The sequence below is a fragment of the Peromyscus californicus genome, unplaced genomic scaffold, assembly GCF_007827085.1.
Source record: "Peromyscus californicus insignis strain IS unplaced genomic scaffold, ASM782708v3 Scaffold_20__1_contigs__length_68692818, whole genome shotgun sequence".
Classification (NCBI taxonomy): Eukaryota; Metazoa; Chordata; class Mammalia; order Rodentia; family Cricetidae; genus Peromyscus; species Peromyscus californicus.
In genome coordinates, this window is record NW_026294503.1 from 4,006,536 (window position 1) to 4,078,355 (window position 71,820).

At 47.8% G+C, this 71,820-nt stretch overlaps 1 protein-coding gene across 2 annotated transcripts; it reads right to left on the minus strand.

The window, feature by feature from the left end:
* Positions 1 to 9,892: 9,892 nt before the first annotated feature.
* Snx31 (sorting nexin 31) lies at positions 9,893 to 57,078 on the minus strand. Of its 2 annotated transcripts, XM_052747627.1 has the most exons (15): positions 56,931 to 57,078; positions 56,726 to 56,800; positions 48,026 to 48,140; positions 45,120 to 45,184; positions 40,550 to 40,660; positions 38,364 to 38,454; positions 35,428 to 35,515; positions 32,522 to 32,591; positions 28,825 to 28,917; positions 26,222 to 26,425; positions 24,482 to 24,595; positions 20,341 to 20,418; positions 13,801 to 13,848; positions 11,341 to 11,422; positions 9,893 to 10,846 (listed from the first exon to the last, which is right to left on the minus strand). In XM_052747627.1, the coding sequence occupies exons 1-15, from the start codon at positions 56,994 to 56,996 to the stop codon at positions 10,731 to 10,733; spliced, it is 1,416 nt and encodes a 471-aa protein (XP_052603587.1). In that variant the 5' UTR covers positions 56,997 to 57,078; the 3' UTR covers positions 9,893 to 10,730. The 2 variants fall into 2 exon arrangements, with proteins under 2 accessions (XP_052603587.1, XP_052603588.1); XM_052747628.1 differs by lacking the exon at positions 28,825 to 28,917.
* Between the last annotated feature and the right edge of the window lie 14,742 nt (positions 57,079 to 71,820).

Sequence of the window (71,820 nt, forward strand, 5' to 3'; positions counted from 1 at the left end):
ATTAAAGGCGTGCGCCACCACCGCCCGGCGTGCGCAGAGGTTTTGACAGTTTGCGCGCTGGCGCCGGCATCTCGCACTTTCACCTCTTTTTCTAAGTGCACGTCCACCCCCTCCTCCACTAAGAAATTTCGAAGGCAAAAGCAAATTTATTAAGTGCCACGGGCATTAATTTATTAGTTTCTGGCTGCGGAAGAGACGTTTAAAACCCAAACCCACACATTAGCAAATAATGGCTGACAGTCCTCCTCTCCGACGGGTTGTTTATTATTCGGATCGAATGCTTACACTTGACTTACCACGACCTGTGTACGGCCAGACCTGAAAAGTGATGATACACCCGTTTACTGGAACACTCTTTCACGTTTTATCAACTCCGGTCTTACAGGAGGACTTATAAACACTTAACCGTTCCTCCTCTGGATTCTAGCACCAGCCACCCCACCAACGACCCTGGAAGGTGTCATCGCTTCAGGGATTCAGTCTAAGTTTTTTCCTGGCCGTGTCAAATAAGTGTTTAGGATTTCAGCCTGGCTGGAGGGAATCTCACATTTCCTTCCCTTAGGGATTGTAAGGAGGCTGCAGAGAGCTCAGTCGGTTCGGGACTTGCTTGGCATGAGGACCAGAAGTCAATCTCAGAACCCACATACAACGCCAAGCATGGGGGCCATATGTTGTAATCCCAGTTCCGGGGAGTGGGAGACAGTGGGAACCCAGGGGTCCCCTGGCTGGCCAACCTGGAGAGCCCAGGCCTCAGTGAGCAATCCTGTCTCAAAAACAAGATGGTTGGCTCTTGAGGTATGACACCTGAGGCTGACCTCTGACCTCTATGTGCAAGAGCACAGACATGTACACACAGACACATAAGTACACACACACACACACACACACACACACACACACACACACACACACATTCTAAGATACCACGGCAGGCTGAGTTCAGCAATCCCCAGCGCTGCAAATCATGTGAGGATATTTTACATTTACTTGTGCAGTGACTAATCATAAATATTCTTTAAATTGGTGCTACATTAGTCAATTTGTCAGTGACTGAGTTCATAATATCTTCATGTATGCCCCTGCACTGTGTCAAATCACTGGGTAATTTAAATGGTAATTATATTCATATAATTTATTCTTCCCTAGTTGTTGGCTCATCAAATAACCTGAGAGTTTGTTGATTGCTTAGATTCTAATTTATCTTCTCTTCTTCATGAATTATGGCTTCTGTTCAACAGGAAGAACTTTGGGACGGTGAAGACAGGTTTTTTTTTTCTTCCTCTGATGAGAGTAAGGAAATGGACTGTAAGTTGCATGTGTCTTACGACTCCTCCCCATCACTGCCTTTGGGGACTTGACTCAGTGGACACAGAGTGTCTTCATGGATGTATTTTTACATCCTAGCAATATCTTGATACTTACTGGAAGTGACCATAAATCACAAGATTACATCTTTCTAAATGCAAACTAAAGAGTCTCCTACCATGTTCTTGCTTAGTTGATCCTCAGAATGCCTGGACCCACCCGGTGCTGATTCCCCGGGGAGAATTGCTTTGGAAGTCTGAAGAGAAAGTAGCAATCTTAATCAATGGGAGCTGAGATATTAACTTCACAAAACACATAGTCATGTGAACACAGTTCCAGAATCCCTTCATGGGCTTGGAGAGGGGTCTGTATAAGAGGGGGTTGTACCTCAGTTACCTATTGTCATGGTGACAAACTGCCGCAAATCTAATTGTTTAAGCAATTGCATTAGTCATTTTACAGGTCAGGAAGTCATACTAGATAATCTAGAATGACCTCCACATCTCCAGACCTCTGGACAATCACTCTTGCAAGCCCCTTTCCCATGAGTGATGGTATCTAGATAGAATCTAGGCCCCTGGGTGTGCTTGGAGAGGACTATCTTGATTACATTAACTGAGGTAAGAAGATCCACTGTGGGTGGCAGCATTCCCTGGCTGTGAGCTTGGCTTGTGAAGAGACAGGGGACTGAGCAGAAGCAGGTGTTTGCTGTTCTTGCTTCCTGACCATGGATACACTCCGACCAGCTGTCTCCAGCCCCTGCTGTCATGGCTTCCCAGCAAAGATGGACTGTACTCTGAACTGTGAGCCAAAGTAAGCCTTTCATCCCCTAAGTTTTCTTTTCTTTTTTTTTTTTTTTTTTTTTTTTTTTTTGGTTTTTCGAGACAGGGTTTCTCTGTGTAGCTTTGAGCCTTTCCTGGAACTCACTTGGTAGCCCAGGCTGGCCTCGAACTCACAGAGATCCGCCTGGCTCTGCCTCCCGAGTGCTGGGATTAAAGGCGTGCGCCACCACCACCCAGCTTTCTTTTCTTTTTAAATATTGTGTATACAGTATTCTGCCTGCATGTGTCCCTGCAGGCCAGAAGAGGGCGCCAGATCTCATTACAGGTGGTTGTGAGCCACCATGTGGGTGCTGGGAGTTGAACTCAGGACCTTTGGAAGGGCAGTCAGTGCTCTTAACCACTGAGCCATCTCTCTGGCCCCCCTAAATTTTCTTTGTCAGGTTATTTTATCACAGCAACAGAAAAATAAGCTAAGGTGCTATGCAAGGTTGAGTGTGTGTAGGTTCTGGGGACTGGACTGTGGGCATCTTGGAAGGACTGCCATCTTGTGCATTATGAGGCCTTGAATCTTAAATTTCATTCCAATCAGGAAAACATGCTTTTTTGTCTTCATTCCAAGTTCTGACTGTAAAATTTTCATTGAATAATGAAAAAGAGGAGCCTTTCCCATCGAGGAAAGGGGGCAGCGATATCTGTGGATAAACATTTATTCTGACACTCAAATTAATATTTACTCTGAGGAGTTAAGGGGGACCATGGTGGGGGCAAAGAATCCGTGTGGCCAAGCTACATCTTTACCCCCGAATGCTCAGTATGTTCACAAGAGTGCCAGCACATGGGCTGTATTTGGGGATGGTTGCTGGGCGGCTCTCCACCCTAGTGGCACATTCTAACCACCACATTAGCTTTAAAATCACCTGTGCCTAGTCAAGACCAGTTCAGGGTTGTTTAGCAGCAGAGTCTGGGCATCTGTGTTTTGCTGTTCAGGGAATTCTAACATGTAGCCAGGGCTGAGCTGAGCAGAGAACAGGGCTGAGCGAGGACCACTGAGCGAGGAAATGGATGCAGGAATGCTCAGGACAAGATTTTCTTCACCCAGGAGGTTTCTTTCTTCTTAAGAGAAATAAAAGTCTGGGCTGTGCCAATTAAGCCTTCCTACATGGTCTCAAAAATTGCAGAAGACTTTTTAAAACAGTACTGACCCGATTGGAAAAGCATGGCCCTCCGGCTGTAACCAGTTCTCTGTGCAGAAAGAGGTACGTTTAGAATGGGGAGTGTTTTTAAAACACTCAGGACTTGAAACGAAGAGGCCCATCCTTAGCCAGTCTTGGTGGTGTAAACCTTTAGTCCCAGCTCTCATGAGTTCGAGGCCAGCCTGGTCTACATAATGAGTTCTAGGACAGCCAGGCTTCATAGAGAGCCGGTGTCCCTGTTCTTGGACATCTTGTTTCTCGTAGTACTGCAGAATGACCAGGAGAGGGAGACACGCTCCTGAGAAGAGTCGCTCCCACAGGTCTAATGTCTCTAATCAACTGTGACTCAGGTGTGTAGGGTGTGAAGAAGGTGCCTGAGTTCTCAGAACCACAGACCAGACTGAGCAAGCCACTGAACGCCATACGACAGCATGCATTCACCAAAATGAGATCGATCTCTGTCCTCTAACGCTTTGAAACACTTAAACCACAAGAAAATGCATGTGCCAGGCAGCGTCTTTGCAAAACTGAGGAAAAATGCAAAGCCTCCAGGAAGCAGAACAATTAGAAAGTGTCTCAAGCCAGACTTTCAAGATGAGACCTCCCTCCCTTATTAATTACAAAATAAACATCTTGGGACTTGATTTTTTTTTTTTTTAATTACAAACATACAGCTGGAACCCTGGGAAGAAGAAGATTGTTTTTCTTTGCCACACCAGAACCATCCAGAATCATCCAGCTTCACCACAGACAAAACGACTCTACAGGAACACAGATAGTGTCTGGCACTAATTAACTTCCCTCCCACGGCTACACAGAGGCAGCCCTGTGAGCAAGTTCCTTCTGGGAAGGTTTGAGCCGACGCCCTGCAAATCCTGTACTGGTGAGATGCTGGGCTGTGGGGGCAGAAGCAGAACTACATGTTGATAAGATAAAAGATTTGCTCTGGAGCTACCTTATGCAACTGTGCCAGCTGCTCAGGAAGAGAGGGTTTGGAAGCGGGTGTTGGAGGAGCAGTAACTACCTACCGGCTGGCAAAATGCACTTGCCCCCAGACATACTGACCTGAGTTCAATCCTCAGGACTCACATGGTGAAAGGAAAGAACCAAGTCCCACAAGTCATCTCTGAAAACTTGTGATGCGCACATGCGTGCACCTGCCTACACACACAGAAGATGGATAGATGAATGGATGGATGGATGGATGGATGGATGGATGGATGGATGGATGGATGGATGACTGACAGACAGACGGACGGACAGACAGATAGATGCAAAAATCATTTTGCTAAAGTCACACCGCAGTCCCTCTGAGGATTCTAGGAAGCCAAGCACAGCTTGGACCTCTTTAGAACAGCTCTCTCTATAACTACTGCCCCTGCCAGACCTTCAACACATGTGGACTGTGGTTCTGCAGGTGAGCAGGAGCATGGGTCCAGAAGATCTAAGTGTGGGTGGAAACTGCCCTGTGCCTTTGCGTGGCACTGTATCTGACTGTGAAAAGACGTCTAGGGAGCAATGGCTCTTCCCTCACCCTGCCTTCCACCTTACACACAAGGACCTCTTCGGTCCAACTCTAAACCGGAGCCACTCCGGGGAGGGGATTCTGGGAAACATAGTTACCAGTATAGCCAAGCCAGCAAAAACCGAGACCTGTTCTTACAGCTAATTTTGCAGGTAAGGAAATTGAGAGCATCCAGGTCAGACCTTGCCTAAACTCCATGGATGACTGGAAGCAGGAACAAGCTCAGCATCAGCTGAAGAGGAGAGTGAGGGTCAGAGTAGCCTCCCTGCTATCACTCCTGTCTGTGGAACTTGAATACTCCAAAGTGTTTCCAGCAGAAGAACGTGCAATGCCTGCAAGGCCCCTTCCCGAGCTGAGAGGCTGTAAGCAATTTGCATGCCTTTGTCTGAACAAGCCAGTGGCGCTTGTTCCAGAAGCTCCGAGGTGGGCCTGCTTCTAGGGGCTCTGAGGAGAGAACAATGCGATAGGAACTCCTGGGCATCGAAGAAGACCCTTGCTTGGAATGTAGGGTGTATTAACATGAATTCCAAAGCCCAGAAGAGGCCATTGTACATCACTGAAAATGGCAACAGAACTTCTTGGTACAGAAGACATTATCCCTTCCTTCCTCCCTCTCTCCTTCCTTTCTCTTTCTTTTCTTTTCTTTTTTTTTCTGAGACAGGGTTTCTCTGTGTAGTTTTGGTGCCTATCCTGGATCTTGCTCTGTAGCCCAGGCTGGCCTCGAACTCACAGAGACCCGCCTGGCTCTGCCTCCCAAGTGCTGGGATTAAAGGCGTGTGGCACCACCGCCCAGCTCTTTCTTTCTTTCATAACTCATCAAGTAGCTAGCCAGTGGCCCCAGGGATCCATCAGTTACTGCCTCAACAGCTTTGGAATACCAAACATGAACCTCTATGGCTAGCTTCTTAATTTGTGTGTGTGTGTGTACATGAATTCTGGGATTGAAATCAGATCCCTATACTCATGAAGCAAGCACTTTCCAGGTGAAGCATCTACCCAGCACCTGTCATTCCCTTTATTGTCCAGCTGTGCCCTAGAACACATCTGTTCTATATATAGAACCTCGGCACTCAGGAGACTGAGGCAGGAAGATGATGAGCTTAAGTCCAACCTAAACCAGTTAGTAAGAACCTTCTCAAAGTCCCACCCCAGCTGAGGCACTATTGGCATTTGATAGTGGCTTTAATAGTGTGACTCCCGGGGGTTAACCACACTACAGGACTAGCTGGGAACACGAAACAGACTTGATGGATTGAGCGGTGAGGGGAAGAAGGGAGCACAAAGTTGGATTCGGTTATGTAGGGAAGGTGGAGTAGCTGAGAGGAGTTGGGGGTAAATAGGATCAGAATGTGTTGTATGAAAGTTTCGAATATTTTTTTTTAAAGATTTATTTATTTATTATGTACACAGTGTTCTGCCTACATGCATGCTTGCAGGCCAGAAGAGGGCACCAGATCTCATTACGGATGGTTGTGAGCCACCATGTGGTTGCTGGGAATTGAACTCAGGACCTCTGGAAGAACAGCCAGTGCTCTTAACCGCTGAGCCACCTGTCCAGCCCTCGAATATTTTTTATAAAATAACAAACCACTCTACTTCCCAGAAAGTCACTAGGCTTAAAAGTCTTAAGAGAAACAGACAAAGAAGGGCAAGAAGGCAGAGACCACTCCCACCCCAAGCTCCCTCTAACCCTTAACCTTGCCGCTTCTTAGAAATCATGCTAGTTCAGGGCTTGTTAGATTTGGTCACGGAAAAAGCTAAAGATTCTTACTGGTCCCCGAAGTCTGGGAGTGTCTGCTCAGTCCACATGACAAGCAGCTGAGATGATTCCCATCATCTGTGTTGGAGGGTTCGAGTCAGTTGTGTGTGAGGCTGAACTCACCCCAGGGACTCCAACAGAATGGAAATTTACCTCAGAGGGAACGTAACTCCCACTCTCTTCTCAAAACAAACGCTTGGTGACTGTTACTCAGAAGAAAGGACACTCTTCCTGCCGTCTGAGCCGGCCTCGGCCCTGTTGTCCTTGCAAACACCGGTCCCCTCCTTCCTTTCCACCTTTACAAAACTGACCTCAGGGAGACTCAGGGGCGCCAAGCTCTCCCAGGGATTTCTGCACACACAAGCGGACCGAGACTTCTTCAGAGTCCATGTTTCTGATGAGGAAGAAGGGGACTTCTGAGCGTTATTTATAGGGGAAGATGGGTCAGGAATGAGAGCCAGCTCTCAGCTCACACATTTGTTATAAGGCATCCAGAATGAGAAGATCCCTAACAGTGACCACAGATGATTTTTTTAAGAACCTGACAAATGTGCATTGCATATCCATCTTCTAGCTCACAAGAAATGACTAAGGAATGAGTGAAAACTCACATGGTTTTTTGTACCGTCCCCAAATCCACATGGTGAAATTTAGTAACCAGTGTGACAGTACAGAAAGGTCAGGCATTTAGGGAATGATCAAGTCGTGGATGGAATGATCACCTTGCGGAACTAGAGTCCCTTCCTGCGGTCCCTCCAGCTGTGTGAGGATGGGGAGCAGGTGGCTTCTGGGAAGCAGAGAGCACCCGCAGAAGATGGCCAGCTGTCAGCATCCTTGTATGATCTCCCCAGCTTCCAGAGAAGGGACACATCTGTGTGCTATGAATTACCCCGTCTCAGGGATTTTCTTATATTAAAGAGAAACTTGTCAGCAAGGTACAGTTGCACCTCAATAAAGGTTGGGGCACATGTGGGACCCGCAAGCCGCGTGCACGGGATCACTGGGTATAGTGCTTTCTAAGTTCACGCAGCACATTTTATTACAGCACACTTACTCACCTTTTCCTTGACGCTCCTGGCTCGCTGAGGAGGACAGGAACGAGGCTGCCGAGGGAAAGGCACTCTCCAGCATGTCTCCCACAGCCACGCTCTCTGCTTGCCTGGTTGGCACTGCACACTGATCACAAGACAGGGGGATAACTCAAAGGGCGTTCGGGACGCACGGATACTTCTGCCGCTGAGTTGTGGTTTTCTCCTATTTTGTATTGTAGGATCCTTCTTGTCTGGGTTTTCTCACCAAAGCTTGAACCCCATTTGGTTTTCCATAAATTTAGATCATTTAACCTTCCTTAAACTTACTTTGGGGATGATCTTAATTTATTTCTAACTGGGACGTTTAACATAAAGCTTGTCTAATTGCTCACAAGAGGACGGAGGTAGGCTGCCAGTACTCCGCCCCTAACATGGACCACAGCACATGGTGGGACGTGCCCACGCTGCAGGCAGAGCCTGTTCCCTGCCACAGGAATGCCTCAGACAGTGGCGCTGACCTCAGTTTAATCAGCCCACCCCCCCTTTTTCTTTCTTTCTTTTTTTTTACCCCAATTAGGCCTTTGTGAGATTTTCAATTTAAGTTTACTTATGATAGTTATTTTGGAACATAAATAACAATTTTAAAGAATGCAGCTCGGCAGTGGTTGTGCACAACTTTAATTTCAGCACTGGGAGGCAGAGGCAGGTGGACCTCTGTGAGTGCAAGGCCAATCTGGTCTGTATAGTGAGTTCCAGATCAGTCAGGGCTACGTAGTGAGATTCAGTCTTTAAAAAAAAAAAAAAAGGCCTAGCTTTAGACGAGCTATTGGATAATGTAGGAACGTAGCTATGTCAGAAGGGAAAAATGGCTGATGGGGACCTTTTTTACAGATACAATTGTCCCTCGGGACCCGTGGAGCTAAAATCCACAGATGCTCACGTCTTTTGTGAAAAATGGCATGCCGTTGTATGAAGCCTTCATACAAACCCCCGCTGGGTCACACGTCATACCCGGCACAAAGCAAGCACAATGGGAAATCCCGCCATGCTGTGGTTAGGGAACAATGCTGAAAAAGTGAAGTCTATGCATGTCCAGGACCTGTGCAGCCTTGATGGATGAAGGTGGAGAGGCAGGTAAATCCACGCTGCAGAGTCTGCGAGTCCAGACCGCCCCGAAGGAGGGAGGGCGTATGCCGCGAATGCCCAGGGCCTTCCTGGGAGTAAACTGCAGCCTTCCTTCTCCGCCCTGCGCTGACTCCAGCCCAGGTGGTCCTGTGGTGGGGTCCATACAGCCGGTGACAATTCCAGGATGATGGAGACTCACTCGACAGCTCCCCCGGGGCCTCCAGCTGTGACAGACTGATGACCGAGTCTTTAGATTCTGAAGTCAGCCAAACTTCCAAAGCCCTAGATGCCGGGGGCCGGAATGTGATGTGATGCTTACTTCTCCTCGAGGAAGAGGCGGATGCTGCCAGGAGCGGCTGCGGCGGGCACTCGGGGTAGAAACCATGGACAGAGGCCTGCCTGCCTCACATTGCTGGGGCACTGCCCTTGTAGAGCAGTTTCCTCTTACCCTCTATTGACTCCCCTAACTTAAAACTACATGTGCTTTGTTTGAGACAGGGACTTGCTGTGTAGCCCAGGCTGGCCTTGAGCTTGTGACCTTCTTGCCTCAACCTCCCGAGTGCTGGGATTACAGACCCAGCCTTAACCTGAAGCTCCACCAGCGAAGAGCAGCTGAGGCATTTCCTGAGCACCGTTCTCTTTCCCATGGCTGGCTTTTCTTCCCCTTGGCTAGCGGCCCCCTCCCACACCCCACTCACTATTCTTTATCCAGGGTCTCTCTTGGAGCTTGCCTGAGCGCTCCCAACTGCCCCTGGTGCATGGTCACTACACATTCTGTAGGATGACTTATTCTCATATGTCAGATCGAAACATAAAACGGGCATCAGGCAATTTTTTAACCTACAAAAGCAGTACTCCTGTGTTCAGTCTTCTAATCCAGCACAAACTCTTTGTTCCCAGCGTCTGAGATGGGTTTCCAGGGATCCTGACTATTCATTCTGAAATTGGCAAAATAGTAGATAAGTTTCCATCAGACTCTGTCGGTGATCCCAACACACTAATCCACCCAGTGGGGATGATGCCGAATGTCTCTGCAGAGACCCCACTACAGCCTAGAACACAAATTCAGATCTTTAACGTCCAGAAGTTATGGTTTTAGGCATTGATTTATACATATTAGCGGACTCATAGATTCTACATGTCAAAAAACCACACATTTTTCATCAGCAAACTTCATATTCATTAGATTTTATATTTATTTTGTAATTAGCTAATTCAGAACAGAACATATTACACTCTTACCCAGTTACTTTTGCATATTCATCTTCCCCTCTTTACTTTGCTCTTAATCTTAATAATAACATACATAATTATGTTAATTACTATGGTATACCAGAAGCTGTATAAGGAAAAAATAGTGTGAAAAAAAACACACATTTGTAAAGCTGAGATTATTGGATAGAATTTTGTTTTTGTGTGTGTGTGTGTGTGCGCGTGCGCGCACGCGTGCCACATAGGAATGGGTGCCAGGGGAGGCCAGTAGATGTTGGATCCTCTGGAGCTGGAGTTGCAGGTGGTTGTGAGCTATCATGTGCGTTATGGGAATTGAACCCAGGTCCTCTACAAAAGCAGCAAGTGTTCTTAACTACTGAGCCATTTCTCCAGGTCCAGGATCCAGCCTAAGAGTGGAATACAATCTCTGTGAGTTCAAGGCCAGCCTGTTCTACAGAGCGAGTTCCAGGATAGGTAGCCAAGGCTACAAAGAGAAATCTTGTCTGGGAAAAACAAACAAACAACAAAACAAAAACAAACAAACAAAAAAGAGTGGGAACAACCATGCAGTGGGGGGACTCAGGCCAGGGCAGCTATCACTTTGGGGTCATCTGAATTAGACTCAGGAGTAAGCGAAGAAGCAGATCAGAATTTTACCACCTCTTCTTGCTCTTGGATAGGTCAGAGAAGCCATGTTTTCCTGGACTGGTGTGCTGGGGGATGTCTTTCTGTACGCTGTAAATGTATGTTGTTCCCATTGGTTAATAAACAAGCTGCTTTGGCCTATGGCAAGACAGCTTAGAGGCAAGTGGGAAATCCAAGGAGAGAGACAGGAAAGACGAAGGCAGAGTCTGGAGAGAAGCCAGCCTGCCACCCAAGGAACAACATGCCAGCAGACTGGTAGGCCACAGAACCTGTGGCAAAACATAGATGAATAGAAATGGGTTAATTTAAGATATAAAAGCTAGCTAGCAAGAGGCCTGCCATAAGCCATGCAGTTTGTAAATAATATTAAGCCTTTGAGTGATTATTTTATAAATGGCTGTGGGACCAAGGGGCCGGGCAGGACCAGAGAAAACTTTTGACTACACTGGCGAATCTACCTTGGTACCAAATGCATCTTATGATTTAGAACAAGCTTTTTATCCCTGCAATACCAGAACATACAAAAGCCTTCATGGAGCCAAATACACATCTACCTTAAAAGGATCATAGAATAAACCTCCCATTGGTGGATTTGAACCTGCCACTTAAGCCAACGCTATCTATGGCTTTGGTTCCCACACCATTTGAATCCTGAGAGTGACAGAGTGCTACAGTTGGACTGATGAACACAGGGCACCTCAGTGTCAAAGAGAGGAGACAGCCCTAAGGACAGTTTAAACGATGAGGCTTCTTCAGAGCCCACCTTCCGCGAGGGTCCCCCAAACACATTCATCTTCATCTTTCTTCATCTTGCTCTTTCTCAGAAAATTAAAATAGTCCTTGTGCTGGAAAATAAACAGATCAGAAATGTAAACTAGAGGAAGAAATTCCACAACAACAAGAAAACCTCAAGGAGGTTGAAATAGCATCAAAGGCACAGCGAAAGGTTACATCTGTGTAAGCCAGGGTCACCTTAAAGGTGCTTTAGTCCTGCACTGTGGAGGACTGAGGACAGCGCCCCCTGCTGGCCTGCTCAGGAAGCTCTCTAGGCTCTGGGAGTCACCCCACCAACACTTACCCTGCCTGCCTGTTCCTCCCCACTCTTTCAGAGCCACGTGAACTCAGTTCTTCACCTCATCTTCCTGTGCACAGAAGCACGGACTTTTTAAATTATCAGCGCTTACTTGCCTTCAGTACTTAATGAGCTCTCAAAGTGCGTGTGTGTGTGTGTGTGTGTGTGTGTGTGTGTGTGTGTGTGTGTGTGTGTGTGTGTGTGTGTTGGCCCAAGGTTGGCATCAGACGTTTTCCTCACTCTCCACTTTATTTTTTGAATCAGGGTCTCTCATGGAACCTGAAGCAAGCCCCTGGGACACCCGCGAGGGTTTGACTCCCCAGTGCTGGGATCACTGTGCCCACTACCGATCCCGGGTTTTACAGTCCTCATATTAGCACCACAGGTGCTTACAGACTGAGCTAACTTGTGGGGTGGAGCCAGCCATGGGGAGGTGGAGCCAGCCATGGGGGGTGGAGCCAGCCATGGGGGGTGGAGCCAGCCATGGGGGTGGAGCCAGCCATGGGGGGTGGAGCCAGCCATGAGGGGTGGAGCCAGCCATGGGGGTGGAGCCAGCCATCACTGGGTTTTAGAAGTCTCCAGAAGACTGATTCCGATGTGCAGCCAAGGCTGAGATTCTAGGGGCTGACTATGAGCGTGCTGTGGAAATGGGTGAACTTAGATGCTGGGCTGGTGATCACCTCCAGTTTGCAGATGAGGAAAGCGACCGTTGGAGCACTAGGTTTCACTTGTGGTAAAGCTGATTTCCACCCTAGTTCTGCTACACCAGTCTTGTGGTAAGGCCTGGGAATCGCATCAGCCTTGCAGGTCACACCCCAGGAGTACCTGGCGCACACTTAGAGTTCGGGTCTGTCTGAACACACAGGGCGGAAGTGCCAGGCTAATTAGCTAGAGGCCTATTATGAAAGAGAAAGGTTTTATATATGCTTTTTTACATTAAAATGGTTATTTTTTTAGTGTGTCCATGCATGCAGGCCACCAGGTGCACATGTGGAAGTCAGGGGTTAGCTTGGGGGAGTCGGTTCTCTGCATCGACCTTATTGAGGCATGGCCTCTTGTTTCCGCCTCACTGAGCTCCAGGCAAGCTGGCCCTCGGGCTTCTGGGCACTTCTCCTGTCTCTCCATCTCATGGTGAACTGCTGGAGTTACAAGTGTGTGCCACCACAGCCTGCCTTTCCATTGTTTCCAGGGATCAAACTTGAGTCACTGGGCTTGTGTGGCTAGTGTTTACTCACTGGGTCATCTGACTGCCTCTTACAGATAAGACACACTGGTTGTTTATTAGGAGGGTGTGTGTGTGTGTGTGTGTGTGTGTGTGTGTGTGTGTGTGTGAGACCTGTCAGTTCTCTCCTTCAACTGTGGGATCCAGGGATTGAACTCAGGTCCTGAGGCTGGAGTGGCAGGCACTTTTAACCATCTCCTTACCAACACAGTATTATTTTCTAAGCTCAAAGCACCTTCTGTATTTACATATTTAAGTGTGTGTTTCTGTATGAGGCACCTGTATACACATACCAGGCCCTGAAACAGGTGCTGGGAAGGGCGCTTTATCCCGTTTCCCTGCCGTGGAACACAGAAAGAAGGGTCTCGGTAATGAAGGAACCAGTCCTGCGGTCAGAGGCCCTGCTTTCTTCCACACTGATTACTGCTCAGCTTCTGCACATTAAACCCCACTGTGCCCTAGTTCCCCCAGTGGATTGGCAGCTTGCAAGAGGATGAGAGCATTAACTTACAGAAAGGTGGTGATGCTGAATGCTGAACAGTGTTACCTCCCAAGAGTCTTTCCTGCCCCTCAAAACTACCACACAAGAGAACTCACAAACTTAAAAGTGCCTTTGTATTGCAGAAAACCAGGGAGACTGAAACACACAGATAAGTCAAACCCCAAATCTGTAAACTACAAAGAAGATTTTCCATGAACACTCCAGTTGAAGAAGAAAATCACAAAGGACTTTTGTGTCCCCTGTCCTGAGCCCAGCTGAAGAAACAGGCGGTTCTGGGGCTGGCCTGCATCCGCTCATCTGCACAGGGGCATCTAAGAAACAGCCAGCTCTCTAGTTTATGCTTGAATGCCAAGGACTTTGCTTAAAGGAGCCTGGGGAAAAGTCATCCCAATTATAACCCATCGGTGATGTCATTTTACTCACAGACCTGACTCAGCTGCTTCTTACTTCTGTCTTGTTCCGGAACCTCGATCTGCTGAATAGGTTAGTAAAATGTCAGCACAGCACAGCGAAGCCAGCACATGAATAATCCATTAACTGACATGTCTCCCCTCCACAGTCACTCCTAATGATCCTTCAGCTGCTGGTCAGCAGGCACAGCTGCCTGGCATCTGCACACCCACCTGGTATCTGCACACCTGCCTCATATCTGCATACTTGCCTGGCATCTGCACACCCACATGGTATCTGCACACCTGTCTGACACCTGCACACCCATCTGGCACCTGCACACCCCTCTGGCACCTGCACACCCGTCTGGCGTCTGCACACCCGTCTGGCGTCTGCACACCTGTCTGGCGTCTGCACACCTGTCTGGCACCTGCACACCTGTCTGGCACCTGCACACCTGTCTGGCACCTGCACACCTATCTGGAATCTGCACACCCGCCTCGTATCTACACACCTGCCTGGCACCTTCACACCCACCTGGCACCTGCACACCTGCCTGGCATATGCACACCTGCCTCGCATCTGCTTGCCCACCCTTCCTGTGGCAGGAATGAAGTCACCAAAGTGACAGAAAGCTTCAGGTCTAACACTGGTGGCTGCCTATGGATCCTGTAATTTAGCACAGCTTTTAACAGGATTTTATAGGAAATAAAATGTACTTCTAATCCCTGAGATCATCCATGGAGCACGGATGCATGCATTGAAACAAAGCCAGATGGGGCTTTGCACAGTCAAAAGGCACCAGTCATCAAATCAGAACCAGGCTAGAGCTCTGGGCTGGGCCTCCAGTGCGTAAGGTACAGCAGTTAGGGGCCCAGAGGAGGCAGGTGGCAATCTGGGCTGCGGACAGGGTCTACAACAATAATAATAGTTATTACATTGTTACTTGTAGATCACACTCCCTCTTGTGAAAGGCAAATACTCTACCAGTGGGCTACATCCTGAACACTTAGTTGTTATTTTTTATCATTTTATTTGTTTGTTTGTTTGGTGTGCGTGTGTGTGTGTGTGTGTGTGTGTGTGTGTGTGTTCCATGACATGCATATGGACACCGGAGGACAGCCCTGGGGAGTCATTCCTCTCCTTCCCATGCGGGTCCTAGTGATAGAACTCAGTCGTGAGGACTTGCAGCAACAGCAGCACCTCCACCCACTGAGCTCTCCTGCTGGCCTGAATCCCTGGATTTTCCCGAGACAGGCTCTTGCTATTTAACTTAGGCTGGTCTGTACTCTGTATAGTTCAGGTCGACCTGAAACTTTCCATCTTCCCACCTGAGACTCTGAATCCTGGGATCACAGCTCTGGACCACCACACCTGGCACTGTGAGGGTTTTCAAAGGAACTATATGCATAGCATTTGATGGAGGGGAGAGGTGGGCTAACGCACATGAAGGGGTGTTGGACTCCCAGGGACTGCGTGAGGGAGGTTGGTATACAGCAGCTGCAGCCCTCATAGGGAGATACAAAGCCGCAGAGACCCATCAAGACCAGGTGGGAAAAGGCAAGGACTGTACCCAACCTCTTTTTCCACCTGGTGACCCATGGGAAGCCAAGTCATAGAGCATCCAGAGGTCCTCTGTGGGCATGGACCAGGGTGGAGGAGTGCCTGGCATCCCTAGTGAATGTAACCTAACTAGCCAGGGGTTGGGGCAGGCTTCTGAATGCTCCCTCAGGGGAGAGGAAAGAACCATTAAATAGCCAGGGACTGGACACCTCCCCAGCAGTGCCTAGCACTCCACTCTACTGAAGGTCTGAAGAATAACTTGCGTCCTTAAGGAGGCCTGTCAGAAGTCTGACAGCCAGAAAGGAAAACACCGGAGTCCAGCAGCCTCTGGGGTGATTGACTCTTGGGGGGCTGCTGAGCCAGATGCATGAAGTCTACGTGAGACTTCTGAGAGTCCGCCTTAAGGACAGGAGTCATCGGTCATACTTCCCAGGTATGCAGAAGTGGATGTGATGGCCGGCCCCAGAGCTGCATTAAGTAAGAGCTAGAAGTTCACACTGAGGTAGAACAGCAAGCAGGAAGGTCTCTGTTACACTGTGGTGCCACAGCCCAGCCCCAGTCTAGGCCTACCTCAGCTTCTTTTAGAGGAGAGAGAAGCAGACTTCTATTTTGTTTAAAATACTTGCTGTTTTGGTTGGGCTTTGGTTTTTTGTTTGTTTGTATTTGTTAACTTGACAGGAACCTAGACATATCCAAGGAAACATCAACTGAGGAAATGTTTTCATCAGTCCAGCCTGTGGGGCATTTTCTGGATTAATGATTGATGTGGGAGGGCCAGACCGCTGTGGGTGGTGCCATCCCTGGGCAGGTGTTCCTGGGGTGTCTAGGAAAGCTGATTTAACAAGTTGTGGGGAGCAAGCCAGTATGTGGTGTTTTCCCATGCTCTGCTTCAGTTCCTGCCCCACCAGACTCCTGCTGTGGCTCCCATGATGGACAGGAAGCTGTGAGCTGACCCACCCAGTCCTCTCCATGTTACCTTTGGTCGGTGTTTTATCACAGCAACAGAAACTTAACGAAGACACTTGCTGTGTTTCCTGTTCTATGCAGCTAAACTTTATCCTCACTAATAGACTTTCTTTTAAATAAAACATCTTTATAATTCCGCTCAGGTCTCCCTCCTCCTCCCAAGCCTTCACACCCTACTTATATATAAAAAGCAGCAAACGGTAGAGAAACTCTCAGGCCTGTGTGTAGGAGAGCTTTAAGAATGCTATATTCCTCCCACACACTGGTTTATGATTAATATTGGCTTTACAATTCTAAATATATGGGACTGGAGAGGGGGTTTAAAGTTCAATTCCCATCACCCATATGGTGGCTCACAACTACCCGTAACTCCAGTTTCAGGCCCTTTCCTGACCTCCACAGGCACCAGGCATACGTGTGCATATACATACAGGTGCACAAGCAAAATACCCATGCACATAAAACAAAACGAATATATCTTTTAAATTTTCTAAATATTTTTTTTTGAGTGTACATTTATGTTATTCTTCACTGCAATTGTTTGACTCAAATTTTAATGACGTCTGTGGTGGTGCAGATCTGTAATCCTAGCATTTGGGAGGTTGAAACAGGAGAATAGCTGTAAGTTCAAGTCTAGCCTGGGGTATGTAGCAAGACTGTCTGAAAAAAAAATGATCTCTTACAAACATTTCAAGGTTTACTTTTGTTTTGTTTTGGTTTTGTGTATGTGTGTTATGTTTGCTCACACATGCACATGCGTGTGCAAGCCTGTGGAGGCCCACGGTTGACATCCACAGTCTTCCTCTATAGTACTCCACTTTATACATTGAGGCAGAGTCTCTCACTGAATCTGGAGCTTGCCATTGCAATTAGTCTGGCTAGCCAGCTCACTCTGAGGAGTCCTGCCTCCACCTCTTGCTTCGTGTAAGCTGGGGATCTGAACTCATGGAGTCATTGTCCTGTCTCAAGCCTTACTTTTGAAATCATTACACAAACTAACAAAACTAATGTATTTTGATTTGACACCAAATGTAGTATTTCTCGGGACTGTCAACACTAACTGTGGGGCTCATTTGGTTAAAGCTCTCCAGGGTTTTCCCCTTTGCCCCAGAGTCTTGAAGATTGTCAAACCTTTGGACTCAAAATCCACCTCACTAAATAGAGACCTGTCTGCCTTAGTCCACAGGGTTCTGTAAAATGTTTTCTTCCAAGTGTGTATTTGCCTATAAAATGAGCAAATGTCACTGTCTTGCATTTATAGTGCCACTTTAAGTCACAAAATGACTTCAGTCCACTGTCATCTGTGAAGAGGCCCAGCCCTGAGCCATGAGTCTACGCAGCTCAGTCAGCTTCCAGCTGGGACTCCTTATTCTTGAGGTGCTGTGGGGGAAATTCAGCTGGAAACGTAGTTTGTCTTTGAAGGCAATTTCTTTCCAAGAACCAGAATAAGCCATACACAAATAAATAAAATAAATGAGTTCATGGAAATGAAACTTGTTGAATATTTTTGATGAACCAATCTATGCCTGTTGGCTAAATAGCTGATTCTGATGTTGTTTGCTGAAATAAATGGTAAGTTTCAAGCAAACCACAGGCGTGTGGCCTGTTTGATTTGTAGTGAGCTGGCTCCTTAGCTATTCACTGTCAGAGTACTTCCTGCATCAAGTGGCCACTGTTCGATTCTTCTACATCTGAGAGCACATCTCTCTTTTTAAAATGCCTCCTTCAGTTAATTACTTTTCTTTCTTCTTTTATACATATATAATAACCAAAGCCTAAGAGAGACCACTGTGCCTAAGAGGGTAGATTTTATTACTCTTTTTAAAAAGAGTCTCCTTCATCGACTGCTCTCTGGTACAACTTAAATTGTTCAATCACCAGGAGGCAGCGAATTTATTTTCCCTAAAAAGGTATTTTTGGATCCAGAAGAGAAATTAAGGCCAAAGCACAGTTGGTTTGTTGGGGGAGGGGGGTGTAACTGTTCATGCTAAAGTGAAGATGTCACCACCCACTTCTAAAGAACTAAGTCTAAATGAAAACATTAGGGAAAGTGTTCCAATGTTTTTTGTTGTAGTTTTAAAGATGAATGTGTGGGCCTGAGATAGCTCAGTAGTTAAAAGCACTTATTGCTCTTGCAGAGGACTGGAGTAGCTCAAAAACATTGGTAACTCCAGTTCCATAGGATTCGATGACCTGTTTTGGCCTCAGTGGGCACCAGGCAGCCACATGGTACACACACACACACACACACACACACACACACACACACACACACACACACACACATATACATGCAAAACACTCACATACATAAAATAAAACAAATAAATCATTTTAAAAGGATCAATGTAACCGTCTGTAAAAATATTAAATTTACCAACACGAAGGTCCATCAACCTGTCCTATCTTATTTGGAACATGGTTATATAGTAATGTAAGATAATCAGAAAAGTCTAGAATCACAAATTTGCTCTTATTTTGTTTTACAGCATATGCACCAAGCTTTTCTAGGTTACTAGGCCTTCGATGGAAGTAGGCAGATCAGGAAAATAAAGTTAATTGGGAGGGAAAAAAATGCCCTGAGAGTTTCTTTTCCTTTGTGGCTTCCTACTTGGTGGACAGGAAATGTCAAGAGCTTCTTACTTGGTAGACAGGAAGTGTCAGGGGCTCTGGCTTCTTACTTGGTGGACAGGAAATGTCAAGAGCTTCCTACTGGGTAGACAGGAAGTGTCAGGGGCTGTGGCTTCCTACTGGGTAGACAGGAAGTGTCAGGGGCTGTGGCTTCCTACTTGGTAGACAGGAAATGTCAGGGGCTGTGGCTTCCTACTTGGTGGACAGGAGGTGTCAGGGGCTGTGGCTTCCTACTTGGTGGACAGGAGGTGTCAGGGGCTGTGGCTTCCTACTTGGTGGACAGGAGGTGTCAGGGGCTGTGGCTTCCTTCTGGAGAAAACTCTGGAGACTGTTGAAGGTCATTCCTGCTGTGTTAAGAGCCTCTCAAAACCCTGACTTCAACACAAGATGGAGAGGGAAAGAGGTCTGAAGGGGAGGGCACAGTAGAACAACGTGACACGGATACCAGGACTAAAGAAAGGTGCAAGCCAGGACTCGGGAGCGGACTGGGTGGATTAAGAAAAATGAAGGAAGTGTGAAAAAGCTTTATGAAACTCACAACTGTTTGTTTGAGACAGGACTTCTTTGTGTAGCCTTGGCTGTCCTAGAACTCACTCTGTAGACTAGGCTGGCCTTGAACTCATAGAGAATCACCTGCCTGTGCCTCCTGAGTGCTGGGATTAAAGGCGTGTGCCATCATTGCCTGGCCAAAATTCACAACTTTTTAAGCTAATTAAAAATATGTAATTCAAAGAAGAAATTGCATTTGAGTGGAAGGATCCTGCATGAATGGACAAGGCTTCCCCTGGAAGATGTGGGTAACATATTACATGAAAATCTCATTGTGAGAAGTGCATGCCTCCTACGTGGTCAGCTAGATGGGCCGCAGAGCACCCAAAACAGCATAGGGTATTGCCATTGCCCCTGACGTTCACCATACATAGATGGTATGACCCTATTGCTAAAGACTCAACACACTTTGGTTGCAGGACATAGAGAAATCAACCTGGAACTGGCCTCAAAACTTCCTCCCCACTGGGTACCTTCCAGGGTGTCAGGAGGGGCTACGGAGGCCACTGAGGAAGAAAAGCTGTCAGTGGACATACCCAGAAGTGGGCCTTGCTTGCTATAGAATGGACCTTGCGTCCACTGGTACAATAGTGATGTGAGGTTATGGGGTAACTGACTGCTTTCTGATTGGATTTCAGGCCTGCTCTACAGGGTGGAATAACTCTCCTCTCCCTGCTTTTCACTACTGCTGTCTATTTAAAGTGGCCCAGCTAGTCTGTAAGAGCTGCCAGGACCCAGGCTCTCCCCTAACAACTCCGGTAACACGGTCTGATGCTCACTGTGAGCTGTGGCTGCCTCCCTAGAGAACAAGATCCACAACCCTGGGCTTCATGTGTTAGCACACATGGCAACATCTCAGAGTTCTTACCATTTCTGGATTCTCCTCAGAGAGCTTCGTCATCTTCTCTGAGATCATCTTCTTCAGGCAGCTACTCAGGAAAAAAGCCTAAGAAACCGGAAATAAAGATTGTTCTTAGGACAGGTATGGTGGTGCTTGCCTTTGATCCCAGCACTTGGGAGGCAGAGACAGGAGGATTTCTGCAAGTTTGAGGCCAGCCTGGTGTAGCGGGTTCCAGGCCAGTCAGGGCTTCATCATGAGTTTCAAACAAACAAATAAAAATGTGGCGTAAGAAAGATGGCTCAGCAGCTCAGAGTACTGGCTGCTCGTCCTGAGGACTCAAGTTTGAATCTCAGCACCCACATGGTGACTAACAACTTCCTGTATCTCCAGTTCCAGAGGATCTGACGCCCTCTTTTGGCCTCCTTGGACACTGCATGTACACATTACACAGTCATGTGCAGATGAAACATCCATACATATAAAAATAATAAACAAATCTTTAAAACAACAAAACCCTCCCTCAGCTGGAGGTCCTCATTCTCCATCTCCCACTGCCTAACGGAGGCTAAAACTCACCAGCACGTTTTAAAGAATGTTGTCTTTAACTTTCAGAAATTGGCTTAAAATGCAATTAGCAGGCAAACGTAAGTTTTCTCAATTACAAGAATGTAGTGACAGTCCATTTTAAAGACAGCCAATAAATAGGCCAGAATCTCATTCCTAACCATTCCTCTCTTAATCCCCTCTTCTAGTCCATGTTTCTGCTAGGCTATGAGATGCTTCTGTTTCATAAGCAACAAACTATTTACAATAGTCATCAAATAAATAAATTTAATGGTGTAATAATTATTGAGAGACCCATCATTAGGCATAGGTACTAACTTGTCTATTTGGATGAAGATATTAAAACTTTTGCTTTGTGTTTATTTTGTTTTGTTTTCAAGACAAGGTTTCTCTGGGTAGCCCTGTGTAGTCTGGAACTCTGTAGACCAGACTGGCCTTGAACTCAGAGATCTACCTGTCTCTTCCTCCTGAGTGCATGTGCCACCATGCCTGGCTTACTGAAATCTTTTTAAACTTTCTTTTTATTTATTCGTTGTGTCTTTCACATCATGCATCTCGATCCCATTCATTTCCCCATCCCTTTGTATCTACCCTCTGCCCTTACAACCTCCCCCCCAATAAAATAAAATAAAATTTAAGAGGGAAAAAAATCTCATGGAAGCTGCAGTGTGACACAGTGAGTCACGCAGTAAACCCTTTTGTCCATCTATCTTTACTTGCAAGCGTTCATTGCAGAGTCACTGGTCTGGGTCGAGGCCTCTGGTTTCTGCTACACTCTCTACACTGGGCCCTCACTGGGACTCCTCCTGGATATCCTCTTGTTGCCCTGTGTCGTGGAGATCCTACAGCTTTGAGTCTGCAGGACAGGCCCCTTTGTGTGCTCCAGCAGATCACACATGGGGGTGGATATTGGGGTTGGCCAACTCATAACCCTGGTTCTAGGCCTGGGTAGTTGCAGAGTTGGTCAGCCCGCCAGCTCTCCCCTGTCCTCACCGCCATGGTGAACTCTCCAGCATTGCTCTGGCTAGTTCACCCCTCACAGCAATGAGCAAGGGGCGGGGCCAGTTCTCCTCCTTTCACACCCTCGAAACTCATCAATCTTCGCTCTGTTTCTCCAGGATCTTTAGCCCTCACCTGCAGACAGGTAACTACCACAGCCTCCTCTGTGGCTTGGTCATCAATGTCAGGGCCCCAATGGGCACGGTGTGTATCTCATAGGGAAGCGAGGGTGTCAGGGCCCCAGTGGGCACGGTGTGTATCTCACAGGGAAGCGAGGGTGTCAGGGCCCCAATGGGCACGGTGTGTGTCTCCTTTTTGCTGTACCTTGTGTGGCAGATGGAAGGTCCCTTGTGATCCCCACACAGTCCTTTCCCACACATCCCTTCTCTTCAAATTGTTCTTTTTTAAAATCTTGTTTGGCTTTATGAAGTTTTGAGGCACCAAAGTCAAAGTCTACAGCTCTGTCTTAGTTAGGGTTTCTATGCTGTGAAGAGACACCCTGACCTCGGCAACTCTTATAAGGAAAACATTTAATTGGGGCCGCCTCACAGCTCCCCCATTATCATCATGGTGGGGAGCACGGCGGCGTGCAGGCAGACATGGTGCTGGCTACTTCTTGATCAGAAGGCAACAGAAAGTGAACTGAGTGTCACACTGGAAGAAGCTGGAGCAAAAGAGACCTCAAAGCCCACCCCCACAGTGACACACTTTCTCCAGCGGGGCCACACCTCTTAATAATGCCACTCCCTTTGAGGGCCATTTTCTTTCGAACCACCACAGGCTCCTAGACATCACTCCTGCCTTGAGTTCAGCGCTGGACATTTTGCTGGAACAGATGATGGAGAGAAAGAGACAACCAGGCTGCAGTGATGGCCAAGGGCTTTCAGAGGGTCCCACAGACAGCAGAATTAGAGGGAAGTGGGTGACCATGACCAACATCTTGCATGGCTACAGAACAAAAGAAGAATGAAATCTCCCCCAGGGGTAGGAGGAGGGAAGAGAGAAGAAGCAGCGTAACCTCTGTGGTGTGGACAAGCCTAATTTGTAATAACCAGCCCACACATGTGCATCTGCACATAGATGTAACTTGCAAAATTGAGATATGAGTTAAAGCAATAAAACCCTGAGCTGATACCACTGCTTGGATGTTTAAATGGTGCTCCTTAAGATATGAACCAGTTCCACTGTTTTCCTCTCCCATGCACACAGGTGTGTAAGCCAGGATCACCAGCAACTAGATCAGGCTTGCTAGATAAAAAATAAAAATCCTGAACTTCTATTTAAAGGAGTTTGCGCTCCATCTCTCATCTGTATCTGGAAGGCAGGCAGTCACGTTTCTGCCTTTTGTAAAAGCAGCCCTTGGGTATCCGCCAACACAGTTCATCCTCCAAAGGAAGTAAGATCTTACTAGAAATGCTTTAAAAATGGCTACTGCTCCTCTCTGTGGCGGCTTTAACTCACCTGCTGCTGCTTAGATGGAAAGATTGGAGCACATTTAACTGCACAGCGTCCTGAGAGTGTGAGGGAAGGAGGTTTCGAGTCTCCGTCTTCCTGACTACCTGCAAATTGTACAAAACTTTCTGCCATCCCCCTGAGGACGCTTCATACTGAAGGAGACCTGCTGTGCTGGGCAGTTTTATGTCAACTTGACACAAGCTGCAGTCATCAGCGAGGAGGGGGCCTCAGTGGAGAAAAGCTTAAGATGGGACAAGGCTGTGGCGCATTTTCTTAATTAGTGATTGATGGGGGATGGGTCCAGCCCATTGTGTGTGGTGCCATCCCTGGGCTGCTGGTCCTGGGTTCTATGAGAAAGCAGCTGAGCAAGCCGTAAGAGCAAGCCATTGAGCAGCACTCCTCCATGGCCTGTTTGAGTTCCTGTCCCAATGTTCTTCAATGATGAACAGTGGTATGGAAGTGTAAGCCAAAAAAAGCCTTCCTCTACAGCTGCTTTTGGTCAGATGTTTCATCACAGCAATAACACTAACTAGGAAGCCTAAGGACCATTCTTTCACTTAGGATTGTGGTTTTGTTGTTGTTGTTGTTTTGTTTTGTTTTTTAAGAGGACAGACATCATGACCACATCTGTACTAGAGGCAGGCTTTGGTGATCAGAAACCAAAATTCTCTGTGGAACTAAGCAGGACTCAAGTTGAATCCATCATCAATGTAAACTTTACCTTGATATTTTTACTAGAATTTAAAACACCTGGAGCTAATTATTTACCTATTTTTAAGAGTTATTATTTGTATTTATGTAATGAGCTTTGGCCTGCCTGCTGATGCCCTCAAAGGCCAGAGAGGGCGTCGGGTCCCCTGGTGATGGGGCCAGGTGATCACAGTCTGAAGCCTCGGGAATTGAGAGCTGAAAGAAACCTTTTTTGAATTCTTTATTTCAACTCAGAGCTGGCTACCACATTAACTAAATTCTTTGAATTCATGACCATGGTGACCAGGAAAATAAAGCAAAATAAAAACAAAGTATTTCAGGCCAATGCCAATGCCGGTGAAGGACACCCTCTGGCTGTGCTTTGTTCCTGTCAGCCAGCAGGTCAGCACTTCAGCACCGAAGGCTTCCATGGCTTTCACTCTCTGTCCCGAGAACTCACCTGTTTGCTGTAAACAACAAACCATGGCTGGCGACTATCTTCACTGTACTGAAATCTCAGCTCTAAGTTCTGGTTGAGAGTTCGCTGGGGCCCGTCTGTATCCAGCAGAGTTCCCTGCAGAGGAAGAGAGATCATCAGAGTGCCTTTGAATATCCTGGGCTTGATATCAAGAAGGCAACAATTCCCCCAAAGGCTGTCTGTAGCTAGAGTTTTCCTGCCTGGCCCACAGTCAGGACAAATCTCTCTCACCTGCCAGTCCCACAGCCACTCAGACCCGACCAAGTAAACACAGAGACTTATACTGGTTACAAACTGTATGGCCGTGGCAGGCTTCTTGCTAACTGTTCTTACAGCTTAAATTAATCCATTTCCATTAATCTATACCTTGCCACGTGGCTCGTGGCTTACCGGCATCTTCACATGCTGTTTCTCATCATGGCGGCTGGCAGTGTCTCCCTCACTCAGCCTTCCACTTCCCAGCTTTATTCTCCTCCTTGTCCCGCCTATACTTCCTGCCTGGCCACTGGCCAATCAGTGATTTATTTATTGACCAATCAGCAACACACTTGACATACAGACCATCCCACAACAGCTGTCGGTCTCCCAGGGAGCCGTGGAGGTAAATGAGCGCAGTAGATACAGGAAGTGGAGAGAGGAGGCAAGAACAGCTCTGCAGGAGGAAGCAGGACTGTAGCCCAGGCTAGGAGGGTAAAGGAAGACTTCCTGGAAGGAGGGGCATGTGAGCAGAAGAGGAAGCTTCCCTTCTTTTGTGAGAAGGGAAGGTGAGTGGTGGTTCCCAGCAGAATAGAGTGAGGGCAAACCCCTGAGGCATGAGGAGGCTGGAGGTTGGAAACACATGAGGGACAGGGCGTGAGGGGGCCCAGAGAGTCAGGCTAGAGGGGGATTCTGAAGGCTGCGGGTTGTGTGTACAGCATCTACCCATTCTCCTAGTAATGGAGACTGAACTCCCCTAGGAAAGCCGCCTCTTCCTCTGTAGGCTGTGGAGACCCCTCAGGGAATGACGTCAGAGAAAGGCACATGGCCAAGCTCAGGTCAGCTAGACAAATATTCCACGTGTTCTCATTTGACTCCAGAATTGAGATGCCCGAGAAGACCCCACCAAGTCCCCATTGCCTGGAAACCCCAAGCTCTTTGGTTCTGACTTTAAACCTCTGCTTCCCTCTTCCTTTGGACATGTGAGTAATCAACACTGACCCTTCCAGCAGGTCCTCTGCTTGACCAGGATTGGATGTACAGGTGTCTAGTGCTAACTAACAAGGAGCTTGACACTCATGACTGTCAATAAAGCTGAGGATTCCAGACTTCATCCCACAGACAATGGGCATTCCTTAAGAGATATGGCAAAGCTAGATGATAATGCGGTTTGATTTATATCCTAGAAATATTAGTCTCACAGCATCTGTATGAAGAGCTAACCGGACAATAGCTGTTTTCAGATGATAAACAATAGCTGTTTTCAGATACTGCTGCAGAGAAAGAGAATAAGCCCTACAAATTACTCCACCCCTAGAGGAGTTTCTAGATATGCCCAGGGCGGGAGAACCCCAAAGAAGACAGAGACCTGCTGAGGTAAGAGGGAGCAGTAGGAAGCTGGGGTGAGAGTCTGTGGGCAGATCACCATGGGGGATCCATGCGAATGTGGTGTGAGTCCCTGAGACTAGATGGAACACACCTGAGGAAACCTTCACAGGACAGACAAAGCAGGTGCCAGATACTCACGAGGAAGGTGACCTGCCAGCACTTCACTGCGCTCATCTGGAAAGCAATGTCCCGGGTCTGGCCGTCAGGCAGGGTCACACAGCAGCTGATCTCGTTGTTGCCGATGGAAAGGACAGCCCCACAGCCAGGTTCCGGGTGGTTGCAGGTGCAGGGATCCAGCTGAATGTACCCATAGTGCCGGACCTCCTGGGACAGCTCCAGAAACTGCTCCAAGGTGGGGTGGAGTGGAAGGAAGCAAGAGACCACTTTCCTCAGATGCAGAGCTCACAGTGGTGGGGGAGGGGTGGGGGAAGGAGGTGGATGAGGGAAGTGGGGGGTTATGCTACTGCTGTGCTGGTGAAACCCACAGGGTGGGCTCACAACAAGCCCCTTTCCTCTGGAGCATAGAAATGAGGCTCTTGGTCCTGCCTCTGCTCCACTCTGGCCCTGCTCCTGCTCCTCTTCAGAGCTTGGAAGCAGCACACTCAGGTAAGGAACGAAAGAGCAGCTGTGACTGTCTCCGAAGTGCTTTGCCTGCGTGCATGTTTGTGTGCCGTGTGTGTGCCGTGGGGGTCAGCAGAGGAAGACTTCAGATCTCCTGGGGGAGCTATGGATGTGGTGGACCAGCGTGGAAGTGCTTGTCAGGGTTGCTGGCAGAGGTGCCCATCGTAAAACACGGAAGGGCCCAGTTAAAGGGTAATCCCCATTTGCTGGCGAAGCTGATGGCTGTCGGCTTCTATCTCTCAAGCTCACAACATTTTTTATTCTTGTATTCCTATCTCATTTCTGTATTTCTATCTTATTCTTATATTCCTCTCTTCCTATTGCTGGACCCTTCACGCTGAGGACCAAACCTGGGCCTTCTGCAAGAGCAGCAAGTTCTCTCACCCGCCAAGCCACCTTCCAGCACAACTCTGTCCCTCTTTTTAAATTTGAAATAAGGGCTGGGGTGGTTTAGAGGCAGAGCCCTTGCCCGTGTGTATGAGGCCTGGGTTCAATCCCCAGCACCGAAGGAAAAGAGGGAAGAAGGAAGGAAAACCTATTAAAAATTCAATAAACTTTTTTTTTTTTTTTTTGGTTTTTCGAGACAGGGTTTCTCTGTGTAGCTTTGCGCCTTTCCTGGAACTCACTTGGTAGTCCAGGCTGGCCTCGAACTCACAGAGATCCGCCTGGCTCTGCCTCCCGAGTGCTGGGATTAAAGGCGTGCGCCACCACCGCCCGGCCAAAATTCAATAAACTTTTAGCTGTTGTGGATTAAAGGAAGTGAAAGTATTTAATTAAAAGTAATGCTACATGTTGCAAAACAGCTAATGAATTAACAAAATAACTCAAAATGCTTGTTGGCATTGGCCATTCACAAGGAGGTACTAACTCATAGAAACCAGAGGGCAGAAATCTTAAGGATTATACACTTGAAAATTCCATTCTTTTAAGACTGTTATACCTGGGGCCAGAGAGATGCTCAGTGGTTAAGAACACTTGCTACCCTAGCTGGGCACCGGCGGGGGCGGCACACACCTTTAATCCCAGCACTCGGGAGGCAGAGCCAGGTGGATCTCTGTGAGTTCAAGGCCAGCCTGGGGTACAGAGTGAGATCCAGGACAGGCACCACAACTTTACAGAGAAACCCTGTCTCAAAAAAAATAAAAAATAAAAAACACTTGCTGTTGTTACAGAGGGGGATAGGAGTTTAGTTCCCATCACCCACATCAAGAAGCCCACAACTATTTAACTCCAGCTCCAAGGAATCTGATGCATACTCACACGCACGCACACATGCACACACACACAAATAAAAACAAACTACTTTAAAAAGTCAACTCGATGCATATAGCCACGAGTGGTGTGTTTCCTTATTTTCATCTAGAGATTCACAAACTCGTCTGTAAAGAAACGTATAATAGAGGCTGGGGCTTGTGGCTCAGTGTGCACACTTGTCTAGCACACGTAAGGTCCTGGATGTGGTCTCCAGTACAGCATTAGGGAGCCCACTGTCTCTATAGCAACTTCATACCTCTTTCATTGTAGCGCAAAAATGACTTCAGACACGCATAAATGAAAAAGTGCCGTTGTGTGCCGATAAAACTTTATTTATAAGAACAGTGGACTGTGAGTCATAGTTAGCTCATCTCTGATTTGTATCAAATTGTTTTGAGTCATTTCATTCATCTTCAGTTCAGTCTCCTTGCACGTGAGCACAAGGTTAACTGTGCTAGCCATCACCGGAAGTGCACACAGGAGTAGGGTGAGGAGTGTAAATTAGGCGCAGCCCTGGGCCTCTTGGGATTTGCTGCCAAAGTGATTCATAGCAGCAAAAGCTGCTAACAACTTGACTGCCAGTTAGAGGAAACTGGCTGGTCAAATGATAACAGAATCATGAAGGAGACTGCTCTACAGTTGTATAATAATGGGGAGGATCTATATTAACCTGGCCAAAGACTCAATATACTATATTTTTATCATCCTTACACAATAAACTTTTACTAATTATAGAATCAGAAGATCGGTGGAGGCACTCTCATTTTTAGTGCTGGGTAGGTTTGTGAATGATGGCGACAGCTGGATCCTAATGTGTGCGGGAGCTCGCTTCCAAGGGGCACTTCTTGGTACAAGGCTTAGCTCACCTTTGTTTGATTCTCTTTCTCCTGGAGTGCCTTTAGTTCCTCCCTCTGAGCCTGTGTGGGTTTCACCCATTCTATTTCAATGTCCTGTACTGCCTTGAAACAACATAATGATATAATTAACAACCTTATAGAAATGAATTGATCTGTATAAAAGGCTAAAAACCTGATCCAAATGGATCTACACAATGATTTGACAGATTATAAAGATTAATTTTTTTTGTTGTTTTGAGACAGGGTCTTTTTAAAAATTTACTTTTATTTCATGTGCATTGGTGTTTTGCCTGCATGTATGTCCGTGTTAAGATGTTAGCTCTATCGCCTGGAACTGGAGTTACAGACAGTTATGAGCTGCCATCTGCATGCTGGGAATTGAATCCAGGTCCTCTGGAAGAGCAGTCAGTGCTCTTAACCACTGAGCCATCTCTTCAGCCCTGGGACAGGTCTTAATATTGAGCACTCTTTATGTAGGTCAGGCTGGCCTCAAACTCATGATCCTCTTGCCTCATCTTCCCAAGTGCCTGGATTACCAGAATGCACCAGCACAACTGGCCAATTAAATGAGCAAGTAGGAAAAGATTGTCCTACAGTTTGGGACAATTAGAGTACTTGGCGAAGAAAGTCAAAGTAACTTCAATATCATCCAGTCAAATAACTGCCCAAGAGATTAAAGTATAAACTCCATTAAAAGGCAGAGAAGGGGGTCGGGGAGATGGCTCTGCTGTAAGAGCATATGCTGCTCTTTAGAGGACCAGAGTTTGTTCCTATCACCTGTGTGAGATGGTGCACAGGCACCTGGGACACCAGCTCCAGGGGGTCCCACACCTCTGGCCATCACAGGCACCTGCACTTCCATGCACAAACCCACACATGGATATGTACACGTATGATTTTTAAGAAATGAATCTTTTTTAAAGTAGAAAATTTAAAATGAATATGTTTATCTTGATGGAAGGACAATCTTTTAAAGATATGATGGCAGAATGCAGAAATAATCATATGTAATTATATGTAAGTACAAATTTCTGTACACAAAACACCAGAAACAAAACTAAAAAAAGCAAGTGCTAAACCAGGTAAAGGGTTAACATTTACAAACAGTAGGACACATGTAAAACCATCAAAAATGGGCCGCAGATCAAGACTGACAGTTGATCAAAAGGATTTCCAAACAGCAAATACATATATGTACACAGCCTCACTAGTAATCAGAGTTTTTGCCTTTTAACTTGATATGGCTAAAACAATACACAATAAGAGTTGACTAGGGTTTAGAGAAACAGTGTGATGTGCAATAGATTTAATTCATATGATTTTCTAGAGGTAACTTGACAATATAAATCTAAAACCACATATAAGAATCATAAACCTAAGGAGCCAAACAGAATAATGCATGACTTTAACCCCAGCACTCAGGAGGCAGAGGCAGGAGGATCTCTGTGAGTTCGAGGCCAGTCTGTCTACAGAGCACCTTCCAGGACAGCCAAAGCTATATAGTGAGACCCTGTCTTTAAAATTTAAAAAAAAGGGGAGGGGGAGTATGTAGACAAGGCTATTACTGCTATTGCACATAAAAATAAGATGATTTAATTTATGACCAGTAGCAAATGCACACAAAGCCTGCGCTCTGAATCTGTGGGTTCCCTATCCCTGGATTAAATGTACTGTGGTGACGATTCTCAGGATCAAAGCACAGATACATTTCTCACCATTGTTCCCCAAACAATGCATCCAACAACTACCTGTTGGACATTGTCATTGAACTCAGTGTTGTAAGTAATCTAAAGGTTTAAAGTCCACAGGAGATGGTGTGTGATTTATGTGGGAATGCTACCCCATTTTATAGAAGGGTCTTGAACATCCCTGGAGTTTGGTAGCATCTGTTGGAGAGATGGTACCATCTTCCGTGGGCACTGAAAGATGGCTGTGGAGTACTGACTATGTGTCAGGCAATATTCTTATACTTTCAAGTCCATCCCTGCCCTGTGAGGTAGTGCATTGTGAAATACCCCAAAATAGGAGACTGAGTTGGTGTATAATCAAATGTTTGGTTATGCTAGCTTTCAGAATTATCTAGGACAATTAACAACACGAGTAAAAGTGACATGCTATTTATACATGGTAAGAATACTAAGTTATAAACGAGTATAGTAACAGACTCCAACTTAAAAAAAAAAAGTGGAGCCAGGCGGTGGTGGCGCACGCCGTCCATTCCAGCACCCGGGACACAGAGGCAGGAGAATCTCTGACTTCAAGACCAGCCTGGTGTACAGAGTGAGCTGAGGACAGCCAGGGCTACACAGAGAACCCCTGTTTCAAAAAACAAAAAACAAACAAACAAAACGGGTCTTGGGCTAGAGAGATGGCTCAGCAGTTAAGAACACTGGCTGCTCTTAGAGGATCAGGGTTCAATTCCCAGCACCCACAACTGTCTGTGACTCCAGTTCCAGGGGACCTGAAACCCTCACACAGACATACATGCAGGCAAAACACCAATGCACATAAAATGAAAATAAATAAACGTGTGTGTCTCTAGGTATGTATGTATGTATGATGTGTGTATGTATGTATGATGTGTGTATGTTATGTATGATGTGTGTATGTATGTATGATGTGTGTATGTATGTATGATGTAGTATGTATGTATGATGTGTATATGTGTGTATGTATGTATGATGTAGTATGTATGTATGATGTAGTATGTATGTATGATGTGTGTATGTATGTATGATGTGTGTATGTATGTATGATGTGTGTATGTATGTATGATGTATGTATGTATGTATGTATGATGCAGTATGTATGTATGATGTAGTATGTATGTATGATGTGTGTATGTATGTATGATGTGTGTATGTATGTATGATGTGTGTATGTATGTATGATGTGTGTATGTATGTATGTATGATGTGTGTATGTATGTATGTATGATGTGTGTATGTATGTATGTATGATGTGTGTATGTACATCGTGTGTGTGCCTGGTGCCTGTAGTGAACAAAAGAGAGTTTCAAATTCCCGAAAATGGAGTTGTGAGCCACCACGTGAGTGCTGGGAGCAACCTGACCCCTCTGCAGGAGCCGCGAGTGCTCTTTTTTTGTTTGTTTGGTTTTTCAAGACAAGGTTTCTCCATGTAGCTTTGCGCCTTTCCTGGAGCTCACTCTGTAGCCCAGGCTGGCCTCGAACTCACAGAGATCCGCCTGGCTCTGCCTCCCGAGTGCTGGGATTAAAGGTGTGCCCCACCACCGCCTGGCTGCAGCGAGTGCTCTTGACCCCTGAGCCGCCTCTGCAGCCCCTGCTCTACCTGTCCTTAAGTGTACAACTAAGTGGATTGACATGCATTTAATGTCGTACAATCGTTACCAGTGTATACACCAAAACCTTTCATAGTTCCCAACAAAGACTCCAAACCGGAGGAGAGAAGAGGAACTCGTGAGGCAGATGAATCATGAGTTCAAGGCCACCCTAGGCTCCATAGTAAGGCTGTATTCCAAGCAATACAAACAAACCAAAGTAACAGTGACCACAACAAAACATTGTCCACCCATTAAATTAAATAATGGCTGTCCTTTCAACCCCCTCCCCCCCAGTCCCTGGGAACGTCCACTTAGAGCGTCTCTGTGAATTGCCTGTTCTATGTAGATTCTCAACACTAGGGAAAGGTGTACCGTCCCAACCCCAGCGGCCAATGCCGACCTCACCTGCATGTACAGCAGGTCTCCAGCTGCTCTGCAGTCCATCAGAAGAGAGTCCAGGGCCGGGTCCAGGTACCTGTACAATTACATGATCCTGGGTGACATGTCTAGGGACCTATCCAGGGACAGGTGTTCTGGGAAGCAAGGGTCCTCCACCCCAGGAGCTGGGTCCCTTCTCTCATAAACTATATATGCCGTTATACTTGCCCAGCCTTTGATTTATGCCTGTATTCCTTCTGTGTTCTTGTCTTATTATCTCTATATTGTGAGTTTTTACCTGGTACGCTCTAGAGTCAAGGTGTCACATGCACACACACACGCACACACACACACACACACACACACACACACACACACACAGACAGAGAGAGACAGAGACAGAGAGACAGAGGCAGAGAAAGACAAGGAGAGAGAGAGAGAGAGCGCGCTTTAATGGTGTGCATTCCTGTCACACTTAGTCCCTATCTCGGCCACCAAGTCCTGCAGTCCATTCCCCACGGCATAACACCTGCCCTGGCCACTTGCCCCACACACGCCCCTTCCACGCTCGCCACCAGGCACCTGGCCACCCTCTCCTGCCTCTGGAGCAGCTCAGAAACTGCCCCAAGCCAGGCTTTCTGCTCCTTCCTCCTGGTGTGACGTCTTGGGGTCGTAGGAACTGGATCATTTTCCCGCTCACATCTGAGGCACTGGGTGGTACACCTCTCCTTTCATGTCCCTTCTGTCTGTCCCTTACCATCCCCACACCAACTCTACACTCCAGCCACGCTTTCTCTCCCCTTCTTCTCCTCCCCATCTTGCTTACACGGCCACTGCCTCAAGCGCCTCCTTCCCTGACTTCTCTTTTCTCTGAAAGCCTGCTCTGCAGCAGCAGCAGCACCCCCCTTCTCTGGGCCCTGCTCCCCAGCCTGGCTAGCACCCCCCCTCTGTGCTTGGTCAGCATCCTGAATTTATCACAACCATGGCTTTGATCAACTTGTTTTGACACCGGATGTGAAGACTCCAGCCCTAAGCCTAGAGATGCCCTTCTGGGTCTCAGCAGAGTGACTTGTAAGTGTCAGGGGATCCATGTCTATCTGTCAGATGAGAAACACCAGATAAACAGAGGTTCGTTGTAAGTACAGTGGCACTCTGAGAATGGACAGAAATGCCAAGCAGAGATATGGGTGGCGTACAACTCACCAGAAGACAGAGCCAAGCAGCTCACCACGTTCAGAGCCTCGCGTGACCACAGAGAGCTGGGCCAGACCGTGAAAGGATGAAAGTGGGGTTTGAAGGTCAAGCTCATACTGGCGGAGAGAAGCAACTGAAACATTCCAACCAACTTCCCCTTCAGCTACATGTCCACACTCCTCCGAAGGCCCTGAGTGCCTGAGAACTGCATCACAGCTGGACAACCCGGAGATACATTCCAGGCTCGGGCTCTGAGCTGCCAACACCCTCTGGTCTAGAAGGAACCGTATCATCACCAGAGAGATGTGCTCAGAGAAGTCCTGGATGAAGACAAATCCTTAAAACTCCAGCTAGGTCCTTCCGCAGAGCCCCACCCATCGGAATCAAGCAGCGGTTGGAGCTGGCCTCCCTGTTGCCCTGGAAAGGCCTCCTCTGGAGAGAGGTCTGGACTCCCCAAGGTGTTAATCATGTTGTCCCCTTGCAGAACTCTGACCCTCAGCTCCAGCCACAGCACTGTGCCTCTTTTCCTCGTATTCACGAGCAGAAGCAGTCTGCTGGATGCGGTGCTGGCTGGTGACATGGCGGACTTTCCTCTGCATCTGGCCATCTAGGATGTGCCTGTGTGAGGAAGACTTAGGCACAGCCCAATGTCTAACTCGGGCTTCTAGGTGAGGGGAAGGATTCTCACCCTCCTTTGATGTCCACTTCTCAGGCAAGTGTGTGAGCTTGAGGAGTCTAAGCCCAGGGATTTTCTGTTATTGCGGCTGTTAATTTTCTTATCAATGTGGCAATAACAAACTTGAGCAGCATTTATTGAGTATGTGGGACTGCTTTAATCTTGACAGAAATCCTCAGAGGATTATTTTCCATTTTACAAATATGTAAACTGAGGCTTAAGGAGCTCAAATAACTTGGCTGCAAGTGTGGCAAGCTGGGACTTAGCGCGTGCCCTCTGATTCCAGGAACAGCCACGCTCAGATGTACAGTATTGGAAGCAGCTCCACAATAGTCTAAACCCTTAAATGGAAGCAAAGTCCTTTCCCTTTCTCCAATATCCAAACCACACGGTTTTAGTGACTTCTCAAGAGTTTCTAAATAGCTGGGGCTATCCCTTCAAAATTCAAAGCCACAAGCTAGACCCAGCAAGATAACATTGATCAAGTAAATCTCTATCTCTAGATTTCAAGATGCCTTTTTTTTTTTTTAAAGTTTGTATCCTCAGATTAGAGAGTAACTGAGCTGGACAGAGCCAACTTGAGTAGCAATTCAACATAGTCATGGTAATAAAGGCTGGGGTCCCAGGCTGTAGGACAGGGTTGGGAAAGCCTTTCATTGTGATTTTCTGTTCATTTGTTCTCAGTAGGACTTCTGTTTCCCAAGAAAATAAGAGTGTTTTCTGCAGAGACACTTGTGTCCTTTTAATCTAGGAATTAAATGTGGTGGCCCTGGCGCGTACCCTTTGGGAATGTGAGCTGAATGCTTCAGGGGTCAAATTCAGTGCAAACCGGCTGAGTGTCCCCTGTGATATTCCAGGAATATCACAGATCCACAGACATCAGATGTGCTTGTAATTGTCAACAAATCCTTCAGTTTCTACAGTTTCTCATCATCCATCCTCAGCAAAGCCGTGGCCATCAGCTCCTGGCCATGATCTGTTTCAGTCCACTCTACCCCACCTGTCTCTCCAGCCGGTGAGACCGACAGGTTCTCACACAGTGGCTTCTCTCACCAGTACTCACCACTTTCTGAGTCCTATCTTACAGCCTTCCAGCTCAGAACTCTGAAGACTAGTGGACGGCAGCTCAAAGTCAGCCAGCTTCTTCACAACTAGATGGGGAAAGGCAGCGTGGAGGCGGGTCAGGCTCTGCCCTGTGAGTTACCCCACATCGCGTAAAACTGTTCTTTTCGGCCTGTGCCTCGCCCTAGAAACTCCATTTTACAGCTTTTGCTTGTTTTGTTTGTTTGTTGTTTCGCTGTTTGCTTCATTTTGAGGGCTGACGATGACACCACCATGTGTCTTGCATCACCCACTCAGCACAGACTGAGAAATGACATTTCTTCAAGGGGGGGCTGCCCTGTCAGGATGAATTGAGGCTGTGGGGGCACATGGGTATATTAAAATCATATTGGGGAAACAAGGCTTCAAAACTTATTAGACACAACACACCAAGGAAAGGGTGGAGCTCCTTCCCTTGGATCCCATAAAGTGGCTGATCCCTCCTAGCTCTGACGTCATGGCCCCACACCAACCTGTCCTCTGATACCCTGTGTGTGCAGCAAGAACTCCCAGAGAACTGCCCCTAAGCCTTCAGCATGCCTCGGTCCTGATGCTGATGGAGCCCCCTCGGCTGCTGTCTGTCTGTCCACGTGCTCCTGTTTGCCCATTTCCACCTGGACCTCCTGTCTCTGCTCTGGGTCCACTTCTGCCATCCCTTCTCTGCAGCCAACTACATCCTTACTCTCAACCCTGGCTCCTGAGACCTGGTCCACAGCGAAGCATCCTCCCTCAGCTGGTTCGGGTTTCTGTCCTGGCAGCACTGACTCCACGGCATTTCTGTTACCCATTTCTTCAACCTCTGCACTCCCTTGCTCTCTCTAACTTGTACTCATTATGGAAACCACATATAGAAAATGCACAGAGATTAATTAGCTATGTTCTGTGTGATGTATGATATGAGCATTAATATTAGTAATTAAGATAAGGATCACAGGAAGCTACCTTTGCCAGGTTACCCAGGCAGGCAGGGTAACCCAGCAGATCGCTACCACTGAAACTGCTGCTCCTTGTGAACTTAGTGTCTGTCATTCCACAAAACCTGACATTGTGATAAAGAACAAAGGTGTTTGTCTGGTTCTGGAATAGTGTGCTCATGACAGGCGGTCCTACCTGGTAGAAACAGCATACACAGTTTACAAACAGCTTTCAAATGAGAGGGCAAGGCAGTATTATTGGGGGTAGGAAGGAACAAAAATACTCTCTTGCATGTGTATGTATTTTCAGCTTTCTGAAAGTCATCCCAAAAAAGTCAATACTATTTAATTCTCATCAAGTCCCAGCACATTGAGTAAGGTATTTTACCCTGGGGTTCAGATGAAGAGCTAGGTCCAGGGGTGCCAGCACCACTCCAGGACTTCACAGCCTCTGGGGTACAGCCTTCCCCAAGTCCTTTGATTTCCATCTCAAAAGCACCTCCCCACTGCTTTCAAGTAACTGATAGCATTTCACACCTTTAAAGGCCTCATGTCATCTAGAATCCAGTGGAGAGAAAGCAAACGTCCCAGACAGCTGCCCTCTTTCACGGTTGGGATTTTTAAAAAGAATCTAAGCACTCATATACCATCCACATTTCATAGCAAATATGCCGTAACAAGGAGGCGCTGTGTGTTTGTGGGGTGTCTGTCTTGATACAGAGTCTAGCACCTCGCATGGCCAGGAATGACGATGAGGGGACCCCAAGGTTAAGACCACAGCAGACACCAGAGGAGGTGCAGTTAGTGGACCAGCCTTAGAGTTAGGTTTTGACTACAGCACTTGTGATGGTCAATTCCTCTCCTTCTCTCTCTCTCAATGCGTGCGTGCGTGCGTGCGTGCGTGCGTGCGTGTGTGTGTGTGTGTGTGTGTGTGTGTGTGTGTGTTTCCAGATACAATTACATCACAGAGGGACTGGCGTAATGCACGGCTTCATGCCTTCTTGGATTCATAATATAACGGCATTATTGGAAGGGGGTAAGAGAGCGGCCTAGTTGGGGAAAGTGGACCCCTGGGCATGTGCCTTCGTTTTGTTTTCTCTCCCTACTCTTTTTCTCTGTTTCTGGCACTCTACCCCCTGTCGGCCGTGATGTGAACTGCTCTGCCCTGCCCCCTGTCTGTCATGATGTGAACTGCTCTGCCCTGCCCCCTGTCTGTCATGATGTGAACTGCTCTGCCCCCTGTCTGTCATGATGTGAACTGCTCTGCTCTGCCCCCTGTCTGTCATGATGTGAACTGCTCTGCCCTGCCCCCTGTCTGTCATGATGTGAACTGCTCTGCCCTGCCCCCTGTCTGTCATGATGTGAACTGCTCTGCTCTGCCCCCTGTCTGTCATGATGTGAACTGCTCTGCCCTGCCCCCTGTCTGTCATGATGTGAACTGCTCTGCCCTGCCCCCTGTCTGTCATGATGTGAACTGCTCTGCTCTGCCCCTGTAGCTTGAGTTAAATACTTTCATTCCTCCATGCTTTCCCTGTCATGGGAAAAATAAATAATTCTTCCTTACGTTGTTTCTGTCAGGCATTATGTCACCATACCGTGAAGTTGAAATGACATACTACCTGTCTACGGAATGCTTGTCCCCACTCTCTGAGCAATGACACAATCTTCCATTTTCCAAATCTCTGTCTGTCTGTTCGTTTGTTTAAGACAGGGTCTCACTGTAGCTCTGACTGTCCTGGAATTCATTATGTAGGACCAAGCTGTCCTAAACTCTCAGAGATCCGTCTGCTTCTGCCTCTGAGTGCTGGGATAAACAGTGAGCACCACCATGCCTGGCACATTCTCCAAATCTTTGATCTGGGCCTGAGAACAGTAGAAACCATGACCTGGGGGGTGGCCAGTCCCTTTGTGGGTTCCTCACACACCTCAGGGCCAAGCCCCTGATCATACCTGTCCATCCCCTTTGTCCCCCTTTTCATCTTACCAGAGATCTTGCCCTCCGGGAAACACCGGATGAGAAAAAGGCCAAAGTAGCCCAAGAGTTCTGGATACAGTCCGAGTTTGTGCGCCACCACCTTAGCCAGGAACAAGCAAAGGGGGAATATTAGGCCAATGGCCACACTTCCAGGCTGTGGTGGCAGCACCAGAAGGGACCAGTGCACACCAACAGCAAATGCTTTTGCAGGCCAGCAGACATTCAAAGAAACATTTTGTAATCTAAAAATCACACATATTTGTTACAATTTGAATCTGAAATGGTCTCCACAGGCTCATGCACTTGAACTCTTGGTCCCCAGCTGGTGGTACTGCATTTAGGGATTATGGACACTTTTGGACATGGAGCCATTGTAAATTTGTGGGACTGAGGCTGGTTATGGGCCAGTTTTACTTTTAGCCCAGATTCTCCATCCTGTGCTGTGGAATAATCCTTCTGTACACTGTGAAAATGTGTTGTTCTCATTGCTAATAAAAAGCTGATTAGCCAATAGCTAGGCAGGATTTTCAGGGCAGGGAGAATGCTGGGAAGAAGACGGGCAGAGTCTGAGGAGTTTCAAGCCAGATTTGGAAGCAGCAACATAGGAATTTCATAGATGAAGTAAACAAGTCTTAAAGCAGCACGTAGATGAATAGAAATGGGTTAATTTAAGTTGTAAGAGCTGACTGCAGACAAGCCTAAGCTGTCGGCCAAACATTTATGATTAATATCAAGTCTCTGTGTTTATTTGGGAGCGGCTGCCAGGACACAGAGAAACTCCACCTGAAATCCTGGTCTACTGGGATGTGAGAAGTCACAGCTGTACATTTCTGTCATCATGAGATGGATCTGTCGCCATGATGGACTACACCCTCCCAAACCAGGAACCAAAGGTCATGATTGATTCGGTTCCTCCCTGAAACTGTTCCTATTGGGGCACTGAGAGAAGTAGCTAATGAAACAGTCATTCTAGAAATCTTGGGAAGATAGGAAATTAGAGTGAGTAAAATCAAAACTAGTGTCACCTCAGTGGACACACTGGCCTCTACCAAGGCTGGTTGTTCTGTCTTGAATTTGGACATATATCCTGGATTATTCCAGTGCTTATCATCTGATGGAGGATGGCAGCATTCTCCACAAACATCTGTTTTCTGTGACATCTAGCCCTGGGCTGGCACTTCCTGTGTACACCAAGCAAAAGGCATTTCCCACTGTTCAGTGGTGTATAAAATGTGTGGTACTCTCCTTTGACACCCAGGCCCCCTTCTCTTTGCTGCTTCCTGCCATGGTCAAGTGTAATTCACCATGGCTTTGGTCCAGTGTAAACTTCAGATACCATTAAGTGTAACTTACTATGGCCTTGGAGCCATGGAGACCTCCAACTGTAGGTCCAGGGTGCTCCTCTCTGACATCAGCTGGCTTTCATTTCAATATCTGTGGCTTCATATTTCATTTCAATATACGTGGCCTCACAAAAATGTACCTCCATTCACTTTCCCTCAGCAGGAACCACAGGCCACCCCTCTCCTCCACCTAGCCTACACATTTAAGATTTGGGAAGATAGCATTCCCTCTGCAACCCAGCTGGGCAGAGGGATCCAGCCCAGGAGGCAGAGCTGCTGAGAGCCACATCTGAAGCAAGAGAATGTTCTTTGTTATCCTCAAAATTACTCAAACTCAGGTCAGGCCCTTGGTACCCAGCATGAGACCCTGTGGAATGAAGCTCCTGGGGCTTCCTGTGTATGAGAGAAGTATTCAAGAAAGACTGCTTGCCCTACCAAGAAAGAAGTGCCCCTGTCACTCTCTGCCAGGCATGACCTGCCACTACCCACTGGGTATGACCTCTGCTGGGCACTACCCTCCTTCCTGCTGCCATCCATGTGGCATCCTGAGACAGAGCCTCCTGCATATTACCAGGGCCCAGCCTGGTGAATGCCAGGAAAGTAGCCACAACCTTAGGAAAACCTCCGAGGTCTCAGGAAGGGTAAAATCAAGGAGGCCCTGAGGATGGGCTATATCTTGGCTTCCTCAGTCAGTTTCCCTTTGGGGGTGATTTATATGCGGTACCTCTGCAGATAGATCATCCACAGAGTAAAAGGATAGGCAAAGAACTTCTGGAAGGTAATCACATTGAAGTCTCTGCCTCATAAGACCTGCTTCTGCATTTCCTGGAGCTGAAACTAAACCAAGTTTACCTCGAGAACCTTTTCAGCTGTATCCGACGTTAGAACCTCCACGTTAAGGCTCCTTCCATTGGGCAGAAATACAGCCAGAGCGGTTTTCTGGGTGGTGATGTTCAATGTGTGCTATAAATAAAAAGACAGCCATCAGTTTCCACACCCAGCACAGAGGGAGCCAGCAGTCCTTGCCTGTCCCCGCCGCCGTGTGCAGGGCCTGTCCCCGCCGTGTGCAGGGCCTGTCCCCGCCGCCGTGTGCAGGGCCTGTCCCCGCCGTGTGCAGGAGACAGCACTCAAGGGAGCAAACACCCAGTGCGGAATTTAATGGATGTTCTTGGTGGGGCAGAGTAGAGGTGAAGAGGGGCTGGAAGAGGAGCCGAGGCAATAGTGTGAAGTCCGAATTGCTTCCAAATACCAACAGAGCATCCATTTGGGAGGGAAAAAAATCTTTTGATAAGAACTATCTACATCTTGCTTAAGTAATCTCAGAATTAACTTGTTTTAGATGCTTCTAAGCACCCCTAAAGGCTGGCTCTCAGGTGACACTCTGTATGGGTAGGGCTTTTCACCACAGCAACCAGTTCCACCCTCACCCCCTTTTTCAAGACATGGTCTCACTATGTAGCCCAGGCTGGCCTGGAACTCACAGGGTCAGCCTGCCTCTGCCTCCTGAGTGCTGGAGTTAAAGGTGTGTGCCACCATCCCTAGCTCAATTTCCCAATGCCTGAACACCAGATAGGCACCCAGAAATTCAACCTAGTGCTGGCATGGTTTGCCTAGCATTAGCATAAGACACTGAGTTAAGGTTTCAGGGCAACAAGATTGCAACACCTGGGAAGTCCAGGCTACCCAGCTTTTTTTCAGATTCATGGGGGTTGGGGTTGGGGGTGGGTTTCAAGACTCACTCTCAACTCCATAATTTTCTAGATTGACTTGAAGGATCTGGAGAAACAGCTTCCTTTATTGCCAGCATATTAGTTTTTGTTTTTTAATGTGCATTAGTGTTTTGCCTGCATGAGTGTCTGTGTGAGGGTGGGTGTCAGACCTTGGAGTTACAGAGTTGTGAGCTGCCTGTGGTTGCTGGGAACTGAACTCAGGTACATTTGGAAGAGCAGTCAGTGTTGAGTGTAGAACATATAAAGAGATAAAACAAGACATGGTGTCTAACAGGACCACCTTCCTAATTCAAAGTTAATTTCCTTTTCAAGTTTTTACATAAACCTCTTTTAAAGACACCGTCAGGAATGAAAATATCTCTTCCTCTGCCCTGCTTGCCTTTTGGAGGAAAGGTGAAAACAAGGAAAAGGAGAGCCGTCTTTGAAAACTGGAAAACAGTCCCAGGCCTGAGCCCAGAGGACTCTGGGTGCCTGTTCAGCACAGCCAAATGGACCCATCAGGACACCAGCAAAGGAGCCAATCCAGTCCACACAAGCTGTCTGGGGCAATTCATCCCAAGGGCTTAGCCAAGAACATGGCTCAGGGGCCATCTGAAGAGGTGTGGTCCCTAAAGACTACCTTCCGGCAGGTGCAGGAAGAGAAAACGAGCCTGGCATCAGCCACAAGAGTGCTGACCTCCTGCAAGGTAGCAGTATGCGGCCGCCAGTGCTCAGAGCGTTTCTTTCGGTTTAATCCTCCAAGCGAACCGAAACAGGAGCTCGGCTCCCCGTTTTCCAGCTGGAGAAACTGACATGCAAAGAAACTAAATAAACCCAGTGTTATTGTCACGTGTAATCCTAGCAGTTGGGAGGCAGAAACAAGATCGAACATTCAAGGCCAGCCTGTGATACATAGTGAGCCCTGTAGAAGAGAAAGGAGACTGGGAAATGGGAAAGAGAGGAAGAGAAGGGGACGGAGAAGTCATAGGAAAAGGAGGGGGAGGGGAGGGAAGAGGCTTGTTTGAATACATCATCCCAAGTCACAGAAATCAAATGTCATCCATCGCTTGCTCCTGAGCCAGATTCATCATCACCAAGCCAGATCTGCAGCTGCTCATCTGAGTGGATGGAAGCATTTGAAACGCGGGTCACTGGAAGAGACGCTGTGGCCTATGCATCACTACTGGAGAGACCAGGCTGCAGGGATCTTAGGACAGAGCAATTAATGAGAAAAGGCTCAGAAACAAGACCCAAGATCCAGGAATACCTCAGACTCCAGCGACTCAATGACAGCCCCTCTCCAGCCGTATGTATCAGCCAATGGCTGCTCAGGAGACAAGGACCAATGAGCTGTCAGGACCTGGGCTTTGATCAATCAAAAACAAAAGCTGCAAAGAGGGGAAAGCATGACCAGCGTGCATGGGCACACGCTGCAGAGGAAGCGTTAGCCTGGGCGGACAGGGGTGGGACTAGTAAGAACCGCGTGTCTCTGTATGAAGTCCTCAAAGAGTAGAGAGAGCTCCAGCTAACTCTGGGGAAATGAGTATAAAAGTGAGCTGGCAAAGCTCGTGGGCAAACAATGGAAAAGAAAAAGTCATTGCCACAGTGAAAATTAATCAGAACACAGAAAAGAGACGCCACAAAGCACAGCTTTATACAAAGCTAGAAAGTAAAACTCCCAAGGCCCGAAAACTAGCCAAAAACCCTTTAAAATTGTTAGAAAAATTAATACAAAACAAAACCCCACAACACTGATAGCCCACAAGAGATATTTTCTTAAAGCAAGAAAGCAAAAGCTATAACATACCCCCCAGAAAACAGGTCAAACTTATCTTTATGTGTACTGACATTCAGTGAGCCACAAGAATTCTAGCTTTAAATTTTTTTTATTTTTAATTCTCTGTGCGCACACACACACATACACATACACGCATGCATGCACGCATGCACGCATGCAAGCAGAAGCAAGAAGAAGGCACGGATCTCCCTGAAACCAGAGTTACAGGCCGTGTGTAGCATCTGACATGGGTGCTGTGCACCCAACTAGGGTCCTCTGCTAGAGGAATAATCAATCTTTTCCAGAGAGTCATCTCTCCAAGCCCAGATTTCAAGTTTTAAAAAGCAAATTTTAAGAAGTGTAAGCCTGGCCGGGCAGTGGTGGCACATGCCTTTAATCCCAGTACTCAGGAGGCAGAGACAGACAGATCTCTGTGAGTTCGAGGCCAGCCTGGTGTACAGAGTAAGTTCCAGGAAAGGCAACAAAACTACACAGAGAAACCCTGTGTCAAGGGTGAGCCAGGCACATTGATGCATGCCGATAATTCCAGCACGTAGGAGGCTGAAGCAGGAGCTTCAGACCAGCATAGGCTACACAATGGGTTGAGAAGGACAGCCTGGAATACACCAAGAGACAATATCTAAAAAGAAAAGTGTGTCTAGTATGTGCTTACTTGTAAAATAAAACATGTATTCATATTCTTTGGCCTGCACAGATTATCTAGAAAGACCACACACTGACTTGAAAATGAGAGTTTTCCTAGGTAGAGAGACTGCGAGGAAAGCAGAGTTCCTTTGCACCATGCACATTCTGATGAAGTATCCACCATCACCATCACTACAGCAACAATCAAGAGAGTCTGTGCATGTTTAAGCCACTGGAAGGCTGCACAAGGGCTTCAGATGGACCACAGTGGTAGAGAACTTGCCTAGCGTGTGCGTAATTGGTCATATCCCCAGCATCATGAAAAAGAAAAGAGTGCTTACAAAATAAAACCACTAGACTGCGGAAGGTTCTAGAGCCATTTCTCTGTTTGATTTAACACATGCACATATGTGGACCTTGTGTTAGTAAAACTTGTCTTTGCGAGTCTCGTCAAGGTCTCACTCCTCCCCCTGTGAGGGGTTAAGATCGTGGTTTGATCTGACAGGAGCCCCTGGCAGGCTGCTGTTTTATGTTTTTGCTTCCCATTTGGGGTTCTGTTTCTGGAGGCTGTGAGACCCTTAGGAGGGGTGGCCTACCACTAGAGGCGGGTCTTTGGAATTCCCAGTCCAGTCCTGGTTCTGGTGTGTCCTCTGCGTTCTCTCTACAGTGCTATGCACAGCCATTCTGCAGCAGTCTCCTGATGCGGAGCCCTTCCCACCTGGACCGGAACGATGAGCCAAAGGGAACATCTCATCCTTGTTTCTGATCTTCATTCTGGTCATGGCCAGTGCAAGTAATTAAAACAGGAATCTGATCCAACAGTGAGTTACTGTGTAACTTTATTCCCTTTCCGTTCAGTCAAGGTCCCCAGCACAGGCACAGAAATGTTTCCACACGTGCAAAGGGAATGAAAGGTGTGCTGAACAAATGCTTGCCCAAGTTTCAGCCTAGGTGGTCAGTGACCAGTGGTCCCCGGCCCACGGAAGGGGAGCTGCTTTATGCCACTCTGTTCAGCCCTTGGGTCTCATCTCAGTACGGGGTCCCTGAGCGCTAGAACTCCAGCTTTCTCTGCCTTTCTTGAGACCAGCATGGAGATGCATGGCACACAGGCTACAGAATAAGTATCTGCTAAACCCTAAGTCAAAATGTGAGTGACACACGTCATCTCCCATGCAGGATCCGAACTGGAAGCACCTCCAGCTTACTAGAAATGACTCCACTTCACCCAAGTCCAGAAAGTCTGTGGGAAGCTCTGCAGAGGCTGCCAGTTCCGCCCAGGAAGGAAGCTTACCATCTGCACCAGTGTTAAGAACTGGGTGAAGACATCGCTTCTCGCCACACGAGGGTCCGCAGTTACTGAAAAACATGGAAAGCAAGCTAGATCAGCATGAGCTTGGTGGGACTCTCTTAACTGCGTCTCCCAGGAGTTCTGAGACCTTGCCCTAGCAGTGTGGTCCAGGATGGAAGGGAGAGTTCTCAATGCAGGACACTTGACAGAGTCTGCACCCTTGAGGTGAGGTGGCCTGGACAATATGAACCCATCATGACAGTTCAAGACCACAGTGTTCCGGGGAAACCTCCCTCTACTCAAGCTGCCCACACTGCTCAGTAGCCATCACCCTCTGGGATGATGATGGAACAAGAAGCAAAAATACATTACAAGTTGAGTCTAGACAGCCAGTTTGGTAAGACACTTGGCAATCTGAAATTTTTAAGTCTGCCCAAAGCACCAACTGAAGGTGCCTCATCACGTAACAGGGGCTCTCAAGGGGCTACCCCCAGAGACACAGCATGGGCTGGGGTGTAGTTCAGTGGTAGAGTGTGCAAGGCTCTGGGTTCAGTCTCCATTATGCGCACATGCATATGAGTGTGTGTGTGTGTGTGTGTGTGTGTGTGTGTGTGTGCGCGCGCGCGCGCGCGCGTGTACGCAGGAGAGCACACATGCTTGAAGATATTCATTGCATGAGTCTGTGTGTTGTATATGTGTGTTCCGGCACATGTCCACACATGTGCATGTGCAGAGGCCAGAGGAAGACATTGTGTGTTGTCCTGGTTAACACTGTCAGTTGTGTGATAGCAGAGCCTCAACTGATGAGCTTGGTCTGTGGGCCTGACTGTGGGTAATGTCTTGATTAATAACAGATGGAGGAGGACCTAGACCACTGTAGGTGGTGCCATGCCCAGGCAAGTGGTTCCAGGTCATATAAGAAAGGCAGCTCAGGCTTAAAAGTGGCACACACCTTTAACCTCAGCACACGGGAGGCAGAGGCAGGCGGATCTCTGTGAGTTTGAGGCCAGCCTGGTCTACAGAGCAAGATCCAGGACAGCCAGGACTACACACAAAGACCCTGTCTCAAAAAACATATATATATGTATATATATATATATATATATATATATATATATATATATATATATATATAGAGAGAGAGAGAGAGAGAGAGAGAGAGAGAGAGCGAGCTCAGTGTAAGTGATTGACCTGACCGCCCTAAATGATGACTAGGATCTGAAAGTGTAAGCTGAAATAACCCTTTCTGCCCTAAGTCACCTGGCTCGCTGTACTTTATTCCAGCAACAGAAGAGAAAGTGGGGCAGGTGTCCTGCCCTGTCATCTCTTCATTCACTTGAGACAGGGTTTCTCACTCCTTCCTCCGGTCTCCACTCTCTTAGCACTGAGTCTGCACACACGGCCACAAACAGCTTCTACACACATGATGATGGGTGCTGGGGACCTGAACCCAAGTCCTTGTTCTTACACAGCAAACACTCTTACCAACTGCACTATCCCTCCAGCCCCGAGAAACTGTTTATAAAGGGTGTTACTAACTTGGTGTGGTGGCATGTGCTAGTAATCTCATCACTTGGGAGGCAGAGGCTGGGGGATCCTAAGTTTCAGGCTAGCCTGGGCTACATAGCAAGACCTTATCTCCAAAACAAAACAAACAAATCCTGAGTGATAGTATTGGGGGGAGTAGCTATGGTGTAGAGACAAACTAATTTTATGTTCCTTAGCACAGATTCCTGGGAAAACGGAAAGCTATTGAAAAGCATATTCTCCAACCAGTCCTTAGTACAAGGCACCAGGTGCTGGCCAGCTAAGCATAATGTTCATTTAATCTTCAACAGACACCATGGAGCTACTGTGACCTCCATTTTACAGATAAACACCAAGACTCAGAGGAGGTGTCTATCTTGTCTAAGGTCACACAGCAGAAATGGAATTTGATTTTTTTTTTTTTAGATTTATTTATTATGTATATAGTGTTCTGCCTGCATGTGTCCCTGCAGGCCAGAAGAGGACACCAGATCTCATTATAGGTGGTTGTGATCCACCATGTGGTTGCTGGGAATTGAACTCAGAACCTCTGGAAGAGCAGCCAGTGCTCTTAACCATTGAGCCATCTCTCCAGCTCCTGGAATTTGATTCTAGGTTTAACTCTGAAGTCTAAATTCGAGTTATGACACTGAGCTGTACTGTGTCCTTGCTTGACCTTGTCAGCCTCACAGGGGTCAGAGCAGCTCTTCCAGCATCCATGGTGACACCAAATGACCCTGATGAAGACCAAGGTTGAGGTACCAGGCCAGCACTGTAGTCAACACATACTTACATTCCCCCCCCCCCCCCCCCCCCGCCCCCGAGATGCTTCCAACACCTAAGGTTGAGCTCAGCCCATCATTTTGTCTTCAGGTCCACAGTCAAACCAATACACAACACTCCAGAGTAAATCTTAAACTACTTTAAATACTCTTTTATTTTTTTAATGTTTTGTTTTGTTTTCGAAACAGGGTTTTTCTGTGTAACAGTGCTCTGGCTGTCCTGGAACACTATTTATTGACCAGACTGGCCTCAAACTCACGGAGATCCACCTGCCTCTGTCTCCCGAGTAAATACTCAATGTGAAGAACACCACTGTAAAAATCACACACATAGGAAATATCCAAAATGAGCACGTATAGAGAGAAACTAGAGTGGTACCTTCCCGGGCCTGGTGGGAGGAGGCTAAAATGGGAAGTAGCTGCCAGTGGACAGAAAGTCTCCTGTGGGGTGACGATAATATTCTAAAACTAGATTATGGTATGGTTTGCACAATTACATAACCATGTTAAAAATGCCAAACACGGGCTTTAAAACAGATGGCTTTTGTGACTGGGAATTTACGCTGCAGTACACCTATGAAACAGAGTTCAAGTACATACCATTCTGCAGGTATCGCTCCAGCTGGTCCCTCCTCTCTTCAGCCATGGTGGCGGTCATTGCCAGGTAGTGCTTTGGTGGGAAAGGGGGCAGGCAGTTTCCGAACACTCGTCTCAGCTGAAAGGTCCCAAGACACAGTCAAAGTGAGACCCTAACTCAAGGGTGATGAGACACAGTGCCTTGTCTTGGAGCACTTTCTTTAAAGGGGAAGATAAAACGAACCCTGTTGGTGGCCAAAGGGAGCGGGGAGGAAGAGATTTCCTTTAGGAGGGACACCCTCCAGTGTACATTCCGCAGATGCCCCACAACATCCAGTCCTGCCTTGGTGAAATCAACTATATTTTCATGTTTTTGTGACTGCCCACCACTCACAGCACACATTTCCTTAAATTTATTCTATATCTGGAATATCAGAGATTATAGTCAGGATTTCTTTTTGGGGGGTTTTCTCGACAGGGTTTCTCTGTGTAGTTTTGGTGCCTGACCTGGATCTCACTCTGTAGACCAGGCTGGCCTGGAACTCACAGAGATCCGCCTGGCTCTGCCTCCCGAGTGCTGGGATTAAAGGCGTGCGCCGCCACCGCCCGGCCGGAGTTTTTATTTTTTAATTTTTGATTTCTCTCACTGTGTAGCCCTGGCTGTCCTAGAACTCACTGTGTGGACCAGACTGACCTCAGACTCACAGAGTCCTCCTCAGTCTGTTTTCCAAGTCAAATTAAAGGTGTGCATGGCCATTCTTGGTTCTTTTTACTCTAATTAATGTGGCCACCTAAGCTTAAATATGTGCCTTTCATGTCATTTCTATGGGGTGTGCTGATTACAGAGGGCCTATGAGGCTGGCATAAACTCCAATAGAATCCCAGGCAGGCCCTCTCCTCCTACCCACCATATAGAACCCAAAACTATGGAGGCAATTACTTTTATAAAAGATACATAAAAATAACTTTTAGGGGCTGGAGAGATGGCATGTAAATTAAGAACACACTGTGCTCTTACAGAGAACTCGGATTTAACTCCCATCACCCACGTCAGGCAGCTCACAACTGCTCCAAGAGGATCTGATGTTGCTGGCTTCTGCAGGCACCTCCATTCACAGGGACACACACACACACACACACACACACACACACACACACACACACACACACACAAATAATGATTATATTTAAAGAGAAGAAAACCAGCCAGAGTCCTGGAGGCTGACCCTGACTGTTCCCGGAGCCCTCAGCTTAAACAGTGGAACCAGCTGTTTAAGGAGAAAGGAGCTGGTGAACAGACGAGACCTTAAATCCCCATTTAATTGTAGTTGCCTTTGCCATAATTATAGTGTGTACCCGGCCATTCACATGATCGCTAGCTTAAACACACATGAAGAATCTGGTCTCTTCTCTTCACCCCACTACCACTGTGCTGGCGCGGGTTAGCGTTTGTTTTCTGGATTGTAATAGCAGCCTTCTAGGTGGTCCCTCTGCTTCCCTTGTGGCCTCCTGTCTCCCAACACAGCATCTCAGGTAATATTTCAAAAACGTGAGTGGAATCATCACACTGCCTTGAATCCCCTGCGGTGTCTCCCCGGCCCCAAGTCAAAGGCAAAATCGTTCCAATGATCCAGAACTCTGACACCTGTATGAATGCAATTAGCCACTTGTAAGTAAAGTTACGCTTCAGTTATTTAAATGAGATAACTTAACGTCGGTTCCTAAGTCATACTAGCCACATTCCATGTGTTTGATGGACAGCAACACGTGTCAAGTTGCTACCAAACTGGCGGAGCACATTTATAGCATCTCCATTGGCACAGAAACTTCTACCAGCCAAACGTTGGTCTGAATATAGAGAGGTTACTAACTGTCTGGCTATGAACAAATACGGTTTCCTGCTGCTTATTACTTGGCATTGTTCAGTTCTTAGAGAACCACATCCAAGGCCAGCAGTTACTTTTGATTTAAAGTTTAAAAACATATCCTGCAGAGACTACAAAAGCCACTTTGGGAGACAGTTTGGTAATTTCTTACAGTGTTAAGCATAGTCTCACTCTAGAATCCAGCAGTCACACTGGGAAAAGCTTCCTGAACTGGGTTGCAGACCCTGTCCTCACTAGTCTGCATGTGGTGCTGGGGAGAAGCTCAGCTGCTAAGAGTACCTGCTGCTCTTCCATAGGACCAGAGTTCGGTTCCCAGCACCTCATCAGCCAGCTCACAACTGCCTGTAACTCCAGCAGCAGTGGAGTTACAGCTGACAGCCGATTCAGGCCTCCAAAGACACCTGCACACGCATCATACACATATCACACACACACACCCCACATCACACACACACACTACACATCACACATAACACACACACACACATACACCATACACACATCGCACACACACACTACACATCACACACCACACACATACATACCACACCACACCACACATCACACACACACCACACATCTCACACACACACATACGCCATACACACATTGCACACACACACTACACATCACACATAACACACACACACACACACACACACACACACACACACACACCACACAAATAAAAATAAATCTTTAAAAATCTGTGTAGCCGGAAGGTTTCTCCAGTCCTCCCCAGCCCTCTGGTCCTGCACACTTACAAAATAATCATTCAGAGGCTTAATATTATTTACACACTGTATGGCCTATGGCAGGCCTCTTGCTAGCTAGCTCTTACAACTTAAACCATTTCTATTCATCTATATGTTGCCAGGTGGCAGTGGCATTACCAGTCTGCTGGCATCTTCCTGCTCCTTTGGCGGCGGGCTGGTGTCTCCTCCATCTCTGCCTTTCTTTTTTCTGTCTCTCTCCTGGATTTCCTGCCTGGCTATAACCTGACTTGCCATAGGCCAGAGCAGCTTCTTTATTAACCAGTTATAGCAACACATTCACAGCATACAGAAAGGCATCCCACAGCACTTCCCCTTTACTGTCTAATCAAAAAGGAAGGTTTTAACTTTAACATAGTAAAATTACATATAATAGAACAGTTATCAAGCAGGAATTTCAATTATAATATCTAGTCTATTTGTATTGGCAAAATTAAAGAAAATATTCTATCTATATTTGTGAGTCTACGGTTTCAAATCTGCTTGTAGATGTTTGTGACAGCTTTATCTGTAACCCTGTAGAGATGTCCTTCAAAATATGAAGGGTAAGCAGTGATCTATTCCTACAATAGAATATTGTTCATCCATGAAAAGAAATGAACTATCCAGCCACAAAGTGATACAGGTAAACCTTCAATGCATGTTGCTAGTGAAAGAAGCTAGTCTGGAAAAACTACTGTATGGTTTCAGTTGTAAGACCATCTGGAAAAGGTCACTTGTCACCAGGGCTGTGGGACAGGAGGGCACTGAGTAGGTAAAACACACAGACATTTCAGTGTGGTAAAGCCACCGGTGCGAGCGTCTACTCCTGGGGGCATGATGCTCTCCACTTGTGCAGGCATGCCAAACTTTACAGCACAAGCTTGACATATGTGAATATTTTAAAGATCATTTAAGCAGTCAGGAGAGCCTCAGGGTGGAGTGCGGCACGTGACAGCAGAGTCTAAGAGCATCACAAACATCTGCTCCACCTCACTGAAGGGCATGAGGGGAGGCAGTGACCTAAGAACTTTGGGAATGTGTGAGGTCCACAGGAAGAATGTACACAAATCAGCCATGCATGAGCGCTGGACTGTGGATGAAGCAGTTAATTCTCATGCTGCTGTACGGCACACAGACTCAAGCAATGAAGCCAACGAGTGGCAGGCAGTCGGATTTCTCACTGCTGTAGTGAGTTGACAGGTAAGAGCAGGCGGCTGGAATACCTGTGCGGATGCTTCACTGTGAGCTCCTGATTACTGGAATAAACATACAGACGGTGCTGTGACTAGGTGTGAAATGTCCCTCACTGATGCTGGTGTTTGAGGACTTGGTCCCCAGCTGGTGGTAGTGTGTGTGTGTATGTGTGTGTGTGTGTGTGTGTGTGTGTGTGTGTGTGTGGTTATAGAACACCTGGGATACGGGGTCTAACCAGCAGCAGTAGGTCACCAGGAATGGGCACTTGGGGCTCAGGTCTGTGATCGCTCCTGTAACAAGCCTCTGCTGCTGCTCCCATCACCACGAATGCTGCCCCACCATGATAGATCGTGTCCTTTGAAACTGTGAACCAAACAAGCCCTTCCTCACTGAAGTCGCTTCTGACAGCTCTTCCATCACAGCCACGAGAAGAGTGACTAAGACAAATGGGCACTCCTAGAAACCCGCAGAGCTCAGCCTGGGCTACTGCGCACGGCACCCACTTCCCAGCTCTGCAGATGAAGGCCTAGATGAGACACCGTAGGAGCGGTGTGCACACAGACACCCAGATCTTGATGTCAAAAACCATTCCTCAGGAAACGCCACCACAGAGCCATGGAGAAATCACCCTTTCTAAGACAGCCTGGAGCAGCTTGGAGCACCAGAAAGTATGGAAGTGTTCAATGGTTGAGTGTAAGAGAGACACAGCAGCCATTGAAGACTTCTGAGGCCGAAGTGCAGACAACCTGATCAATAAAACAAAGAGCATCGATACATAACCCAAAGCATAAATACCCATCACCCACGGTGCTCTAACTTAGTTACCGAATAAATGAGTAGGAGAGAACAAGCCAGTCTCTTGTGAACTCCAGATAATTTATGAGAACAGGGAACACGAATCTCCATTTCTGAAGCGGGGGTTGTGCACAGTGATGTAAAGTACTCTACTCTACAGAATTGGGGTGGGAGGGCACTTTGCTGTGGGAAAACCGGATGGACACCTCCTCAGCCAGGAGATGGGCAACATCAACCGTGAGAGGCTGTGCTCGTGGTAGACCTCTGAGACAATGTAGGTAGAATGTGCTTTACCACGGGGGGCCTTCACTCTCAAAACCTACAGCTCACTCTCCATCATGTAAAACATGGACAGCCACAGAAGAGCTGACCAGTCCCCTTGAAGCTGTCAGGATCATGAAAAAGGTGGAGAGTCTGAGAGAACTGCGCTCATCAGAGAGCCAAAAGAGACTCAGCCACGAAATGGAATGCTGGCTCCCGAACAGAAATTGGGTCTTAGACAAGGGCTGATCAGATCTGCATAAGCTGTGGGTGAGTTAGTAATGGTGCATCCTTGCTGACTGGGTCATTATAACAACTGTGCACACTAGAGGTGTCTAAGACAGAGGGTACCAGGCTGGGGAGGTGTCCAGAGCACTGTTCATCCGGGCACCTGGGTTTGATTCTGAACATCTACACAGTGGCTCACAACTGTCTGTAACTCCATCTCCAGAGGATCTCACTGATGCTCTTCTGAACTCTGAGGGTACAGCACATTTAGAAATAACTTAAACTCACACAAAGCACATACATGCAGGCAAAACACCCAGACACATTTAAAACTTTTTAAATATTTTGGAGAATAGAGGAAACTGGATGCCTGGTGTGGGGGAACTCTGTGCTTTTTTATAAACTAAAACTATTGCTACAAAAATTAAGCTTATAGGAAAAAAAACAGGAACCCTGATGTTCTGGATTCTCTTCAGAAAATGAGAAGATCTGAAAGTGACGGGGTCACATTCTCAGGAATCTTCTTTGAGGGGCAGCATAGTAGCTCCCACCCTGCCTCATGCCTGCCTAACCCCTGCAGACCCAGCTCTTGTCCGTCCTGGTATCAAACATTCTCACGGCAATTATGTTTCCTCTAAAGCCAAGGAAATGCTGCTGCCATGCCCGGGAGTCAAAGGGCCCAGCAGCAATGCCACCAGCCAGGGCTGCTCCACCAGCCAGGGCTGCTCCACCAGCCAGGGCACTCTGGTCCTCCATCTCTGCTCACCTCCTTCAACGGAAGCAGGAAAGTGTTTTCTTTGCATGCAATCTTTTCTTGGTTAGCTGACAGCTGATTAAGTGAGGCCAAAAAGGGAATTGTCTTCTTAGATATGTGTCCATAAATGTTGCAGACATTCCCTAATTGGCTCTAGTTACAGTATCCTTGAGACAACAGGACTGCCTGAATCACCCACCTGCTGGACTGAATCTAGGGGAGCCTCTGCCCCGAGGACATGAAGCGGGAAAAGTCAACAGGGTTGAGAATCTATGGCCTGTCACAGAGAAGAATTCCTCGTAGCAGGTTTTACAGCCAGGACTGGTTCCTCAAGAAACCTCTGGCCTTTTGTATCGAATGCAGTCTAAAGTGGGGGTGGGGGGGGTGGGGAGGGTGGGGGATGGGGGATGGATGCACAAGAACTATAACACTATATGAACAGCAAGAGCTCTAGAGTTGAGCTCAGTCTCCATCAAAACCTCCATTAAGGGCCTCAGAAGGGAGCCCAGCTCTTCCGCTGTCGTCAGGCCGTGTGCCTCTGTTCCTCCTGCCTCAGCTTCCCAAGTGCAGGATCACAGGCATGTGCTACCATGTCTGGTTCACTAAATACCTGGAATCAAACCCAGGGCTTCAAATGTGCTGGGCAAGCTTTCTACCAACGGAACCACATCCTCAGCCTGGTGTGTGTGTGTGTGTGTGTGTGTGTGTGTGTGTGTGTGTGTGTGTGTCTATGTGTGAGTGTGTGTGTGTCTGTGTATGTGTGTATGTGTATGTGTACTGCATGTGTGTGAGTGTGTATGTGTGACTGTGTGTGTATGTGTGAGTGTATGTGAGTGAGTGTATGTATGTATGTGAGTGTGTGTGTGTATGTACTGCATGTGAGTGTGTGTGTATGTATACTGCATGTGAGTGTATGTGTACTGCATGTGAGTGTGTGAGTATGCCTGTGTACTGCATGTATGTAAGTGTGTGTATGTATGTGAGTATGTGTGTATGTGTACTGCATGTGAGTGTGTGAGTGTGTATGTATACTGACTGTGTGTGCAAGTGTGTGTGTGTGTGTGTGTGTGTGTGTGTGTGTGTGTGTGTGTGTCTTCCCCATGACTGGCATCAAAAAGCTGAAGGCTTTCCCAGATCTTTCTCTGCCAGCTTTTATTTTTACTCTTTTTTTTAAAATGAATATGAAGTGGCTTCAAAATCTTTAAAAACCATTTTTATCCCGTTTATTCAATTGTGGGGGAGGAGCATGTGTGAGGTCAGAGGTCAAGTTGCAGGAGTTGGTGCTCTTCCTCCACCATGTGAGTCCGTGGGATTGAACTCAGGTCAACAGGCTTTGCAGCAGGTGCTGCTGCATCTGACCGAATACAAAGCACCATGAAAAAGGAAGGCTTTGTACATGTATGTGGGGGTATAGATTCCTTTCCAGTTTATTTCCTTAAGAGTCTGTATGAAGCTTTTATTGTATTGCAGTATGTTAAATAAAGGTTATAACTTCAGCAACATGGTTTTTGGCTGTAAGAATTGAATTTAGCTAGGCATAGTGGTGCATACCTTTAATTCCAGCACTTGGGAGGCAGAGGCTGGCAGGTCCCTCAACCTGGTCTACAGAGTGAGTTCCAGGACAGCCAGAGTTACAGGGAGGGAGAGAGAGAGAGAGAGAGAGAGAGAGAGAGAGAGAGAGAGAGAGAGAGAGAGAGAGAGAGATTGAATTTATATCCCACATATCTGACACCTGTAAGATCAAGAAGGCGTTCCTGTCCAGGTGATGTGGCCATGAGTTCTTATCGGCCGGGGTATATGGACAGCTAGTCTGGGAAAGAGAAGGGCGTGTCTCTGAGTGAGGCATGACCTGTGCTCTGTGACATGGTCAGCTGCAGCCCTGTCCCCCAGTGACACTCCCTCAGTGGCTGGCAGCCTACCCTCTGCTGATGAACCCTGTCTGCTGTCTGAACGCTCTGGCAAGTTCTCTGTGCCTATAGAGAAACACAACAGTTTGACTGATGCCTCTGTCCTCTCTCCTGAACTGTTCGCCCCAAATCTAGAGAAGTCTGCGAAGGCAAAGTCAGCTTGCAGGCCTGGGTCTGCACAGGGGGCCATCAGCAGGAGAGTTAGGGTGCTCCTCTCTACCACGGTTAGGGCGATCCTCCCTGCCATGAACTAGCCTACCTGGCTCCTTCCTCTTTCTAAGGTAATCTAATTTTCCTACCCACACCACCCCTTTTTCCTTTGGGGCTAAGACAAGTCTGACTGTCTTGAATTCTCTATCCCCCTGCCTCAGTCTCTACCTGTTCTCAGCTCCGGCTCCTGTCAGCCACTGTCACATCCTCTGCTTCAGCTCCTGGACCACCTGGAACCAGTCCCTTCTCAAGCCCCTCCCCCCCACTCCTCCCAGAAGTCCTCCTGGATTGCACGAGATTTTTGAGTCTTGCAACTTTCTGCTTCGGTGCCACAACCCAGTCTGCTCTGAGCATGGCCCTTTAGCTGGTGAGTCTCGGGTTGGCTGGCACAGGGGCTTGGAGAGGTGGGTCTGATGAGTCAACGTTGGAAGCAGAGATTGACTGCACAAAGGGCCTTTATAACTCCTCTGGTCCCACTTGACACCACTCTGGGGCTGTGAGCACAGGGAGCCAGAGGAAGGAGGTGACTCCTGCAGCTATCAGGATGGTCCTGTTCCTGTTTTAAGCTGATGTTGCAGATGTTGGTATAGGAGATTGCTCTGGGTTTTAAAGAGTGCCTGTGGTTCACAAATTAGGGGGCTGGCTACACGCCCCCTCCTCCGCTACACACACAGTCCATTCTTTCCGAGTCACACAACCCAAGCCCTTGGGCACGCTTTCCCCACGAGGCTCACCTGGTCGTTCCAGCGGTGCAGCTGGCTGTAGCGTACCTTGCAGAAGAGGAACCCGTCCAGGTACACGGAGTACTGCTGAAAGCACAGACACCCGCCCGGGTTATCCAAGGCAAGGATGGTGATGCGGGGTGGGGGTGGGGGTGAGGGAGGTGCGCAGGGTCACCGAGCCCTTCCCCACTCAGCCGGCCCCGGGCCCCAGACCCACCACGTAGCGGCCCCCCAGCGAGTCTGGCCGCTGCTGGGACACCGGGATGCAGAAATGCATCTTCATGGCTCTGGCGATGACCAGGGACAGCGTGGCGAACTGTTGCCCTAGAGTCTGGGCTGGGTCCCGAGCTCCGGCTCTTGGTGGAGGTCCGCGGGTGGGCGGGGTCCGGCGCCTGGCCCCGCCCCGCCCCGCCCCCGCCCCGCCCCCTCCGCTGTCCCAGGTGCCAGGCGGGACTGGAGATGCAGTCGGGGTAGAGGGACCCTGAGGAGCGCCAGAGCCCCTCGGGCCAGGGTCACCCTGGAGGCCAGAGGCCAGAATTTTAAAGACTTTTTTTTTTTTTTTTTTTTTTTTTTTTTTTTGGTTTTTTCGAGACAGGGTTTCTCTGTGTAGCTTTGCGCCTTTCCTGGAACTCGCTTTGGAGACCAGGCTGGCCTCGAACTCACAGAGATCCGCCTGGCTCTGCCTCCCGAGTGCTGGGATTAAAGGCGTGCGCCACCACCGCCCGGCTTTTTTATTTTTATTATTTTTATTTTTTTTTTTTGGTTTTTCGAGACAGGGTTTCTCTGTGTAGCTTTGCGCCTTTCCTGGAACTCACTTGGTAGACCAGGCTGGCCTCGAACTCACAGAGATCCGCCTGGCTCTGCCTCCCGAGTGCTGGGATTAAAGGCGTGCGCCACCACCGCCCGGCGAATTTTAAAGACTTTTAAGGAGGGGAGGGACAGCGTCGAAATCCTTTTCAGAGGGCTTCTTGAACCCACCAAGTGAAGAACCGTGGTTCTAGCCCGTGACCGTTCTCTACAGTCGCCAGAAAGTCATGACCCACCTGCACCCCACCCCGCCCCAAATCACCGGAGCCAGGCAGCTTGCCTGGAAAAACAGCTTCGCCGAGGGGCCACTTTAGGGCCCGGGTCTAGTGTCTGTGACTAACGGAATGTGTACTTCCAGCTGGGTGGATGCGGTGGCATTCAGATCTGCCTCATACCGGAACTGCTGGCGTTTCCACGGGGGGGGGGGGGGGGGGGGGGGGGGGGGGGGGGGGGGGGGGGGGTGCTTCGACGATTTGAGAGCTTCGCATCACCCCAGCACTGGCCACAGTAAACTGTGGATTAAGATTAGAAAGGGAAAAGGGGGCAGGTCTTGGAGGTATCCTATGACCATCACAATTGTACTAGGCTCAGGGGTTTTTGTTTTTATCTTGTTTTGGCTTTTGTCTTTGTCTTGTTAAAATGTATCATGGTATGCCACATGGTATATAGCACTGCTTTGGTGTTTTGTTTTGCTTTTTACGTCTTCTGTTTACCTTAATGTATTAGGAACATGGAAAACATGGAGGTGAGCTGGGTCTCTCTTACCGGGAGGAGCCCTGATCTTGAGTAGACACTTCTCCCTGCAGCTGGCGTCATATAAAACTTTCTTCCTAGGGTCTTTCAGTGGACTCTCATTTTCTCCTTGTTTGTATTGGTTAATGTTAACTATGAATGTGGTTATTATTGATTGTCAACTTGACGGGATCTGGAACCACCTAGGAGCCAAACCTCTGGGTACATCTGTGAGGGGTGGGCTGTCAACAGGTTGGCTTAGCTGAGCTCAGAAGATGGAACCGCCATGGACTTGGCGGCACCATTCTGGGGTCTGGAGGGTACAAAAAGAAGAGTCAGCTTCGCACCAGCGTTATCAGTCCCTCGCTGCCTCCCGATTGCAGAATTTGCAAGTGATCAAGTAGGGAGATGAAGCAGGGGTCTGATGCACCAGCCCTGAGGGGTCCTCTTCAAGGACCACATTTGGAAAGCGGGAGAGACGGCTCAGTGTAAGAGCACTGGCTGCTCTTGTAGAGGACCTGGGTTTGATTCCCAGCACCCACACGGCAGCTCACAACTGTCTGTAACTCCAGTTCTAGGGGATCCGACACTTTCTTCTGGCTTCCTTGGGCACCAGACATACATGCAGTCAAAACACCATATACAGAAAATAACAAAATAATTTTTTTAAATTGGCACGCTTTGATTCTTTTAAAATTACACTTATTTATTTGCGTGTGCATTCATTAGAATGTATCGGGGTCGCAGGACAACTTGCAGAAGTCCGATTTTTCCTTCCACCCTGTGAGTCCCAGACTCAGGTCACCAGGTTCCTCCTGCTTGCCTCCGCACAAGCAACCGCTCATCTGCTGTCACCATGGATTAGTTTACTAATTTTTGGATATAAGTGGAACCCTGCAGTGTATGCTGTATGGCCTAGGTCCCTCAGCACAGCAGTTATTCAGATTCTTCTAGGCTGTATGCAGAGTTTATACCTCGTTTTTTTCCCTTAGTGATGTTCCATTTCACAGTTTGCCTCCTTTTTCATTGCTGAATAGTATTCTACTGGGTATCTAAGCCATGATGTATTTATCTAGACCTACTGATAAGCTCACTTTCATTGTGCATGATTTGGGGCTTATGATTAATATTTTACAACTATTGCTTTAGGTTAAACACTTCCTACAACTTTATGGAAGGACACTATTCAGTTTGTGATGGGATTAATTCCTGATAAATCTGTGGTAAGTTGGGAACACGGTAAGTGGTTAATGCATTTGGAGTGTGTCCCCAGCTTAGAGAGACAGTATGTGGTAGAGTGTCATGATCTAACAGCTAACCGTGAGTTTCCACTCCCCACAGATACATGGGAGGGCTGGACCATGTATTGACAGCCGCTTGTGATGGTCAGTGTTAGTTATTGTCAAGTTCACAGAATCTAAAATCACCCGGGGGAGGGGCCTCTGAGCATGCCTGTGGGATGATATCTTGCCTGCATGAACTGAGTTGGGGAGACCTGCCTATGCTGGGTGTTACCATTCCCTAGAAAATGTAGGAAGCAAGCGGAGCACTAGCGTGCATCGTTCTCTGCTTCCTAATTACAGATGTTCGTAACGAGCTGCCTCACGGCCCTGCTGCCCTGACTCCTCCACCGTGACGACTGGCCCGGCTCCTTTAAGTCACTTTCCTGGAAGTATTTTTATCACAGCAAATGGTGTGGGGACCTAAAACTAAAACACTAAGAAATGACCAAAAAGAAACTTTATCGCAGTGTGTGTCTACTGAATGTATACTGCTTTTGCACCATTGTAAACTTTGAAGGTTAGGTCAAACTACTGTAAGCACCTGCACACTGGTCTTTGCCACTCAGCCAAGCCCATGCCTGGAGGTGGGTGCTCTTCTGCCCCCTTCTGCGGAGCAGCTGAGGCACTGTGTCGTTCAGGAACCTGACGGGACCGGGAGCTGTTAAGGGGCAGAGGCAAGTCTCAAACCCTGAGAGGAGGGTGGGGGAACCAAACTAGTTCACTTCACAGGGTGTGCAGGGGCAGGCGGGACGGGGGTGGGGACGCTGTGCCGGGGGGGGGGGGGGTCTGCCGCTGCCACACTCCACCTGCCATCTTTCTGCCTCTGACCCTCCCAATGTCTAGCTCCACTCTACAGCATCCAGCCACTGTCAATGTTTCTGGGTGTGAGTTTGATTTCTGTCCCAACAACAGACGATCAGAACATAATTGGCCTAATTTAAAAAAATAATAATAGGCCGGGCGGTGGTGGCTCACGCCTTTAATCCCAGCACTCGGGAGGCAGAGCCAGGCGGATCTCTGTGAGTTCGAGGCCAGCCTGGGCTACCAAGTGAGTTCCAGGAAAGGCGCAAAGCTACACAGAGAAACCCTGTCTCGAAAAACCAAAATAATAATAATAATAATAATAATAATAATAAATGAACAAAAATAACAAATGACATTTTTGGCCTTTGAAAGGAAATTAGTGAAAATCAGGAACATGTGATTTCCAGTGAATAGCATCTGAGTTTGAGGGTTAGGAAGGCAGAGACAGGCCTCCCTCCACAGTACTTTCGCAGAAGGCCCTCCTTGCTTCAGAGGTCACTGCCTCTGGCTCCTCTTCCTAGGTTGGGAGGATGAGCTACAGTATCCTGGGAAGCAGTAGGAGCAGCCCTCCCTCCCCGTGGACTCCCCAACAGTTAAGGGTTCCCATGAAGAAGATGGGGACAAGGGACCAGCATCTTCAGCCATGCCAGGGTGCCCTGTAAAGGAGGGTGAGCCTGCGTGTCCCACCTGCTGAGTCTGTGCTCCTAAATGTTCAGCCAGGGCATTTTGGGTCTTGGTTAAATAGACACAAACTGGGTACAACTGGACTTTCTGCATCTTCAGGCAGGGAGTGGTCGGGCAAGGTGAAGGGTGGCTGCCAGGTGAGGGGCAGGGAAGGCGGCCTGGCCTTCAGCCAAGAAGGGAGGAATGGTATGTGTAGCAGGTATCTACTGCGTGTCTGGACTCTGGCCTGGGCTGTGGGGCCCATGGTAGACCTGCCAGACACTGTCCCAGCATCTAGTCTTACAAGGAAGCCAGAGCAGGCGTGTCTAGGGACAGGAAGTGTCACCAGAGCCAGGGACCTTTAACTCAAAAGTTGAAGTGTGAGCCAAGCTTAGCTGACAGAGAGGAGTGTAGAGGGTGAGAGGAAGCAGAGACAACGCTTGAGGTTGAGCCAAGCTGAACCTGGCCTCGTGGGGCATGCCTGTCATCCTAGCACTAAGAAGGCTGAGGCAGGAGCCTTACCTCCAGTTCCTGGCCAGACTGGGTGCATAGTGAAACCCTGTCTCAAAAATAAACGAGAAAACTGAGACACTGTGTAAGTTGCTGACCTGAGTTTCATTTTAAAAGTCATTAGATAGAGACAGGAACATCAAGAGGCAAGGTCGTTCTCAGATACACACAAGTTCAAGGCCAGCCTGAACCGCAAGAGATTCTATCTCAAAACAAAAACAAAAATTGTTCAGTGAATTAGAGCAGAATTTCCAACAATTTCTGTAATGGCTGAAAACATATTTCTGCCATATGTTTCTCTTAATTGATATTCTCATTGTGGACAATCAAAATCCAAAAAATGATGATAACCTACATCTTGTTGTTGCAAATACTCAGCCAAGATTTAATTCTTTATGAAAAATAAGTACATGCATCTTATTAGTATACAACTTTACTTTCATCTTTAATAATAGAAAACTGTATGTATATTAAAAATTATTTCAAAATACATTTTTGTTATTTATGATCAGCAAATGTCTGGTTTGTGTAACTGCTTTATCTGTGTACTCAGGGGTTCCTAAAACCTTCAGAAGAAAGGATATCGAGGGAGGAGAACATTAAGCCCCAAACTGGATGATCTCTAAAATGCCCCTCCCCCACTCATCTATCATTTTGTGCCTAGGAAGAAATTCTGGTTATAAAAATAAGGGTGCTAATCCCCTTGGCAGTACCCTGGCTGTCTCTCCAAATCTCACAAGACAGCAGAAGAAAGGGGAACTTCGGAGGAAATACTTATGTTTACCTGATTTAGACTCTGCTAAACTTGAGCCTACTCCAAGTGGTATGATTTCATTGTCTCATATGTAAAGAGCGAAAGAATTAAATAATGTACCCAAAGATACACAAACCATGAGGGTCAAAGCCTAGATTCAAATATGAAACACTGCATTTGCTTTGGGTCTTGACCTTTGGTGAAAGCCAAGGGCTACACACTGCCTCCAGTCAACTCCCCCAGCCCAGCCTAGTGAAGGTGACTGCAGGGATGGATGAGAAAAGAGTCATCAGAATACCCCAGGAGTGAGGCCTGAGCTAAAGACCACTGAAGACAGAAACAAGACGGGACACGTGCCCAGTGATGTGGGTCTTCCAGCACTGAGGTCGGGTGCAGGGACTCGAGAAGGGCTAAGTCGGGGAATCAGAGTTCTGAAACCCTCAGGTTTCTTTCTTCCTTCGGTGTGTCTGCAAACCAGCTTTCCCCGGCTCAGCTGGCTCGGCAGAGCCACTTCCCCCCTCCCATCCCACCCACTTCCCTGCTGTTTGCATCAGCAAACAGTCCCAGGGGAGGTTTTGGTCACTGGGGCCCTGGTCTGAAATTTCTGGGCAGGAGAATCTGGTCCACTCTTGGTCCTATCAGCAACGTCCAGGAAGTATGGCCATAGAACACGCGTGCTAGGGTGTGTGGGCAGTCTCTGACCTACCAGAGCAAAACAACTAGTGTTCATGTCCTTCTATCCTGAGTTACTGAATTTAAAGATAAATCAATACTAATAATTGTCAGACAAAATTCATAGGAGGTCACTGTTTGCACCAAGCTGCTGCTTTGGCCCAACTGGCAAAACCAAGGTGGAGTCACTCACTCTGGTTCCACTGCACCATGCAACACCTGGGCTGCTTATGTAAACTTCTGTAAAATGGGACGGGAAAGAGAGATCCAAACAAACAAGCTTAGAGCCCCGCTGCTCTAACCTTTCTAAGAAAAGCAACATGAAAGCAACTGATTTGCATGTGCTCATATACATGCTCACACACACAGTTACATAAACAAGCACACGAATGCACACACACACACACACACACACACACACACACACACACACACCAGTATGCATGAGTGCACATATAAGCACACACATGCAGACTCAAGCACATGTCCACCCAAACAGGAACACATGCATACACAAGCACATTTATACAAAAACATGAATACCTGCATGCACTCAGGTACATGCAAACAAGTATACACATGCACATAGACTCACACACATTGCAGACATGCATAGATGCACCCACACATACTCAAACATACACATGAACTCTTGCATGCATTCACAAACACAGACATGCATACACCCACACATGCACATTCACATACACCCATGCATATCCATTTGTGCACATACATGCACACATGAGCACACAGCATACACACAAGTTAGGAGCCCAAGTCTTTGGAAAGTGCTAAGGAAACATTCTCTGCCACCTTCTTGAGGGTTTGCAGAACACCCTGAGCAGAGCAAAAAGTGCACAGGAAGGCCACGGTCCACGGAAAAGAGAAGTGAGGAAGCCACAGCCACAGAGCTTCCTGCTGAAGAATCCCAGCTCTGTGGATCATGTTCAAGGGAGACTCCAGTGAGCAGGCTTTGCAGCAAGCTCCTGGGCTGAGCACTGAATCCTCCCTTGGAAACCCCAGCAAAGCACTCTTGTATGTCAGAATGGCCCTAGAGGGAACTGTGCCCTTGACAGAACCAAGCACAGGCCTGCACTGTTCTTCTCAGTCAGTGAGCCGTGGACGGTCCTCCTGGGCTGCAGACTCTGGCTTCTATGAAAACAAAGCATGGGAAGCTCTCTCAGTGGATTCTGCATAAACCTGGGTGGGGAATAACTGCACCTAGAATACTGAGATGCTAATTTACTCTTGGGGGCAAGGCATGGTTAATAATTTCTCTTTACTCACTAACATTTGGAGAGCATATTTCATGACCTGACCCAGTACTTCATGCTACACAGCTTGAGGTGGTCTGGGGGGAGATGGGCATCCACACCCAGGAGCTGGAGTCACAGTGGGCTCTGCCTGTGGCTTCCACCAGTGCCGCCCGCCCTGCCTCCTCTTCGTGGATGTGGACCACCTGCCTCAGGACCTTGTTCTGATGTTCTCTGACTCCTTCCGACCCTTCATCCCAACATCCCTTTTCTTTCTTTCTTTTTTTTATTTTTAAAGATTTATTTATTTATTATGTATACAGTATTCTGTTTGCATGTATCCCTGCAGGCCAGAAGAGGGCGCCAGATCTCATTACAGGTGGTTGTGAGCCACCATGTGGGTGCTGGGAATTGAACTCAGGACCTCTGGAAGAACAGCCAGTGTTCTTAACCTCTGAGCCATCTCTTCAGCACCCCATCATCCTCTTTCATTCCCTCTTCTCCAGTCTCCTAACCGGATGCATCTTCCTTCAGAAGTCTTACCCATAAAGCTGGAGAAAACGAGATAATATCTCTATCTGATACTAAAATAATAGCTACTGGGGTTAAAGCAAAGATGGCTACTTCTTAGTCAGTATTTTCTAGTTTTCTGAAATTGCCTGGAGGATTTTATACACATTAATTCTTTTTCTCTTTTTATGAGACAGTCTCCTTACATAGCTCTGGTTGGCCCACCCGTGATCTGTAGACCAGGCTGCCTTAAGTCCTGGAGTTGGGGAGGTGACGGTTCAGTGATTAGGAGCACTTTTTCTTGTTGAAGACGCAGGTTCAGTTCCCAGCACCCACTTGGCGGCTCGTAACTGTCTGCGGCTCCAATTCCAGGGGTCCATTCTGTCCCACTTCTGATCTCTCTCAGAGATCATGTGGTGCATACACAAACATATGTGCAAGCAAAACACCCATATACATAAACATAAAATCAATAAATCTTAAAAACAAAAACAAAAGCTTTTGCCAATGCACCTGCCTCTACCTTATGAGCAATGAGATTGTAAGGACGCTTCGCCACACTTGGCTGCAAACAGTAATTCCTAATGCTCCCGTCACTTTGTGAGCTGGCACTGTACTTGCTACTACCGTCTAATTTCTCAGAAGCAGCTTTATTTTTAGAGCAGTGGTGGGTTCCAGGAAAGCATGTGCAGGACAGAGTTCCCACTGCACCCTCCCCACTGTGCACCGAGAGGACTTCTGCTGTGAGCAGCGACCCTCCTGCCATTAACTTGCAAAGTTCACAGGTCAGGCAGGGTCGATTCTGTTGTACATTTGTTCTCCTTATTTTGCAGATGAGGAAACAGGGCAGGAGGGGTTAAGTGATTTGTTTGCTACCACACAGTGCTGTACCTGGGACCCCTGTTGGCTGGAGTGTGGCCTCTGACCAATGCCACACTGTCACTGTCTTTGGGCTGGTGCACTTGTCTGCCTGTTGTCCACACTCGAATGTCCCAAGGGGACAGAGATCTCTGTGACCCACTGTGGCACCCAGAGCCTGGGGAGCCACTGCCACCAAGTTGGTCCTCCACAATGCTGGCGGGAATGGGGTGATGGTGGGTGTCAGCCTTTAAAGAGTGTTGAGAGTTCAGTTAAAAGGGTGTGGACAGCTGTGGTCAGTACTGAGACTCAGCAAGAGTCATCACCTCCAGCAACCCTGGCTGCACCTGGAACCTGCATTAGTAGAAAGAGAAATTCTCCATCGCAGAAGGGTGTGGGTAGTGCCACTGCCCTGAGTCACACGAGGCGCCTACATTTAACTCAAGAACCAGGAAAATGAAAATGAACAAAATCCACGTTGTACTTCTAGGATCTCATAGAAGGTCACATGGCTCAGTGGAGAAGAATATTTGTTAGATTTAGAATCACAGTACACGAACTTGATTCAGTTGGGAGACGCTGGACAGCACCCTTACCATCTTCTCACAGAATGGAGGTAATGGCAGCTGTCCCCTCATCTATAGGAACATGTTCCAAGACCGCCAGTGGATCATGCCAAACCATACACACACAGAGACACCATATTCTCCCAATAAATGGATGTATGACAAATTATATAAATTTATAAATCAGACACAGTAAGACGTTAGAAACAAAACCTATCATATGATAGGACAAGAGGAGAAGTTTGGGCTAATGAAGTCCATGTGGCCTTTCTTGCCCTGTAACTCTTCCTTATACTTTCACTTTCTCACAGGAAGTGCTTCTGGCGATCTGAGTCACCACTCCGCCTTCGGGGCCATAATGATTAAACTTAGAGCGCCATGAATTCTGTGCTGCTGTGACAGGCAGCCAGAGCTGAGGTGACTGCTAAGAGACTGAGGGACAGATTCTTGGACTGAACACAAGGGACAATAGTAACTGACTGTCTCCCCTTCTCAGATGAGTGACATGTGACCACACTTTGATGTCAGAATCTTTGAATATGAAAAAACAAAACAAAAAAACCTTCAAGGCCTTGGCCTCACTTCACGTTAGCAGCGTCAGGGCCAGTGGTGGGACACAGGCCTCTTCCCCAACAAAGCTCTGCAGCTGACGCCTTCATGGAGTCAGAATTGTGAGCTGCTTGAATCCAGTCAACCTGGGTGGAAATTATAAAACCTGATCTCTCAAATCCTGGCATATACCCAACAGCAAAAAGTAATTTGAATTTGGAGATTCGATCCCTAAACTGTCTCAATCCACTGGAAGAGCAGGAAAGAAATCTTTCCCTTTGGTATAAACTTGTTTGTCCTTGTCCAAAAATAAATGAAAGGAAAAAGGAAAGAAGGAAGGATGGACTCATTCTTCTAGAATAATTTTTATTGATTTATTTTTACATGTGTCTGTGTGTCTGTGTGCACCGTGTGCATGCTGGTTTCTCAGAAGGCTAAAAACGGGCATCAGATGCCTCGGAATTGGAGTCATACATAATTGAAAGCCATCCTGGTGCTGGAATTGAACCCAGGTCCTCTGAAAGAGCAGTACGTGCTCTTAACTACTGGGCCATCTCTCCAACACCTCACCCCCCAACTTTGCCCCAGTATCTTTAAAACTTGTGCCCCAACAAGACTATTCAATCGGTCCAGACTCAACTCAAGCATCAGAAGGCACCTTTCACACTAATGTCCCTGCACTCTTTGCCCAGAGAGTGACATCACTCAGCCCTAGGAATGTGGCTTTACCCAGGAAACTTCCAAGTCTGGCTCAGAGTCCAGAACTGTACCCATTGTGTCACCATGTGAGTGCTAAATTTAGAACTGGTCTACAAAATACTTATCAGTTGTTATCTACGACGTGTGTGGTACACAAGAGAACGCAGTAAGGCTAGTGTGTAACACACACTAGAGTATGGCCCCAGACTCCGGTGTGCAATGGAGTAATCACTTGTAGACATCAGCCGTAAGCTGAAAGACCAAACAGGATGTAGTGGAGATAATTAACAAAAGTGTAACATTCGGATATCTGGCAAATCACTGCATTACTTAATTCATTGGGTATTTGTATAGCTGTTTAAGTACTGGGAGAAGGTTTAATTCATAAGTTTAGCATTAGAGGCGCTTAAAATCAAACACATTTGATGTATAAGCACGGCTTAAGGTGTTGACAGGACCTGACTAAGGTGAGCTGCTTACTTCGGAGATAGCTTGGGCTCTGCTGCCTCCCACCCTGCATCTAATCCATCACCACAGCCTGCTGGCTCTTCCTTTGTACGTCCAGAGAGTCACCTTCTTCACCGTCCTCCTCTGACCTGCCCACGGCCGTCTCTCTGGGTTACCACACTCTAGACGGGCTCCGCTCACAGCCTCGTCTTCCCCTTACAGCAGGCCACGCTCCTGCGCCTGCTCCCAGGCCTGACACAGCCCCTTGCTCTTCTGAGCTCGACTCTTCCTACTCCTCCCCAAGCCCACGGCTGAAGCAAACACAGCTCTGACCTGGGTCCTTGGCTCCTGCTCTGTCCTCCCCAGAATGTTCTTCCCCTGATGGTCACATGACCCACTCCTTGCCTAATTCCTTTTAAAATACGGTCTTACGGAGTCCACGCTATTCTCACAGGTACTGTGTAGCCCCAGATGTCCTGGAACTTCAGATCCTCCTACCTCTCCTTCCCAAGTGCTGGGATTACAGGCTTGTGCCACTATTCCAGTCTATATTATGCTGGGATTTGAACCCAAGGCTTTGTGCACACTAAGAAAGCCTTCTACCAGATGAGCTGCAACTGTTCCCTCTCGTCCTTCACTTTCTTCAGGTCTCAAACAAATGCCACTGTCGTGGAGACGTCCTCCAGAGTCCCTCCTGCCCTCCAGTCTTGTGCCTTCACGCCTTCATTTTCTTCCCTCACAGAAGATTACAGAATAAACAGTGGGTTAAATTGTTTTCACAAACATTTTATTGCTGAGTTATAAATTAATCCCTTAAAGGTTGTGCTGTTTGTTTTAAAAATAAAATATTCTAGTTACTTTCTATCTTGTGTGTATGGGTGTTTTTGCCTGCTTGCACGTCTGTGCACCATCTGTGCCTGGTAGCCACGGAGGTCAGAAGAGAGCGTGGGATTCCCTGGAACTGGAGCTACAGGCAGTTGTGAGCTGCCCTATGCGTGCTTGAATCTAATCCCAGGTCCTCTGCAAGGAGCAGCCAGTGCTCTTAACCACCGAGCCAACGCTCCAGCTCTTGATTTTGTGAGAAAGATTTCCCCTAAGTTTCTCAGGCTGGCCTTGAACTTTCTATGTAATCTTAAACTTCAAACAGCTTTTGTTTATTCTTATTGGAGTGTGCGTCAGGGAAGGGCATTCAGATGTCGTGGGGTGGGCATGTAGAGGCCAGAGCAGAGATCTCCGCAGCCAGTTCTATCCCCCCACCTTGTGAAGGTGCGGTCCAAGTGAACTGGCCCTCGAGCCTCCAGGAGATTTCCCGTCTCTGCTTCCCAGCCTCCTGTAGTTCTAGAAAGACTAGAATTCCAGATGCCAAAGTATTTGGTTTTTCAACATTGGTTCTGGGGTTCAAACTCAGGTCATCAGGCCGAGCAGCAAGTGTTTTTATCTGCCGGGCCATCTCACTGGCCCTAACGTTGAACCTCTGCATCATCTGCCTTGGCCTCCTGAGTAGCTGGGAGTACAAGACTGCACAACCAAGCCCTGCTCACCACTGCCATCGACACACCCGTTTCGAGATAAGAAAGTTGTAATGTAAAAATCGTCGTGTCTTTGCTCTTGTTACACCACCACCACCGACGGCGGAACATCCATTCCGGACCACCTGACTCGGATGCTCTGTGTGCTCACCCACTCTGCCAAAAGAGCCTACGGACGGCTCCTCCCTGCCAAGGGTGAGGGGATGGTCTAAGCTCGTCTCTGCCATCAGACCACTGCATAACTTTGGACAAACCCCCATCCCATGGACCCAGCAGCATCCTTTCCCTTCTCAGTCTTGACTAATTCTCTGCCCTAGAGGAGTCGCTACAGAGAACCAAAAAGAGGAACTGGTTCAGAAGATGTGAAGAATCCGGCTGGTCGGCCACTTGGAATCAGGTCCGTGTCCCCAGGTAATTGTACATTTGCTTGGATTGTGAAGGTTGTGCCAAGTGACTTATAATTCCCCCACACCCTAGATCCTATGTTGAAAAGCTCTACACAAATGGTCAGCCTCAGACACCGCCAGTTCTGATGAAATGTGAATGGGTCTGATTTCTTTGAAGAAGTTTTTGGAAGTAAAAAAACTTTTATTTTATTTGGGGGTAGACATCTGTGGGGATCAAAAGCTAAGGTTCATGAATCAGCTCTCTCCCCCATCACATGGGGCCTGGGGATCGAACTTACGTTGTCTGCCTTGCCAACAGATGCCTTTACTCACCGCTCTACCCCACCAGCCCAAGGATGGCTTTTAGAAGTTTGAGATTACGCAGATACAGTTCCAGTGAAGAAGAGTGAATAAGGACCCATGGAGCCTTCCAACCCTCCCAGAGGCGCGCCTGGTCCCTGGAGGGGGAAAGATTCCTCCTGGCATGTCAGCTGTGTTCACAGGACAGTTGTGGGGTGGCTTCCCCCAAGCACGTGATGATGTTTAGCAGCTTCCCCAGACTCCACCTCATTGCTACCCACAACATCTGTCCACAGATGTGACAACCAAAATGTCCCCCACACTGCCAAATGTCCATTGGAGGGGAAAAATTTGCTCTTGGTTGAAAACCACTCATGTAGGAGAATACTTAAAAAATAAATCTTGTTGGACTGGGGAGGTCATTCACTGAGGTAAGTGCCTGCCTTGCAACTCTGAGGACCTGAGTTCTGAGCTCCAGAGCTCACATGAAAAGCAGGTCCTGGTGACACATTTCTGTCACCCAGCACTGTGGGTGCAGAGAGGCAGGTCTCTAAAGCCCGCGCCAGCCAGAGGAGCTGGAGCACCGGGCTCACAGAGGAGCAGGAGCACCGGGCTCACAGAGGGGTTAGGAGCACCGAGCTGCGGGCTCACAGAGGGGCAGGAGCACCGAGCTGCGGGCTCACAGAGGGGCAGGAGCACCGAGCTGTGGGCTCACAGAGGGGCAGGAGCACCGAGCTGTGGGCTCATAGAGGGGCAGGAGCACCGGGCTCACAGAGGAGCAGGAGCACTGAGCTGCGGGCTCACAGAGGAACAGGAGCACCGAGCTGCGGGCTCACAGAGGAGCAGGAGCACCGAGCTGCGGGCTCACTGAGAACCTGTCTCAAAGGATGAAGGTGGTCAGGGAAAGATACTGGAGAGCAACCTTTGGTTTGCACACACGCGCGAGCGCGCACACACACACACACACACACACACACACACACATCACCTACTCACACCACCTACGCACACACAATAAGTAAATAAATAAATCCTGTCCCTACAAGAACATGCACATAAAAGGGTAACAGGACTTGTCGCACAAGTCTGGAGACCTGAGTGCAGTGACTGGAGCCCACAGAAAGGCGGAAGGAAAGGACAGCTCTGCAAGCTTGTTCTCTGACCCCCACGTCCATTTAAAAAAATTTTTTAAGAGAATCATAGCAGCATCATTCATTTAAGTTAGAACACAGAAAAGCCCCAAACCCACCAAATGATGAGCCACAAAGCAACACACTGATGATCACAGAGCGAGACAGTATTCTCCCTTAGAAACACTGGAGTAAATATTACGACAAGTGCCGTGGGAACAGAGCTTGAAAACAGGGTGACAAGCCAGAGACAAAGCCCAACATTCTCAACTCTGTTTACATGAGTCTCCTGAAGAGGTGACTCTGTCAACTCAGAGATAAGATCCATGTTGCCCTGGAGGTAGGGCTTTGGGAAGTGGGGTCACAGGCTCAGAGGGTGGTCTGAGGGGCACTACATGTTCTGAAATTGACTGGGGCAGTGGTTATGTAACCACGCACACGTACAGCAAACCCCATAGAACTGCGCACTTTATGAGTGAATTGTATCCTATGTAAACAACAGCTCACTAAAATGTCACCAAAGAGGGAGAAGAAGTCATCAAACTCTAGCTGCCCCGCTGCTGTGGTAACCTACTCCATGCCTTCCAACCCAGGTTCTCCATGAGGCTGGCCCTGAGGACTGGGCAGGTGTCGACACTTCCTGGAAGGTCCT

Bases quoted from the DNA above. Each gene is read 5' to 3' on its own strand.
- Snx31 (XM_052747627.1), bottom strand. From the start codon at position 56,996: ATGAAGATGCATTTCTGCATCCCGGTGTCCCAGCAGCGGCCAGACTCG. The intron at 48,141-56,725 runs GTGAGCCTCGTG...GGGACCTTTCAG, and splicing joins TGCACCGCTGGAACGACCAG to CTGAGACGAGTGTTCGGAAA. The intron at 24,596-26,221 runs GTGAGTATCTGG...CTTCCTCTGCAG, and splicing joins GCTGGCAGGTCACCTTCCTC to GGAACTCTGCTGGATACAGA.